Below are 62,162 nucleotides of genomic sequence, written 5' to 3' on the forward strand. Positions count from 1 at the left end.
CTGTCCCAGTCTCAAATCACTGACAGACTAAAACAGCATTTGCTTAAAAATATCCCTGTATTTTCATCTTTCCCTTAACTCGGACCATTTTTCCTGTCCCTGCTGCCGAAAAACATCCTCACAGCATGATGCTGCCACTACCATGTTTTACTGTGGGAATGGTGTTCTTGTGGCCATGAGCTATGTTGGTATGGTTCCAGAAAAGTTCCATTTTGGTCTCATCTAACCACAGCACCTCTCTCCATACAGCTACGTAGTCTCACATGTCTTCTGGCACACTCAAAACGAGCCTTACAATTTTTGTGTGTAAGTAAAGGCTTTTTTCTGTCCTCTCTTCCATAAAGTCCAACTTTATGGAGTGTATGGCTTATTGTGGTCGTATGGACAGATACTCCAGTCTCTGCTTGGGAACTCTGAAGCTCCTTCATGGTCACCTTTGGTCTCTGTGCTGCCTCTCTGTTTAATGCCCTCCTAGCCTGGGCTGAGAGTTTTGGTGGGCGACCCTCTCTTGGCAGATTTGTTGTGGTACCATGTTCTTTCCATTTGTGATGGTGCTCCAGAGGATCATCAGAGAGTGGGAGATTTTTTTTTTTTTTTTTTTAATAACCCAACCCTGACTTGTACTTTTCAACAATTTTGTGCCTGACTTGTTTGGAGATCTCCTTGGTCTTGTTGGTGTTGTTTAGAAATCTCCTTGGTCTTGTTGGTGTATGGTTAGTGGAGCCTCTTGTTAATGGTGTTGCAGCCTCTGTGGCCTCTCAGAAAAGATAGAGTGTATATAGTGACAGACATGTGACACTTAGATTGTACACAGGGGGACGTCCTGTCACTAAGCATGAGGTTTATGAAGGGAATTGCTTGCACCAGAAATTTTTAGATGGTTCATCACAAAAGGGATGAATATATATGCACATGTCAATCTTTATTTTACCCCAGAAATTTCATTTTTGCCTATACTTTTGTGAAGTACAGTATTTAGATGTACGGGACATCTTGTTCTCAAAGACTCCATTTTTGCGTTTGCGACGCCATTTTGTTGTTCACGAGTTACATTTTGTAACTAGGGGAAAGTTCATGGCTGTAATGAAACCAGACTGTCCCAGTCCGAACAAGATATAAGATATGAGACCCTGATGAATGTGCTATTGTTCTATTCTCTACGTCACGTAGCTAAGGACATATTCCGATTTTCTTGCAATACTATTGGCTTATAAAGTAAATGTGTCACGACGATGCTATTGGTAACTGGGTACTTTGCATAATTAGGCAAAATACTATAAAAAAAAGGTGACATAATAAACGGGGTTCGTGATCTGCCTTGATCCTCCCATACAGAGGCATACGTCGCCGTCTGGTCATTCCCAGTTGCTAGCAACGCCCTGTGGATTCATTTGGAAATCACTTGGTCAACCGTGAAGGGTTAATTTAGCCCTCCCTCAATAGCTCCCCCCAACACATAACTATTTAGTGCTGATGCATCACACACAAATTACAAAGATTTTTTACACACTTTCTAATGAAGAAAAAAAAAAAGCAATGTACAGCACAAACGATCAGACGATCGCAGCTTCAAGTCCCCTAATGACACTATTAAATACAGTAAAAAGTAAAATTAAAAATATTTAAAAAAATATAAATAGTAAAAAATAAAAAAAAAGATGTTCAAATCACCACATTAAAAATATAAACAAGACGGGATTCCGAGACGTCCCATCTATTAAAATATCAGATAAATTAATCTGATCGGTAAATGGTGTAATGAGCAAAATTATGGGTTTTTATGGCCGCCTCAACATTGCAATAAGAAACTATGAAAACATTGTATCTACCCCAAAATGGCAACAGTAAAAACATTGGCTCAGGGCACAGAAAATAATCCTGAAGAATAAAACCAATAAGGGGCTCGGAAAATGATGACACAAGAAAATGTGGGGTTATTTCATGAATTTTGCAAAAAAAAAAAATTTCACCACTTAAATTAAAAAAAAAAACCTATGCATGTTTGGTATCTGCGTAGTCGTAAAGACCCGGAGAATCATAATGGCAGGTCAGTTTTATCATGTAGTGAACATGGCAAATAAAAAGCCTCAAAAAAAAAAAAATAATTGTGGAATTGCACTTCTCTGCTATTTCAATGCACTTGGATTTTTCTGTAAAATGAATACTGTCATTGAAAAGTGCAACTCACCCTGCATAAAACAAGAAGTCACACGGCGATGGAGACGGAAAAATAAAAAGGTTATGGCTCTTAGAAGAGGAAACAAAAAAAAAAGGAAAATGGCAGCAGCATGAAGGAGTTAATCCAGCAGCCCCGGATATTGAATACATCAGCATGCTGAGACTTGTAGTGCCACAGCTGCTGAGACAGGATGGAGGGGCTCTTACCTGCAGACAGCAGCCGTGGCCCTGAGCAGGGTCCCCCCTCTGACAGGCAGCATCTGAGGGGGCAGACAAACACAGAGTTGAGACCCCCCAATATCGCCAGACCCCCCCCCGATCCTCCCTCAACAAACCCAACAATCACCTTCTCACCACATGGGGGAAAGTACTGGCAGAGCACAGGAAGTGCAGCACAGAAACACTTCCCCCGCAGGCGACACAGGAAAGTTCCCAGTTACCAGGGAAACAGGAAATCCTCCCGCTGACAGCAGTTAACTCTTTACTGTCTATGACACCAGCACGATCCCTCACTGTGTCCCGGACATGAGGTGATGGTTTCCACATGTACCGGAGACACAGGTGAACGGGTCTGTGCACACGGCAGTGTGTTTCCAGGGGCCGTGTGTCCATGAGCAAAACACGCTGACATGTCCGTGTGTTAACAGCAGCACGGGCCGCAAAACGTCACACACACGTACCCCACATCATCCCATCAGCCAGAACCACCGGACTACTACCCCTAATATCCCACATCATCCCTTCAGCCAGAGCCACCGGACTACTACCCCTAATATCCCACATCATCCCGTCAGCCAGAGCCACCGGACTACTACCCCTAATATCCCACATCATCCCGTCAGCCAGAGCCACCGGACTACTACCCCTAATATCCCACATCATCCCGTCAGCCAGAGCCACCGGACTACTACCCCTAATATCCCACATCATCCCATCAGCCAGAGCCACCGGACAACTACCCCTAATATCCCACATCATCCCATCAGCCAGACCCACCGGACTACTACCCCTAATATCCCACATCATCCCTTCAGCCAGAGCCACCGGACTACTACCCCTAATATCCCACATCATCCCGTCAGCCAGAGCCACCGGACTACTACCCCTAATATCCCACATCATCCCGTCAGCCAGAGCCACCAGACTACTACCACTAATATCCCACATCATCCCGTCAGCCAGAACCACCGGACTACAACCCCTAATATCCCTCATCATCCCATCAGCCAGAACCACCGGACTACTACCCCTAATATCCCACATCATCCCTTCAGCCAGAGCCACCGGACTACTACCCCTAATATCCCACATCATCCCGTCAGCCAGAGCCACCGGACTACTACCCCTAATATCCCACATCATCCCGTCAGCCAGAGCCACCGGACTACTACCCCTAATATCCCACATCATCCCGTCAGCCAGAACCACCGGACTACAACCCCTAATATCCCACATCATCCCGTCAGCCAGAGCCACCGGACTACTACCCCTAATATCCCACATCATCCCATCAGCCAGAGCCACCGGACTACTACCCCTAATATCCCACATCATCCCATCAGCCAGAACCACCGGACTACTACCCCTAATATCCCACATCATCCCGTCAGCCAGAACCACCGGACTACAACCCCTAATATCCCACATCATCCCATCAGCCAGAACCACCGGACTACTACCCCTAATATCCCACATCATCCCATCAGCCAGAGCCACGGGACTACTACCCCTAATATCCCACATCATCCCGTCAGCCAGAGCCACCAGACTACTACCACTAATATCCCACATCATCCCATCAGCCAGAGCCACCGGACTACTACCCCTAATATCCCACATCATCCCGTCAGCCAGAGCCACCAGACTACTACCACTAATATCCCACATCATCCCGTCAGCCAGAACCACCGGACTACAACCCCTAATATCCCACATCATCCCATCAGCCAGAACCACCGGACTACTACCCCTAATATCCCACATCATCCCATCAGCCAGAACCACCGGACTACTACCCCTAATATCCCACATCATCCCGTCAGCCAGAGCCACCGGACTACTACCCCTAATATCCCACATCATCCCGTCAGCCAGAGCCACCAGACTACTACCACTAATATCCCACATCATCCCGTCAGCCAGAGCCACCGGACTACTACCCCTAATATCCCACATCATCCCATCAGCCAGAGCCACCGGACTACTACCACTAATATCCCACATCATCCCATCAGCCAGAGCCACCAGACTACTACCCCTAATATCCCACATCATCCCGTCAGCCAGAGCCACCAGACTACTACCCCTAATATCCCACATCATCCCGTCAGCCAGAGCTACCGGACTACTACCCCTAATATCCCACATCATCCCATCAGCCAGAGCCACCAGACTACTACCCCTAATATCCCACATCATCCCATCAGCCAGAGCCACCAGACTACTACCCCTAATATCCCACATCATCCCGTCAGCCAGAGCCACCAGACTACTACCACTAATATCCCACATCATCCCGTCAGCCAGAGCCACCGGACTACTACCACTAATATCCCACATCATCCCATCAGCCAGAGCCACCGGACTACTACCCCTAATATCCCACATCATCCCGTCAGCCAGAGCCACCGGACTACTACCACTAATATCCCACATCATCCCATCAGCCAGAGCCACCGGACTACTACCCCTAATATCCCACATCATCCCGTCAGCCAGAGCTACCGGACTACTACCCCTAATATCCCACATCATCCCATCAGCCAGAGCCACCAGACTACTACCCCTAATATCCCACATCATCCCGTCAGCCAGAGCCACCGGACTACTACCCCTAATATCCCACATCATCCCATCAGCCAGAGCCTCCGGACTACTACCCCTAATATCCCACATCATCCCATCAGCCAGAGCCACCGCACTACTACCCCTAATATCCCACATCATCCCGTCAGCCAGAACCACCGGACTACTACCCCTAATATCCCACATCATCCCATCAGCCAGAGCCACCAGACTACTACCCCTAATATCCCACATCATCCCGTCAGCCAGAGCCACCGGACTACTACCACTAATATCCCACATCATCCCATCAGCCAGAGCCACCGGACTACTACCACTAATATCCCACATCATCCCATCAGCCAGAGCCACCGGACTACTACCCCTAATATCCCACATCATCCCGTCAGCCAGAGCCACCGGACTACTACCACTAATATCCCACATCATCCCATCAGCCAGAGCCACCGGACTACTACCACTAATATCCCACATCATCCCATCAGCCAGAGCCACCGGACTACTACCCCTAATATCCCACATCATCCCGTCAGCCAGAGCTACCGGACTACTACCCCTAATATCCCACATCATCCCATCAGCCAGAGCCACCAGACTACTACCCCTAATATCCCACATCATCCCGTCAGCCAGAGCCACCAGACTACTACCACTAATATCCCACATCATCCCGTCAGCCAGAGCCACCGGACTACTACCCCTAATATCCCACATCATCCCGTCAGCCAGAGCTACCGGACTACTACCCCTAATATCCCACATCATCCCATCAGCCAGAGCCACCAGACTACTACCCCTAATATCCCACATCATCCCGTCAGCCAGAGCCACCGGACTACTACCCCTAATATCCCACATCATCCCATCAGCCAGAGCCTCCGGACTACTACCCCTAATATCCCACATCATCCCATCAGCCAGAGCCACCGCACTACTACCCCTAATATCCCACATCATCCCGTCAGCCAGAACCACCGGACTACTACCCCTAATATCCCACATCATCCCGTCAGCCAGAGCCACCGCACTACTACCCCTAATATCCCACATCATCCCGTCAGCCAGAGCCACCGGACTACTACCCCTAATATCCCACATCATCCCATCAGCCAGAACCACCAGACTACTACCCCTAATATCCCACATCATCCCGTCAGCCAGAGCCACCGGACTACTACCACTAATATCCCACATCATCCCATCAGCCAGAGCCACCAGACTACTACCCCTAATATCCCACATCATCCCGTCAGCCAGAGCCACCGGACTACTACCACTAATATCCCACATCATCCCATCAGCCAGAGCCACCGGACTACTACCCCTAATATCCCACATCATCCCGTCAGCTAGAGCTACCGGACTACTACCCCTAATATCCCACATCATCCCATCAGCCAGAGCCACCAGACTACTACCCCTAATATCCCACATCATCCCGTCAGCCAGAGCCACCAGACTACTACCACTAATATCCCACATCATCCCGTCAGCCAGAGCCACCGGACTACTACCCCTAATATCCCACATCATCCCGTCAGCCAGAGCCACCGGACTACTACCACTAATATCCCACATCATCCCATCAGCCAGAGCCACCGGACTACTACCCCTAATATCCCACATCATCCCGTCAGCCAGAGCTACCGGACTACTACCCCTAATATCCCACATCATCCCATCAGCCAGAGCCACCAGACTACTACCCCTAATATCCCACATCATCCCGTCAGCCAGAGCCACCGGACTACTACCCCTAATATCCCACATCATCCCATCAGCCAGAGCCTCCGGACTACTACCCCTAATATCCCACATCATCCCGTCAGCCAGAGCCACCGGACTACTACCCCTAATATCCCACATCATCCCGTCAGCCAGAGCCACCGGACTACTACCCCTAATATCCCACATCATCCCGTCAGCCAGAACCACCGGACTACAACCCCTAATATCCCACATCATCCCATCAGCCAGAACCACCGGACTACTACCCCTAATATCCCACATCATCCCATCAGCCAGAGCCACGGGACTACTACCCCTAATATCCCACATCATCCCGTCAGCCAGAGCCACCAGACTACTACCACTAATATCCCACATCATCCCATCAGCCAGAGCCACCGGACTACTACCCCTAATATCCCACATCATCCCGTCAGCCAGAGCCACCAGACTACTACCACTAATATCCCACATCATCCCGTCAGCCAGAACCACCGGACTACAACCCCTAATATCCCACATCATCCCATCAGCCAGAACCACCGGACTACTACCCCTAATATCCCACATCATCCCATCAGCCAGAACCACCGGACTACTACCCCTAATATCCCACATCATCCCGTCAGCCAGAGCCACCGGACTACTACCCCTAATATCCCACATCATCCCGTCAGCCAGAGCCACCAGACTACTACCACTAATATCCCACATCATCCCGTCAGCCAGAGCCACCGGACTACTACCCCTAATATCCCACATCATCCCATCAGCCAGAGCCACCGGACTACTACCACTAATATCCCACATCATCCCATCAGCCAGAGCCACCAGACTACTACCCCTAATATCCCACATCATCCCGTCAGCCAGAGCCACCAGACTACTACCCCTAATATCCCACATCATCCCGTCAGCCAGAGCTACCGGACTACTACCCCTAATATCCCACATCATCCCATCAGCCAGAGCCACCAGACTACTACCCCTAATATCCCACATCATCCCATCAGCCAGAGCCACCAGACTACTACCCCTAATATCCCACATCATCCCGTCAGCCAGAGCCACCAGACTACTACCACTAATATCCCACATCATCCCGTCAGCCAGAGCCACCGGACTACTACCACTAATATCCCACATCATCCCATCAGCCAGAGCCACCGGACTACTACCCCTAATATCCCACATCATCCCGTCAGCCAGAGCCACCGGACTACTACCACTAATATCCCACATCATCCCATCAGCCAGAGCCACCGGACTACTACCCCTAATATCCCACATCATCCCGTCAGCCAGAGCTACCGGACTACTACCCCTAATATCCCACATCATCCCATCAGCCAGAGCCACCAGACTACTACCCCTAATATCCCACATCATCCCGTCAGCCAGAGCCACCGGACTACTACCCCTAATATCCCACATCATCCCATCAGCCAGAGCCTCCGGACTACTACCCCTAATATCCCACATCATCCCATCAGCCAGAGCCACCGCACTACTACCCCTAATATCCCACATCATCCCGTCAGCCAGAACCACCGGACTACTACCCCTAATATCCCACATCATCCCATCAGCCAGAGCCACCAGACTACTACCCCTAATATCCCACATCATCCCGTCAGCCAGAGCCACCGGACTACTACCACTAATATCCCACATCATCCCATCAGCCAGAGCCACCGGACTACTACCACTAATATCCCACATCATCCCATCAGCCAGAGCCACCGGACTACTACCCCTAATATCCCACATCATCCCGTCAGCCAGAGCCACCGGACTACTACCACTAATATCCCACATCATCCCATCAGCCAGAGCCACCGGACTACTACCACTAATATCCCACATCATCCCATCAGCCAGAGCCACCGGACTACTACCCCTAATATCCCACATCATCCCGTCAGCCAGAGCTACCGGACTACTACCCCTAATATCCCACATCATCCCATCAGCCAGAGCCACCAGACTACTACCCCTAATATCCCACATCATCCCGTCAGCCAGAGCCACCAGACTACTACCACTAATATCCCACATCATCCCGTCAGCCAGAGCCACCGGACTACTACCCCTAATATCCCACATCATCCCGTCAGCCAGAGCTACCGGACTACTACCCCTAATATCCCACATCATCCCATCAGCCAGAGCCACCAGACTACTACCCCTAATATCCCACATCATCCCGTCAGCCAGAGCCACCGGACTACTACCCCTAATATCCCACATCATCCCATCAGCCAGAGCCTCCGGACTACTACCCCTAATATCCCACATCATCCCATCAGCCAGAGCCACCGCACTACTACCCCTAATATCCCACATCATCCCGTCAGCCAGAACCACCGGACTACTACCCCTAATATCCCACATCATCCCGTCAGCCAGAGCCACCGCACTACTACCCCTAATATCCCACATCATCCCGTCAGCCAGAGCCACCGGACTACTACCCCTAATATCCCACATCATCCCATCAGCCAGAACCACCAGACTACTACCCCTAATATCCCACATCATCCCGTCAGCCAGAGCCACCGGACTACTACCACTAATATCCCACATCATCCCATCAGCCAGAGCCACCAGACTACTACCCCTAATATCCCACATCATCCCGTCAGCCAGAGCCACCGGACTACTACCACTAATATCCCACATCATCCCATCAGCCAGAGCCACCGGACTACTACCCCTAATATCCCACATCATCCCGTCAGCTAGAGCTACCGGACTACTACCCCTAATATCCCACATCATCCCATCAGCCAGAGCCACCAGACTACTACCCCTAATATCCCACATCATCCCGTCAGCCAGAGCCACCAGACTACTACCACTAATATCCCACATCATCCCGTCAGCCAGAGCCACCGGACTACTACCCCTAATATCCCACATCATCCCGTCAGCCAGAGCCACCGGACTACTACCACTAATATCCCACATCATCCCATCAGCCAGAGCCACCGGACTACTACCCCTAATATCCCACATCATCCCGTCAGCCAGAGCTACCGGACTACTACCCCTAATATCCCACATCATCCCATCAGCCAGAGCCACCAGACTACTACCCCTAATATCCCACATCATCCCGTCAGCCAGAGCCACCGGACTACTACCCCTAATATCCCACATCATCCCATCAGCCAGAGCCTCCGGACTACTACCCCTAATATCCCACATCATCCCATCAGCCAGAGCCACCGCACTACTACCCCTAATATCCCACATCATCCCGTCAGCCAGAACCACCGGACTACTACCCCTAATATCCCACATCATCCCGTCAGCCAGAGCCACCGCACTACTACCCCTAATATCCCACATCATCCCGTCAGCCAGAGCCACCGGACTACTACCCCTAATATCCCACATCATCCCATCAGCCAGAACCACCGGACTACTACCCCTAATATCCCACATCATCCCGTCAGCCAGCGCCACCGGACTACTACCACTAATATCCCACATCATCCCATCAGCCAGAGCCACCGGACTACTACCCCTAATATCCCACATCATCCCGTCAGCCAGAGCCACCGGACTACTACCCCTAATATCCCTCATCATCCCGTCAGCCAGAGCCACCGGACTACTACCACTAATATCCCACATCATCCCGTCAGCCAGAGCTACCGGACTACTACCCCTAATATCCCACATCATCCCATCAGCCAGAGCCACCAGACTACTACCCCTAATATCCCACATCATCCCGTCAGCCAGAGCCACCAGACTACTACCACTAATATCCCACATCATCCCGTCAGCCAGAGCTACCGGACTACTACCCCTAATATCCCACATCATCCCATCAGCCAGAGCCTCCGGACTACTACCCCTAATATCCCACATCATCCCATCAGCCAGAGCCACCGCACTACTACCCCTAATATCCCACATCATCCCGTCAGCCAGAACCACCGGACTACTACCCCTAATATCCCACATCATCCCGTCAGCCAGAGCCACCGCACTACTACCCCTAATATCCCACATCATCCCGTCAGCCAGAGCCACCGGACTACTACCCCTAATATCCCACATCATCCCATCAGCCAGAACCACCGGACTACTACCCCTAATATCCCACATCATCCCGTCAGCCAGCGCCACCGGACTACTACCACTAATATCCCACATCATCCCATCAGCCAGAGCCACCGGACTACTACCCCTAATATCCCACATCATCCCATCAGCCAGAACCACCGGACTACTACCCCTAATATCCCTCATCATCCCATCAGCCAGAGCCACCGGACTACTACCCCTAATATCCCTCATCATCCCATCAGCCAGAGCCACCGGACTACTACCCCTAATATCCCACATCATCCCATCAGCCAGAACCACCGGACTACTACCCCTAATATCCCACATCATCCCATCAGCCAGAGCCACCGGACTACTACCCCTAATATCCCACATCATCCCATCAGCCAGAACCACCGGACTACTACCCCTAATATCCCACATCATCCCGTCAGCCAGCGCCACCGGACTACTACCCCTAATATCCCACATCATCCCATCAGCCAGAGCCACCGGACTACTACCCCTAATATCCCACATCATCCCATCAGCCAGAGCCACCGGAATACTACCCCTAATATCCCTCATCATCCCATCAGTCAGAACCACCGGACTACTACCCCTAATATCCCACATCATCCCATCAGCCAGAGCCACCGGACTACTACCCCTAATATCCCACATCATCCCATCAGCCAGAACCACCGGACTACTACCCCTAATATCCCACATCATCCCATCAGCCAGAACCACCGGACTACTACCCCTAATATCCCACATCATCCCATCAGCCAGAGCCACCGGACTACTACCCCTAATATCCCACATCATCCCATCAGCCAGAGCCACCGGACTACTACCCCTAATATCCCACATCATCCCATCAGCCAGAACCACCGGACTACTACCCCTAATATCCCACATCATCCCATCAGCCAGAGCTACCGGACTACTACCCCTAATATCCCACATCATCCCATCAGCCAGAACCACCGGACTACTACCCCTAATATCCCACATCATCCCATCAGCCAGAGCCACCGGACTACTACCCCTAATATCCCACATCATCCCATCAGCCAGAGCCACCGGACTACTACCCCTAATATCCCACATCATCCCATCAGCCAGAACCGCCGGACTACTACCCCTAATATCCCACATCATCCCATCAGCCAGAGCTACCGGACTACTATCCCTAATATCCCACATCATCCCATCAGCCAGAGCCACCGGACTACTACCCCTAATATCCCACATCATCCCATCAGCCAGAACCACCGGACTACTACCCCTAATATCCCACATCATCCCGTCAGCCAGAGCCACCGGACTACTACCCCTAATATCCCACATCATCCCATCAGCCAGAACCACCGGACTACTACCCCTAATATCCCACATCATCCCGTCAGCCAGAGCCACCAGACTACTAATATCCCACATCATCCCATCAGCCAGAACCACCGGACTACTACCCCTAATATCCCACATCATCCCATCAGCCAGAACCACCGGACTACTACCCCTAATATCCCACATCATCCCGTCAGCCAGAGCCACCAGACTACTAATATCCCACATCATCCCGTCAGCCAGAGCTACCGGACTACTACCCCTAATATCCCACATCATCCCGTCAGAGCCATCAGACTACTAATATCCCACATCATCCCGTCAGCCAGAGCCACCGGACTACTACCCCTAATATCACACATCATCCCATCAGCCAGAGCCACCGGACTACTACCCCTAATATCCCACATCATCCCGTCAGAGCCATCAGACTACTAATATCCCACATCATCCCGTCAGCCAGAGCCACCGGACTACTACCCCTAATATCACACATCATCCCATCAGCCAGAGCCACCGGACTACTACCCCTAATATCCCACATCATCCCGTCAGCCAGAGCCACCGGACTACTACCACTAATATCCCACATCATCCCGTCAGCCAGAGCCACCGGACTACTACCCCTAATATCCCACATCATCCCGTCAGCCAGAGCTACCGGACTACTACCCCTAATATCCCACATCATCCCGTCAGCCAGAGCCACCGGACTACTACCCCTAATATCCCACATCATCCCGTCAGCCAGAGCTACCGGACTACTACCCCTAATATCCCACATCATCCCATCAGCCAGAGCCACCGGACTACTACCCCTAATATCCCACATCATCCCATCAGCCAGAGCCACCGGACTACTACCCCTAATATCCCACATCATCCCATCAGCCAGAGCCACCGGACTACTACCACTAATATCCCACATCATCCCGTCAGTCAGAGCCACCGGACTACTACCCCTAATATCCCACATCATCCCATCAGCCAGAACCACCGGACTACTACCCCTAATATCCCACATCATCCCGTCAGCCAGAGCCACCGGACTACTACCCCTAATATCCCACATCATCCCGTCAGCCAGAGACACCGGACTACTACCACTAATATCCCACATCATCCCGTCAGCCAGAACCACCAGACTACTACCCCTAATATCCCACATCATCCCGTCAGCCAGAGCCATCAGACTACTAATATCCCACATCATCCCGTCAGCCAGAGCCACCGGACTACTACCCCTAATATCACACATCATCCCATCAGCCAGAGCCACCGGACTACTACCCCTAATATCCCACATCATCCCATCAGCCAGAGCTACCGGACTACTACCCCTAATATCCCACATCATCCCGTCAGCCAGAGCCACCGGACTACTACCCCTAATATCACACATCATCCCATCAGCCAGAGCCACCGGACTACTACCCCTAATATCCCACATCATCCCATCAGCCAGAGCTACCGGACTACTACCCCTAATATCCCACATCATCCCGTCAGCCAGAGCCACCGGACTACTAATATCCCACATCATCCCGTCAGCCAGAGCCACCGGACTACTACCCCTAATATCCCACATCATCCCGTCAGCCAGAGCCATCAGACTACTAATATCCCACATCATCCCGTCAGCCAGAGCCACCGGACTACTACCCCTAATATCACACATCATCCCATCAGCCAGAGCCACCGGACTACTACCCCTAATATCCCACATCATCCCATCAGCCAGAGCTACCGGACTACTACCCCTAATATCCCACATCATCCCGTCAGCCAGAGCCACCGGACTACTACCCCTAATATCACACATCATCCCATCAGCCAGAGCTACCGGACTACTACCCCTAATATCCCACATCATCCCATCAGCCAGAGCCACCGGACTACTACCCCTAATATCCCACATCATCCCGTCAGAGCCATCAGACTACTAATATCCCACATCATCCCGTCAGCCAGAGCCACCGGACTACTACCCCTAATATCACACATCATCCCATCAGCCAGAGCCACCGGACTACTACCCCTAATATCCCACATCATCCCGTCAGAGCCATCAGACTACTAATATCCCACATCATCCCGTCAGCCAGAGCCACCGGACTACTACCCCTAATATCACACATCATCCCATCAGCCAGAGCCACCGGACTACTACCCCTAATATCCCACATCATCCCGTCAGCCAGAGCCACCGGACTACTACCACTAATATCCCACATCATCCCGTCAGCCAGAGCCACCGGACTACTACCCCTAATATCCCACATCATCCCGTCAGCCAGAGCTACCGGACTACTACCCCTAATATCCCACATCATCCCGTCAGCCAGAGCCACCGGACTACTACCCCTAATATCCCACATCATCCCGTCAGCCAGAGCTACCGGACTACTACCCCTAATATCCCACATCATCCCATCAGCCAGAGCCACCGGACTACTACCCCTAATATCCCACATCATCCCATCAGCCAGAGCCACCGGACTACTACCCCTAATATCCCACATCATCCCATCAGCCAGAGCCACCGGACTACTACCACTAATATCCCACATCATCCCGTCAGTCAGAGCCACCGGACTACTACCCCTAATATCCCACATCATCCCATCAGCCAGAACCACCGGACTACTACCCCTAATATCCCACATCATCCCGTCAGCCAGAGCCACCGGACTACTACCCCTAATATCCCACATCATCCCGTCAGCCAGAGACACCGGACTACTACCACTAATATCCCACATCATCCCGTCAGCCAGAACCACCAGACTACTACCCCTAATATCCCACATCATCCCGTCAGCCAGAGCCATCAGACTACTAATATCCCACATCATCCCGTCAGCCAGAGCCACCGGACTACTACCCCTAATATCACACATCATCCCATCAGCCAGAGCCACCGGACTACTACCCCTAATATCCCACATCATCCCATCAGCCAGAGCTACCGGACTACTACCCCTAATATCCCACATCATCCCGTCAGCCAGAGCCACCGGACTACTACCCCTAATATCACACATCATCCCATCAGCCAGAGCCACCGGACTACTACCCCTAATATCCCACATCATCCCATCAGCCAGAGCTACCGGACTACTACCCCTAATATCCCACATCATCCCGTCAGCCAGAGCCATCAGACTACTAATATCCCACATCATCCCGTCAGCCAGAGCCACCGGACTACTACCCCTAATATCACACATCATCCCATCAGCCAGAGCCACCGGACTACTACCCCTAATATCCCACATCATCCCATCAGCCAGAGCTACCGGACTACTACCCGTAATATCCCACATCATCCCGTCAGCCAGAGCCACCGTACTACTACCCCTAATATCACACATCATCCCATCAGCCAGAGCCACCGGACTACTACCCCTAATATCCCACATCATCCCATCAGCCAGAGCTACCGGACTAATACCCCTAATATCCCACATCATCCCGTCAGCCAGAACCACCGGACTACTACCCCTAATATCCCACATCATCCCGTCAGCCAGAGCCATCAGACTACTAATATCCCACATCATCCCGTCAGCCAGAGCCACCGGACTACTACCCCTAATATCACACATCATCCCATCAGCCAGAGCCACCGGACTACTACCCCTAATATCCCACATCATCCCATCAGCCAGAGCTACCGGACTACTACCCCTAATATCCCACATCATCCCGTCAGGCAGAGCTACCGGACTACTACCCCTAATATCCCACATCATCCCGTCAGCCAGAGCCACCGGACTACTACCCCTAATATCCCACATCATCCCATCAGCCAGAGCTACCGGACTACTATCCCTAATATCCCACATCATCCCATCAGCCAGAGCCACCGGACTACTACCACTAATATCCCACATCATCCCGTCAGCCAGAGCCACCGGACTACTACCCCTAATATCCCACATCATCCCGTCAGCCAGAGCCACCGGACTACTACCCCTAATATCCCACATCATCCCGTCAGCCAGAGCCACCGGACTACTACCACTAATATCCCACATCATCCCATCAGCCAGAGCCACCGGACCACTACCCCTAATATCCCACATCATCCCGTCAGCCAGAGCCACCGGACTACTACCCCTAATATCCCACATCATCCCGTCAGCCAGAGCCACCGGACTACTACCCCTAATATCCCACATCATCCCATCAGCCAGAGCCACCGGACTACTACCCCTAATATCCTACATCATCCCATCAGCCAGAGCCACCGGACTACTACCCCTAATATCCCACATCATCCCATCAGCCAGAGCCACCGGACTACTACCCCTAATATCCCACATCATCCCATCAGCCAGAGCCACCGGACTACTACCCCTAATATCCTACATCATCCCATCAGCCAGAGCCACCGGACTACTACCCCTAATATCCCACATCATCCCGTCAGCCAGAGCCACCGGACTACTACCCCTAATATCCCACATCATCCCATCAGCCAGAGCCACCGGACTACTACCACTAATATCCCACATCATCCCGTCAGCCAGAGCCACCGGACTACTACCCCTAATATCCCACATCATCCCTTCAGCCAGAGCCACTGGACTACTACCCCTAATATCCCACATCATCCCATCAGCCAGAGCTACCGGACTACTACCCCTAATATCCCACATCATCCCGTCAGCCAGAGCTACCGGACTACTACCCCTAATATCCCACATCATCCCATCAGCAAGAGCTACCGAACTACTACCCCTAATACCCCACATCATCCCGTCAGCCAGAGCTACCGGACTACTACCCCTAATATCCCACATCATCCCATCAGCCAGAGCCACCGGACTACTACCCCTAATATCCCACAACATCCCTTCAGCCAGAGCCACTGGACTACTACCCCTAATTTCCCTCATCATCCCGTCAGCCAGAGCCACCGGACTACTACCCCTAATATCCCACATCATCCCATCAGCCAGAGCCACCGGACTACTACCCCTAATATCCCACAACATCCCTTCAGCCAGAGCCACTGGACTACTACCCCTAATTTCCCTCATCATCCCGTCAGCCAGAGCCACCGGACTACTACCCCTAATATCCCTCATCATCCCGTCAGCCAGAGCCACCGGACTACTACCCCTAATATCCCACATCATCCCGTCAGCCAGAGCTACCGGACTACTACCCCTAATATCCCACATCATCCCGTCAGCCAGAGCCACCGGACTACTACCCCTAATATCCAACATCATCCCATCAGCCAGAGCCACCGGACTACTACCCCTAATATCCCACATCATCCCGTCAGCCAGAGCCACCAGACTACTACCCCTCATATCCCACATCATCCCGTCAGCCAGAGCCACCGGACTACTACCCCTAATATCCCACATCATCCCATCAGCCAGAGCCACCGGACAACTACCCCTAATATCCCACATCATCCCGTCAGCCAGAGCCACCAGACTACTACCCCTCATATCCCACATCATCCCGTCAGCCAGAGCCACCGGACTACTACCCCTAATATCCCACATCATCCCATCAGCCAGAGCCACCGGACTACTACCCCTAATATCCCACATCATCCCGTCAGCCAGAGCTACCGGACTACTACCCCTAATATCCCACATCATCCCATCAGCCAGAACCACCGGACTACTACCCCTAATATCCCACATCATCCCGTCAGCCAGAGCCACCGGACTACTACCCCTAATATCCCACATCATCCCGTCAGCCAGAGCCACCGGACTACTACCCATAATATCCCACATCATCCCATCAGCCAGAGCTACCGGACTACTACCCCTAATATCCCACATCATCCCGTCAGCCAGAGCCACCGGACTACTACCCCTCATATTCCACATCATCCCGTCAGCCAGAGCCACCGGACTACTACAACTAATATCCCACATCATCCCGTCAGCCAGAGCTACCGGACTACTAGCCCTAATATCCCACATCATCCCATCAGCCAGAACCACCGGACTACTACCCCTAATATCCCACATCGTCCCGTCAGCCAGAGCCACCGGACTACTACCCCTAATATCCCACATCATCCCGTCAGCAAGAGCTACCTGACTACTACCCCTAATATCCCACATCATCCCGTCAGCCAGAGCCACCGGACTACTACCCCTAATACCCCTCATCATCCCATCAGCCAGAGCCACCGGACTACTACCCCTAATATCCCACATCATCCCATCAGCCAGAACCACCGGACTACTACCCCTAATATCCCACGTCATCCCGTCAGCCAGAGCCACCGGACTACTACCCCTAATATCCCACATCATCCCGTCAGCCAGAGCTACCGGACTACTACCCCTAATATCCCACATCATCCCGTCAGCCAGAGCCACCGGACTACTACCCCTAATATCCCACATCATCCCGTCAGCCAGAGCCACCGGACTACTACCACTAATATCCCACATCATCCCGTCAGCCAGAGCCACCGGACTACTACCCCTAATATCCCACATCATCCCGTCAGCCAGAGCCACCGGACTACTACCCCTAATATCCCACATCATCCCGTCAGCCAGAGCCACCGGACTACTACCCCTAATATCCCACATCATCCCGTCAGCCAGAGCCACCGGACTACTACCCCTAATATCCCACATCATCCCGTCAGCAAGGGCCACCGGACTACTACCCGTAATATCCCACATCATCCCGTCAGCTAGAGCCACCGGACTACTACCCCTAATATCCCACATCGTCCCGTCAGCCAGAGCTACCGGACTACTACCCCTAATATCCCACATCATCCCATCAGCCAGAGCTACCGGGCTACTACCACTAATATCCCACATCATCCCATCAGCCAGAGCTACCAGACTACTACCCCTAATATCCCACATCATCCCGTCAGCCAGAGCCACCGGACTACTACCCCTAATATCCCACATCATCCCGTCAGCCAGAGCCACCGGACTACTACCCCTAATATCCCACATCATCCCATCAGCCAGAGCCACCGGACTACTACCCCTAATATCCCACATCATCCCGTCAGCCAGAACCACCAGACTACTACCCCTAATATCCCACATCATCCCATCAGCCAGAACCACCAGACTACTACCCCTAATATCCCACATCATCCCATCAGCCAGAGCCACCGGACTACTACCCCTAATATCCCACATCATCCCATCAGCCAGAACCACCAGACTACTACCCCTAATATCCCACATCATCCCATCAGCCAGAACCACCAGACTACTACCCCTAATATCCCACATCATCCCATCAACCAGAACCACCAGACTACTACCCCTAATATCCCACATCATCCCGTCAGCCAGAACCACCAGACTACTACCCCTAATATCCCACATCATCCCATCAGCCAGAACCACCAGACTACTACCCCTAATATCCCACATCATCCCATCAGCCAGAACCACCGGACTACTACCCCTAATATCCCACATCATCCCATCAGCCAGAACCACCAGACTATTACCCCTAATATCCCACATCATCCCATCAGCCAGAACCACCAGACTACTACCCCTAATATCCCACATCATCCCGTCAGCCAGAGCCACCGGACTACTACCCCTAATATCCCACATCATCCCGTCAGCCAGAGCCACCAGACTACTACCCCTAATATCCCACATCATCCCGTCAGCCAGAACCACCAGACTACTACCCCTAATATCCCACATCATCCCGTCAGCCAGAACCACCAGACTACTACCCCTAGTATCCCACATCATCCCATCAGCCAGAGCTACCAGACTACTACCCCTAATATCCCACATCATCCCATCAGCCAGAGCTACCGGACTACAACCCCTAATATCCCACATCATCCCATCAGCCAGAGCTACCAGACTACTACCCCTAATATCCCACATCATCCTGTCAGCCAGAGCCACCGGACTACTACCCCTAATATCCCACATCATCCCGTCAGCCAGAGCCACAGGACTACTACCCCTAATATCCCACAACATCCCGTCAGCCAGAGCCACCGGACTACTACACCTAATATCCCACATCATCCCGTCAGCCAGAGCCACCGGACTACTACACCTAATATCCCACATCATCCTGTCAGCCAGAGCCACAGGACTACTACCCCTAATATCCGACATCATCCCGTCAGCCAGAGCCACCGGACTACTACCCCTAATATCCCACATCATCCCGTCAGCCAGAACCACCAGACTACTACCCCTAATATCCCACATCATCCCATCAGCCAGAGCCACCGGACTACTACCCCTAATATCCCACATCATCCCATCAGCCAGAGCTACCAGACTACTACCCCTAATATCCCACATCATCCCATCTGCCAGAGCCACCGGACTACTACCCCTAATATCCCACATCATCCCGTCAGCCAGAACCACCAGACTACTACCCCTAATATCCCACATCATCCCATCAGCTAGAGCCACCGGACTACTACCCCTAATATCCCACATCATCCCATCAGCCAGAGCTACCGGACTACTACCCCTAATATCCCACATCATCCCATCAGCCAGAGCTACCGGACTACTACCCCTAATATCCCACATCATCCCATCAGCCAGAGCTACCGGACTACTACCCCTAATATCCCACATCATCCCATCAGCCAGAGCCACCGGACTACTACCCCTAATATCCCACATCATCCCATCAGCCAGAGCTACCGGACTACTACCCCTAATATCCCACATCATCCCATCAGCCAGAGCTACCAGACTACTACCCCTAATATCCCACATCATCCCGTCAGCCAGAGCTACCGGACTACTACCCCTAATATCCCACATCTTCCCATTAGCCAGAGCTACCGGACTACTACCCCTAATATCCCACATCATCCCGTCAGCCAGAGCCACCAGACTACTACCCCTAATATCCCACATCATCCCATCAGCCAGAGCTACCGGACTACTACCCCTAATATCCCACATCATCCCGTCAGCCAGAGCTACCAGACTACTACCCCTAATATCCCACATCATCCCATCAGCCAGAGCCACCGGACTACTACCCCTAATATCCCACATCATCCCGTCAGCCAGAGCTACCGGACTACTACCCCTAATATCCCACATCATCCCGTCAGCCAGAGCTACCAGACTACTACCCCTAATATCCCACATCATCCCATCAGCCAGAGCTACCGGACTACTACCCCTAATATCCCACATCATCCCATCAGCCAGAGCTACCGGACTACTACCCCTAATATCCCACATCATCCCGTCAGCCAGAGCTACCAGACTACTACCCCTAATATCCCACATCATCCCATCAGCCAGAGCCACCGGACTACTACCCCTAATATCCCACATCATCCCGTCAGCCAGAGCTACCGGACTACTACCCCTAATATCCCACATCATCCCGTCAGCCAGAGCTACCAGACTACTACCCCTAATATCCCACATCATCCCATCAGCCAGAGCTACCGGACTACTACCCCTAATATCCCACATCATCCCGTCAGCCAGAGCCACCAGACTACTACCCCTAATATCCCACATCATCCCATCAGCCAGAGCCACCGGACTACTACCCCTAATATCCCACATCATCCCGTCAGCCAGAGCTACCAGACTACTACCCCTAATATCCCACATCATCCCGTCAGCCAGAGCCACCAGACTACTACCCCTAAAATCCCACATCATCCCATCAGCCAGAGCTACCAGACTACTACCCCTAATATCCCACATCATCCCATCAGCCAGAGCTACCGGACTACTACCCCTAATATCTCACATCATCCCATCAGCCAGAGCTACCAGACTACTACCCCTAATATCCCACATCATCCCGTCAGCCAGAGCTACCGGACTACTACCCCTAATATCCTACATCTTCCCATTAGCCAGAGCTACCGGACTACTACCCCTAATATCTCACATCATCCCATCAGCCAGAGCTACCAGACTACTACCCCTAATATCCCACATCATCCCGTCAGCCAGAGCCACCAGACTACTACCCCTAATATCCCACATCATCCCATCAGCCAGAGCTACCGGACTACTACCCCTAATATCCCACATCATCCCGTCAGCCAGAGCCACCGGACTACTACCCCTAATATCCCACATCATCCCGTCAGCCAGAGCCACCGGACTACAACCCCTAATATCTCACATCATCCCATCAGCCAGAGCCACCGGACTACAACCCCTAATATCCCACATCATCCCGTCAGCCAGAGCCACCGGACTACTACCCCTAATATCCCACATCATCCCGTCAGCCAGAGCCACCGGACTACTACCCCTAATATCCCACATCATCCCGTCAGCCAGAGCCACAGCACTACTACCCCTAATATCCCACATCATCCCATCAGCCAGAGCTACCGGACTACTACCCCTAATATCCCACATCATCCCGTCAGCCAGAGCCACCGGACTACTACCCCTAATATCCCACATCATCCCGTCAGCCAGAGCCACCGGACTACAACCCCTAATATCTCACATCATCCCATCAGCCAGAGCCACCGGACTACAACCCCTAATATCCCACATCATCCCGTCAGCCAGAGCCACCGGACTACTACCCCTAATATCCCACATCATCCCGTCAGCCAGAGCCACCGGACTACTACCCCTAATATCCCACATCATCCCATCAGCCAGAGCCACAGCACTACTACCACTAATATCCCACATCATCCCGTCAGCCAGAGCTACCGGACTACTACCCCTAATATCCCACATCATCCCGTCAGCCAGAGCTACCGGACTACTACCCCTAATATCCCACATCATCCCGTCAGAGCCACCGGACTACTACCCCTAATATCCCACATCATCCCGTCAGCCAGAGCTACCGGACTACTACCCCTAATATCCCACATCATCCCATCAGCCAGAGCTACCGGACTACTACCCCTAACATCCCACAACATCCCGTCAGCCTGGCGTCAGAACTAGAGCGCTGAGTGGATTTGCCCAGACTTGCGTACCAATGATCCCTTTAATAAGAAGCCTGGGGTCAGAATCACCCACAGATCCCCCATAACAGTGCGTCATCCACAGATCCCCCATAACAGCGCGTCATCCACAGATCCCCCATAACAGTGCGTCATCCACAGATCCTCCATAACAGTGCGTCACCCCCAGATCCCCATAACAGTGCGTCACCCGCAGATCCCCCATAACAGCGCGTCACCCACAGATCCCCCATAACAGCACGTCATCCACAGATCCCCCATAACAGTGCGTCATCCACAGATCCCCCATAACAGTGCGTCACCCACAGATCCCCCATAACAGTGCGTCACCCACAGATCCCCCATAACAGTGCGTCATCCACAGATCCCCCATAACAGTGCGTCATCCACAGATCCCCCTAACAGTGCGTCACCCACAGATTCCCCATAACAGCGCGTCATCCACAGATCCCCCATAACAGTGCGTCATCCACAGATCCTCCATAACAGTGCGTCACCCCCAGATCCCCACAGATCCCCCATAACAGCGCGTCACCCACAGATCCCCCATAACAGTGCATCCTCCACAGATCCCCCATAACAGTGCGTCACCCACAGATCCCCTATAACAGCTCGTCACCCACAGATCCCCCATAACAGTGCATCACCCACAGATCTCCCATAACAGTGCGTCATCCACAGATTCCCCATAACAGCGCGTCACCCACAGATCCCCCATAACAGTGCGTCACCCACAGATCCCCCATAACAGTGCGTCACCCACAGATCCCCCATAACAGTGCATCCTCCACAGATCCCCCATAACAACTCGTCACCCACAGATCCCCCATAACAGCGCTTCATCCACAGATCCCCATAACAGTGCATCCTCCACAGATCCCCGATAACAGTGCGTCATCCACAGATCCCCCATAACAGCGCGTCACCCACAGATCCCCCATAACAGTGCGTCACCCACAGATCCCCCATAACAGTGCATCCTCCACAGATCCCCCATAACAGTGCGTCATCCACAGATCCCCCATAACAGCGCGTCACCCACAGATCCCCCATAACAGTGCGTCCGTCATCCACAGATCCCCCATAACAGCGCGTCACCCACAGATCCCCCATAACAGCGCGTCATCCACATATCCCCCATAACAGTGCGTCACCCACAGATCCCCATAGCAGTTCGTCACCCACAGATCACCCATAACAGTGCATCACCCACAGATCCCCCATAACAGTGCGTCACCCACATATCCCCCATAACAGCGCGTCATCCACAGATCCCCCATAACAGTGCGTCACCCACAGATCCCCATAACAGAGCGTCACCCACAGATCCCCCATAACAGAGCGTCACCCACAGATCCCCATAACAGCGCGTTACCCACATATCCCCCATAACAGCGCGTCATCCACAGATCCCCCATAACAGCGCGTCACCCACAGATCCCCATAACAGCGCGTCACCCACAGATCCCCCATAACAGCGCGTCACCGACAGATCCCCATAACAGCGCGTCACCCACAGATCCCCATAACAGCGCGTCATCCACAGATCCCCCATAGCAGTGCGTCACCCACAGATCCCCCATAACAGAGCGTCACCCACAGATCCCCATAACAGAGCGTCACCCACAGATCCCCCATAACAGAGCGTCACCCACAGATCCCCCATAACAGCGCGTCACCCACATATCCCCCATAACAGCGCGTCATCCACAGATCCCCCATAACAGCACGTCACCCACAGATCCCCCATAACAGCGCGTCACCCACAGATCCCCCATAACAGCGCGTCACCGACAGATCCCCATAACAGCGCGTCACCCACAGATCCCCATAACAGCGCGTCATCCACAGATCCCCCATAGCAGTGCGTCACCCACAGATCCCCCATAACAGAGCGTCACCCACAGATCCCCCATAACAGCGCGTCACCCACAGATCCCCCATAACAGTGCATCCTCCACAGATCCCGCATAACAGTGCGTCATCCACAGATCCCCCATAACAGTGCGTCCTCCACAGATCCCCCATAACAGTGCTTCAGCCACAGATCCCGCATAACAGTGCGTCATCCACAGATCCCCCATAACAGTGCGTCACCCACAGATCCCCCATAACAGCGCGTCACCCACAGATCCCCCATAACAGTGCATCATCCACAGATCCCCCATAACAGTGTGTCACCCACAGATCCCCCATAACAGTGTGTCACCCACAGATCCCCCCTAACAGTGCGTCATCCACAGAACCCCCATAACAGTGCGTCATCCACAGATCCCCCATAACAGTGCATCACCCACAGATCCCCCATAACAGTGCATCCTCCACAGATCCCACATAACAGTGCATCACCCACAGATCCCCCATAACAGTGCATCCTCCACAGATCCCCCATAACAGCGCGTCACCCACAGATCCCACATAACAGTGCGTCATCCACAGATCCCCCATAACAGTGCGTCATCCACAGATCCCCCATAACAGTGCGTCATCCACAGATCCCCCATAACAGTGCATCACCCACAGATCCCCCATAACAGTGCATCCTTCACAGATCCCCCATAACAGTGCGTCACCCACAGATCCCCCATAACAGTGCGTCACCCACAGATCCCCCATAACAGTGCGTCACCCACAGATCCCCCATAACATCGCGTCACCCACAGATCCCCCATAACAGTGCGTCACCCACAGATCCCCCATAACAGTGTGTCACCCACAGATCCCCCATAACAGTGTGTCACCCACAGATCCCCCATAACAGTGCGTCATCCACAGAACCCCCATAACAGTGCGTCATCCACAGATCCCCCATAACAGTGCATCACCCACAGATCCCCCATAACAGTGCATCCTCCACAGATCCCACATAACAGTGCATCACCCACAGATCCCCCATAACAGTGCATCCTCCACAGATCCCCCATAACAGCGCGTCATCCACAGATCCCCCATAACAGTGCGTCATCCACAGATCCCCCATAACAGTGCGTCACCCACAGATCCCCCATAACAGTGCATCACCCACAGATCCCCCATAACATCGCGTCACCCACAGATCCCCCATAACAGTGCGTCATCCACAGATCCCCCATAACAGTGCATCACCCACAGATCCCCCATAACATCGCGTCACCCACAGATCCCCCATAACAGTGCGTCACCCACAGATCCCCCATAACATCGCGTCACCCACAGATCCCCCATAACAGCGCGTCATCCACAGAACCCCCATAACAGTGCGTCATCCACAGATCCCCCATAACAGTGCGTCACCCACAGATCCCCCATAACAGTGCATCACCCACAGATCCCCCATAACAGTGCGTCATCCACAGAACCCCCATAACAGTGCGTCATCCACAGATCCCCCATAACAGTGCGTCACCCACAGATCCCCCATAACATCGCGTCACCCACAGATCCCCCATAACAGTGCATCACCCACAGATCCCCCATAACATCGCGTCACCCACAGATCCCCCATAACAGTGCGTCACCCACAGATCCCCCATAACAGTGCATCCTCCACAGATCCCCCATAACATCGCGTCACCCACAGATCCCCCATAACAGTGCATCACCCACAGATCCCCCATAACAGTGCGTCACCCACAGACCCCCCATGCGTCTTCCGCAGCCTTTTATATCCTTAGATACCATGTGAGCAGATTTATGATCATGTGTACTGATACTCCACTATGATAGAGCAGTGTTGCTGGTACTTCTAGTTCCACTATAATCCTATTTCACATGACCCGGCCCCGCCCTAGTCCTGACCCCGCCCTAGTCCTGGCCACGCCCACTGCTGATAATGGCACTTTCTTGAGCAAAGATCTCTGGTGACATCACCCGGAAGTGACAGCATGTAACGTGGCGTCCGCTGTGCACGCTGCAACCGAACTAGCTGCTAGACCCCGCCCTCCTGACATAGAGAACGCCCTACCCTGCTAAAGGAGGAGACGCAACGAGTGACCAATAGCGACCGCTCCGTATTATTCGCCTATCAGAAGCTGCCGTCTTATGACGTCACCAATTAAAAGCCGGTCATGACGCAGCGCCATGTTGGTGGAGGCATTTTGCTTTCCAGACTTTTTTTTTCTTCGCTTGATCAGAATGCAATTTATGGTCACGTGTTTTACTTCTGGCAGGACATGCGCAGTACAGGGGGACTGTAAGGGGGGAAAGAGTGAAAACATCACTACAGTAGAAATGTTATTATCCCCTTATAATGTGGCCACAATGCCAGTTTCCTGTAACTTTCCATATTTTTACCAGTAGGGATCGTATTGGTGCACGCTTCCGTGTAGGTTGCGGCTACTCTGCGGTTTTACAGCTGCCCACGTCCCCGCCCGTCTCCTCTCTTGCTTTTCTGATGAGGAATGTCGTGACCACTGCGGACAATCAGCAGCCAGTGATTGGCTGTAGCGGTCACCTGCTGTTCTAACCCGAAGAGACGGCAGCAGTCATATGACAGTGGAAGGGTTAAAACACCCAGGAAAGGGTTAACTAAGCAGTGCTGGGGGTCTGTCCTCTGGGGGTCCCCGGGGCCACAGTGCTGATTAGGGGAGCGTTCATCTCTTAGATGTTCATAGGCACAGGCAGGTTTTCTATCCAGCAGAAGTAGAAGTGCACTCAGATGTCCGCGGAAAGGTTTCGCCCATTTATATAGGTGCCGGCCTCTGTTTCCTGCTCCTTCAGCGTCATAAAGAAGAAACATCCTAGAAGAATTTGGTGCAGAAAAGACGTTGGAGTCGCCGGCGAACTCTAATCTCCAGATCACTGCAGATTTTTCAGGATCCTTCCAGATGCTCACTGAAGGTTTCCCAGTATTCCAAGCCTCCCAACCTTCCTGGATCCAGCGAGACAGTACAGATTTTGACAGCCTGCCCGCTGTCCTGGGCGGGAGTTTACTTTTCCCCCGCTGCACGGAGCCGAAACCCCCTCCATGCACCGCCCTCCCAGAGAGACCCACCGCAGCCCCTCACTGCTAATAAATCCCAGCAATGACGTCGCTGGGCTGCTCTTTGCGCACAGGACCTGTGATGAGGTCACAGGAGGAGAGGAGTCAGGAGTCACAAGATCAGGGGCCTCAGTGTGTGCAGGACTCTGCTGTGCTGGTTGTCATGGTGCTGGAGGAGGGGAAGTTTCTGTGTGGGGTCAGGAGGGGTTTACAGGGTGGATGTAGCAGAGCTGTGTGTGTGCGAGGTGTACGGAGCGGAGCCGTGTGTGTACGAGGTGTATGGAGCGGAGCCGCGTGTGTACGAGGTGTATGGAGCGGAGCCGTGTGTGTACGAGGTGTATGGAGCGGAGCCGTGTGTGTACGAGGTGTACGGAGGAGCCGTGTGTGTACAAGGTGTACGGAGCGGAGCCGCGTGTGTACGAGGTGTATGGAGCGGAGCCGTGTGTACGAGGTGTATGGAGCGGAGCCGTGTGTGTACGAGGTGTACGGAGGAGCCGTGTGTGTACAAGGTGTACGGAGCGGAGCCGTGTGTGTACGAGGTGTATGGAGCGGAGCCGCGTGTGTACAAGGTGTACGGGGCGGAGCCGTGTGTGTACGAGGTGTACGGAGCGGAGCCACGAATGTACTTGGTGTACGGAGCGGAGCCGCGTATGTACGAGGTGTATGGAACGGAGCCCTGTGTGTATGAAGTATACGGAGCCGAGTGTGTGTATGGGGTGTACGGCACGGAGCCGCGTGTGTACAGGGTGTACGAAATGGAGACCTGTGTGTACGAAGTATACGGATCTGAGCCGTGTGTGTACGAGGTTTATGGAGTGGAGCCATGTGTGTGTGCAAGGTGTACGGAGCGGAGCCGCATGTGTATGAAGCATACAAAGAAGAACTGTGTGTGTATGAGGTGTTTGGAGCCGTGCGTGTACAAGGGATATGGTGGGAAGCGTTCACATCTCCCAACCGTCCCGGATCCAGCGGGACAGTCCCGATTTTGAGAGTCAGCCCCACTGTTCCGGCCGGGAGCTTTTCCCACGGACACAGGCGTACACGGCGGAGCCCCGAGGAGCACTTTAAAACTCGCACGTGATGTTCCACCGGAAGTGATGTGCTGGAAGCTGACTCATTTGCACAAGGAAAGACTAGAAGCAATGGGATGAAACTGAATGGGAGGAGACACAGATTAGATATTAGAAAAAACTTTTTGACAGCGTGATCAGTGAGTGGAACAAGCTGCCACGAGAAGTGGTGAGTTCTCCTTCAATGGAAGTCTTCAAACAGAGGCTGGACAGACATCTGACTGGGATGATTTAGCGAATCCTGCTTTGAGCAGGGGGTTGGACCAGATGGCCCAGGAGGTCCTTTCCAACTCTACGATTCTATGACTCAGAAATTAGGTTATTTCGGGAGGAGATTGTAACAGATCCATAGAGGCACTTCAGGGAATGCTTCTGATCCATCACCGTGCCCTCCAACAGCACGGACAGCAGGATCGCCGTGGAATCAGGGATGCCGGCCATTTGAGTGGATCATGATATGTCCTGCATCGGGAGGCTCAGGTGGGCACTACAATGGGAGCTGGGCTGCTATAGTATCTTTATAAAATCTTTCTTTCTCTGTTTCTTTCTCAGTTCTTTCTTTCTTTGTTTCTTTCTCTCTCTCTCTGTTCTTTCTTTCCGTCTCTAATCTTTCTTTCTCTCTAATCTTTCTTTTTTCTTTCTCTGTTCTTTCTTTCTCTCTCTGTTCTTTTTCTTTCTTTCTCTCTGTTCTTTCTTTCTTTTTCTCGCTCTCTGTTCTTTCTTTCCCCTCTTTCTTTCTTTCACTCTCCCTCTCTGTTTTTTCTTTCTCTCTCTGTACTTTTTTCTGTCCCCTCTTTCTTTCTCTTTCTGTTCTTTCTTTCTCTCTCGATTCTTTCTTTCTGTTCTTTCTTTCCCCTCTTTCTTTCTTTCACTCTCCCTCTCTGTTTTTTCTTTCTCTCTCTGTACTTTTTTTCTGTCCCCTCTTTCTTTCTCTTTCTGTTCTTTCTTTCTTTCTCTCTCGATTCTTTCTTTCTGTTCTTTCTTTCCCCTCTTTCTTTCTCTCTCTGTTCTTTCTTTCTTTATTTTCTTTCTCTCTGTTCTTTCTTTCTTTCCCCTTTCTCTCTCTGTTCTTTCTTTCCCATTTTTCTTTCTCACTCTCTGTTCTTCCTTTCTCCCTCTGTTCTTTCTTTCACTCTCTAATCTTTCTCTCTCTGTTCTTTCTTTCTCTGTTCTCTTTTTTCTCTCTCTGTTCTTTCTTTCTCTCTCTGTTCTTTCTTTCTCTCTCTCTGTTCTTTATTTTCCTCAGTACCAGTCAGTGTGATCAGCAGTGCTAAATGGGTGCGGTTGTTGTGTGGACATGGCTGTGACTAGTTGTGAAATGGGTGTGGTTGGGGCGTTGTCTAAAACTTGCTGCACCGCAGCCTTTGTACCTGTTTCCCTTCTTCAAAAGTTGGGAGGTATGGTATCCTCCTTTCTTTTTAATTGAGATGGAAGAGAACAGGGGCCACTCTGCAGCTGGCGCTACACAGGGCAAACCACCCACTACACAGAGCGCAGCAGCCACTACACAGAGCACAGCAGCCACTACACAGAGAGCAGCAGCCACTACACAGAGAGCAGCGTCCACTACACAAAGCGCAGCAGCCACTGTACACAGAGCGCAGCAGCCACTGTACACAGAGCAGCAGCCCCTACACAGAGAGCAGCATCCGCTACACAGAGCGCAGCAGCCCCTACACAGAGAGCAGCAGCCCCTACACAGAGCGCAGCAGCCCCTACACAGAGAGCAGCAGCCACTACACAGAGAGCAGCAGCCCCTACACAGAGCGCAGAATCCACTACACAGAGCGCAGAATCCACTACACAGAGAGCAGCAGCCCCTACACAGAGAGCAGCATCCACTACACAGAGCACAGAATCCACTACACAGCAGCAGCCGCTACACAGAGCGCAGCAGCCACTACACAGAGCACAGCAGCCACTACACAGAGCGCAGCAGCTCCTACACAGACAGCAGCAGCCACTACACAGAGCGCAGAAACCACTACACAGAGTGCAGCAGCCACTACACAGAGAGCAGCATCCACTACACAGAGCGCAGCAGCCACTACACAGAGAGCAGCAACCACTGTACACAGAGCAGCAGCCCCTACACAGAGCGCAGCAGCCCCTACACAGAGAGCAGCAGCCCCTACACAGAGAGCAGCATCCACTACACAGAGCGCAGAATCCACTACACAGCAGCAGCCGCTACACAGAGCGCAGCATCCACTACACAGAGCACAGAATCCACTACACAGCAGCAGCCACTACACAGAGCTCAGCATCCACTACACAGAGCACAGAATCCACTACACAGCAGCAGCCGCTACACAGAGCGCTGCAGCCACTACACAGAGCGCAGCAGCCACTACACAGACAGCAGCAGCCACTACACAGAGCACAGCAGCCACTACACAGAGCGCAGCAGCCACTACACAGAGAGCAGCATCCACTACACAGAGCGCAGCAGCCACTACACAGAGAGCAGCAGCCACTGTACACAGAGCAGCAGCCCCTACACAGAGCACAGCAGCCCCTATACAGAGAGCAGCAGCCCCTACACAGAGAGCAGCATCCACTACACAGAGCGCAGAATTCACTACACAGCAGCAGCCGCTACACAGAGCGCAGCATCCACTACACAGAGCACAGAATCCACTACACAGCAGCAGCCGCTACACAGAGCGCTGCAGCCACTACACAGAGAGCAGCATCCACTACACAGAGCTAAGAATCCACTACACAGAGAGCAGCCGCTACACAGAGCGCTGCAGCCACTACACAGAGAGCAGCATCCACTACACAGAGCACAGAATCCACTACACAGCAGCAGCTACTACACAGAGCGCTGCAGCCACTACACAGAGAGCAGCAGCCACTACACAGAGCGCTGCAGCCACTACACAGAGAGCAGCAGCCACTACACAGAGAGCAGCAGCCACTACACAGAGCACAGCAGCCACTACACAGAGAGCAGCAGCCACTACACAGAGAGCAGCAGCCACTACACAGAGCGCTGCAGCCACTACACAGAGAGCAGCAGCCACTACACAGAGAGCAGCAGCCACTACACAGAGCACAGCAGCCACTACACAGAGCGCAGCAGCCACTACACACAGAGCAGCATTCACTACACAGAGAGCAGCAGCCACTACACAGAGCGCAACAGCCACTACACAGAGCGCAGCAGCCACTACACAGAGAGCAGCATCCACTACACAGAGCGCAGCAGCCACTACACAGAGCGCAGCAGCCACTACACAGAGCGCAGCAGCCACTACACAGAGCGCAGCAACCACTAAACAGAGAGCAGCAGCCACTACACAGAGAGCAGCAGCCACTACACAGAGCGCAGCAGCCACTACACAGAGCGCAGCAGCCACTAAACAGAGAGCAGCAGCCATTACACAGAGCACAGAAGCCACTACACAGAGAGCAGCATCCACTACACAGAGAGCAGCAGCCACTACACAGAGCACAGTGACCACTACACAGAGAGGAGCAGCCGACACTACACACAGCGCAGCAGCCACTAGACAGAGTGCAGCGGCTATTACACAGAGCGCAGAAGCCACTACACATAGAGGAGCAGCCACTACACAGAGCGCAGCGGCTATTACACAGAGCGCAGCAGCCACTACACAGAGCGCAGCGGCTATTACACAGAGCGCAGCAGCCACTACACAGAGCGCAGCGGCTATTACACAGAGCGCAGCGGCTATTACACAGAGCGCAGCAGCGCCATCCTACAAGGCCCCATTCATTATTATATTTGCTTGTTTTTTTCCGTTCTTTTAATTAGTATCTTCTTTAGTTTGTGTGTTTTATATGCGCTCGCCCATTGTTGTTGTTTTTTTTTCTGTTCATCTTTTCATTAGGGTCTCGAATTTCCAGGTACTTTCACACAATTCATTATTTGTGTCTTTTTTGAAAAGGTGCAAATGTACAATAGCTACTTACACCCATCCCCCCATATTCAAACAGTCCCTCACTACTTTCAAGCCACACTCGCGGCAGCAAAACAAACCTATTTCTCATCTCTCATATCCTCCCTGTCTCACAACCCTAAACAGTTATTCAGCACCTTCAGTTCTCTCCTCCATCCCCCAGCACCTCCTCCCTCCCAACTCATCTCAGCTGAAGAATTTGCCTCATTTTTCAAGCAGAAGATTGATAACATCAGAGGCAGTTTTGGTCAACAACCTCCAGAGCCCTTCCTCCCGACTTCCCAGCCCTCCACCTCCAAAACCAACTTCTCCACCATTACAGAAGATCGACTCTCCACTCTACTCTCGAGATCACATCTCACTACCTGTGCACTTGACCCGATCCCATCCCACTTCATCCCAAACCTCACCACAGTCTTCATCCCAAACCTAACCCATCTCTTCAACGTACCACTAACAACTGGTGTTTTCCCCTCAAGCTTTAAACATGCCTCAATCACACCTATCCTCAAAAAGCCCTCTCTTGACCCATCATCTGTGTCTAGCTATCGCCCTATATCACTTCTCCCCTATGCCTCCAAGCTACTGGACCAGCATGTCCATCTTGAACTGTCATCCCACCTCTCTTCTTGCTCCCTCTTTGACCACCTACAATCCGGCTTCACACCACTTCACTGAAACTGCCCTAAGGTCACCAATGACCTAGTAGCTGCCAAGGCCAAGCGACACTACTCTGTCCTCCTCCTCCTGGACCTGTCCTCTGCCATTGACACAGTGGACCATTCCCTATTACTACAGATTCTCTCATCTCTTGGTATCACAGGCTTGGCCCTATCTTGGATTGCGTCATACCTAGCAGACCGGACATTCAGCGTCTCCCACTCGCACACCACCTCCTCACCTCGCCCCCTATCTGTCGGAGTCCCGCAAGGTGCAGTCCTAGGGCCCCTGCTCTTCTCCATTTACACCTTCGGCCTCGAACAGCTCATAGAATCTCATGGCTTTCAGTATCACCTCTATGCTGATGACACACAGATCTACATCTCTGGACCAGATATAACCTCCCTACTAACCAGAATCCCTCAATGTCTGTCCACTATTTCATCCTTCTTCTCCGCTAGATTTCTAAAACTTAATATGGACAAAACAGAATTAATCATCTTTCCCCCATCTCATGTGATCCCCCCCAACAGACCTATCCATTAAAGTAAACGGCTTCCCACTCTCTCCAGTCCCACAAGCTCGCTGCCTCGGGGTTATCCTTGACACTGATCTCTCCTTCAAACCACATATCCAAGCCCTTTCCACTTCCTGACGACTTCAACTCAAAAATATTTCATGGATCCGTACATTCCTCAACCAAGAATCTGCAAAAACCCTAGTCCATGCCCTCATCATCTCCCGCCTTGACTACTGCAACCTCCTGCTCTGTGGCCACCCCTCCGATCTATTCTAAACTCTGCTGCCTGACTAATCCGCCTGTCCCCCCACTATTCCCCGGCCTCGCCCCTCTGTCAATCCCTGCACTGGCTCCTCATTAACCAGAGGCCCCAGAACAAGACCCTAACCATGACATACAAAGCCATCCACAACCTGTCTCCTCCATACATCTGTGACCTAGTCTCCTGGTACTTACCTGCACGCAACCTCCGATCCTCACAAGATCTCCTCCTGTACTCCCCTCTTATCTCCTCTTCCCACAATCGCATACAAGATTTCTCCCGCGCATCCCCTCTACTCTGGAACTCTCTACCACAACATATCAGACTCTCACCTACCATGGAAACCTTCAAAAAGAACCTGAAGACCCACCTCTTCCGACAAGCCTACAACCTGCAGTAACCACCGACCGACCAAACCGCTGCACGACCAGCTCTACCCTCGCCTACTGTATCCTCACCCGTCCCTTGTAGATTGTGAGCCCTCGCGGGCAGGGTCCTCTCTCCTCCTGACTTGTATTTTTTAAGATTACTGTACTTGTATGTATTATGTACACCCCTCCTCACATGTAATAAATGGCGCTATAATAATAAATAATAATAAATAATAATAATAATAATCATCCCCCCGGGGCGATTTATGAAGGTCTGAAATTTTAGTGTAATTTTATTTGCCCCATTTGAAGCCGGTAACTTTTTTGCTCTAAAAAACCTCACATAACGGGTGACAAAGATGAAGAACATTATTTATTTATTTAATCTGTGTAAAATTTATGAGCTAATTGTGAACATTTTGGCTCCCTAAAAAAAACCTGTCAATGAAAATCAGAAGACAAAAACGAGTCTTAAAGGGACGTTCACGGAGAGGTCGCTATGTGCCACATCAGTTGCAGGAGATCACTGATGGGACTTATTTTTGCATGTGTCCCCACGTAGGACAGTGATTGGCTGCAGCGGTCACAGTACATATCTCAATGTAAATTTTTCTACAATGTTAAAGAGGCAAAAAAAAAGCCACACAAGGTTTTTCTCTAAATCTGTTCCATAGCGGCGTTGCAGCGAACAAGGAGTCACTTTGGATCGTTTTTTCTTTACAATTTTGCTTGTTATCATTATTGATTGGATGAAATGTGCCCTCATACGGGGGGCAGACACTGACTGATGCCACACCTATAATGGCGGCCAGCACCGGACACGAAGCCCCGCCTTCTCACACATGATTGGCAGACTGTAACGCTTCGCTATTAGTCGCCGTGATTTGCTGCCATGGAAACAGGGCCTGGTAGTTGAGTCCCGTAGGGTTGGGCTGTGTGTGTTGTCTGTAAGGGCGGGGCTTCTGAATCAGGTGTGTGTGAGAGGTCACGGGAAGCGGCTCTTCTTTCGGCAGCGACGTCCGCGCTCCCCAGGCCGCCCCCTCCCCCGGCACCGCGCGCCCCGCTCCGGCCTCCGCCACCCACCATGTCCACGGGAGGAGACTTCGGGAACCCGCTGAGGAAATTCAAGCTGGTCTTCCTGGGAGAGCAGAGCGGTGAGTGCTGAGCTCCGGGGACCCCCCATACTCTGCTGTAGCCCCCACACCTGTGTGACCCGGAGACCACCCTCACATTCTGCTGCTGAGCCCCCAACATATCCTCTGTCACCCCAAACTACAAGTCAGACCCCTGGATCCTCCTGCAGGCGCCCCCCGATATTCCACTACTCCCCCCACGGGTCTCCTGTCACCCCCAAATCAATCCATTTCCCTCTGCTGATCCCCCCCCCGTCACCCGTATGGTTCCTCATTCTACCCTGCTGGCCTGCAGCGCCCCGATCTACCCCGCTGTCCTGGCCTGCGGCGCCCCGATCTACCCCACTGTCCTGGCCTGCGGCGCCCCGATCTACCCCGCTGTCCTGGCCTGCGGCGCCCCGATCTACCCCGCTGTCCTGGCCTGCGGCGCCCCGATCTACCCCGCTGTCCTGGCCTGCGGCGCCCCGATCTACCCCGCTGTCCTGGCCTGCGGCGCCCCGATCTACCCCGCTGTCCTGGCCTGCGGCGCCCCGATCTACCCCGCTGTCCTGGCCTGCGGCGCCCCGATCTACCCCGCTGTCCTGGCCTGCGGCGCCCCGATCTACCCCGCTGTCCTGGCCTGCGGCGCCCCGATCTACCCCGCTGTCCTGGCCTGCGGCTCCCCGATCTACCCCGCTGTCCTGGCCTGCGGCGCCCCGATCTACCCCGCTGTCCTGGCCTGCGGCGCCCCGATCTACCCCGCTGTCCTGGCCTGCGGCGCCCCGATCTACCCCGCTGTCCTGGCCTGCGGCGCCCCGATCTACCCCGCTGTCCTGGCCTGCGGCGCCCCGATCTACCCCGCTGTTCTGGCCTGCGGCGCCCCGATCTACCCCGCTGTTCTGGCCTGCGGCGCCCCGATCTACCCCGCTGTCCTGGCCTGCGGCGCCCCCTTCTACCCCGCTGTCCTGGCCTGCGGCGCCCCCTTCTACCCCGCTGTCCTGGCCTGCGGCGCCCCCTTCTACCCCGCTGTCCTGGCCTGCGGCGCCCCCTTCTACCCCGCTGTCCTGGCCTGCGGCGCCCCCTTCTACCCCGCTGTCCTGGCCTGCGGCGCCCCCTTCTACCCCGCTGTCCTGGCCTGCGGCGCCCCCTTCTACCCCGCTGTCCTGGCCTGCGGCGCCCCCTTCTACCCCGCTGTCCTGGCCTGCGGCGCCCCCTTCTACCCCGCTGTCCTGGCCTGCGGCGCCCCCTTCTACCCCGCTGTCCTGGCCTGCGGCGCCCCCTTCTACCCCGCTGTCTTGGCCTGCGGCGCCCCCTTCTACCCCGCTGTCTTGGCCTGCGGCGCCCCCTTCTACCCCGCTGTCTTGGCCTGCGGCGCCCCCTTCTACCCCGCTGTCTTGGCCTGCGGCGCCCCCTTCTACCCCGCTGTCTTGGCCTGCGGCGCCCCCTTCTACCCCGCTGTCTTGGCCTGCGGCGCCCCCTTCTACCCCGCTGTCTTGGCCTGCGGCGCCCCCTTCTACCCCGCTGTCTTGGCCTGCGGCGCCCCCTTCTACCCCGCTGTCTTGGCCTGCGGCGCCCCCTTCTACCCCGCTGTCTTGGCCTGCGGCGCCCCCTTCTACCCCGCTGTCTTGGCCTGCGGCGCCCCCTTCTACCCCGCTGTCTTGGCCTGCGGCGCCCCCTTCTACCCCGCTGTCTTGGCCTGCGGCGCCCCCTTCTACCCCGCTGTCTTGGCCTGCGGCGCCCCCTTCTACCCCGCTGTCTTGGCCTGCGGCGCCCCCTTCTACCCCGCTGTCTTGGCCTGCGGCGCCCCCTTCTACCCCGCTGTCTTGGCCTGCGGCGCCCCCTTCTACCCCGCTGTCTTGGCCTGCGGCGCCCCCTTCTACCCCGCTGTCTTGGCCTGCGGCGCCCCCTTCTACCCCGCTGTCTTGGCCTGCGGCGCCCCCTTCTACCCCGCTGTCTTGGCCTGCGGCGCCCCCTTCTAGCCCGCTGTCTTGGCCTGCGGCGCCCCCTTCTAGCCCGCTGTCCTCGCCTGCGGCGCCCCCTTCTACCCCGCTGTCCTGGTCTACACCCTCTCTTCCCTGCCACCCTCCCCTTTATGTGATGTATGTATTGTGGGCACTCATTGCTCTTGCCTATAGCACCCCCCCTGTCCCACAGCCCTCCCCTTTAATGCATGTATTGTGGGCACTCGTTGCTCCGGCCTGTGGTGCCCGCTCCTTTATGTGAAGATGTATGTGTCGCGGGCACTCATTGGAGGCAACTTTTGCCCGATGCTCTCTGCCATGTGCAGCAGCCTGTGCCGGTCCCATTCTCTTGTGATGTGGCGCATCCGATCCTGTTCTGTGATGCCATGCCCCTGTGTACGAGCTGCTGCAGTCACACACATGATGGGCGCATCGGTCACAGTGCGGGCAGCCGCCCCAGGTTTCATCATTTCTTCTGTCCGACTCTTTTCTCTGATCAATATCAGTTTACTGCAGCGATCGGCGGCGTGTAGACAGTGATCAGTCACTGCCCGCTGCCCATCACTTGCCATCGGGGGGCACTGGAGACTTCTAGGAGGAGGGTTGCTGTTATCGCAGGGGATTCATCTTGTGATCTACGGTGGATATTGATCTCTTCTGTGGTCGAGTGTCATTCCTGACTGATTCCGTGCTGCTGTGAGTGGTAGCTCTGAGCTCCCAGCCCTCTGCTGCTTCAGTCACTGGTCATGGGCATGCTGGGAATTGTAGTTTCACAGCTGTGTGAGAGCCCTTGTTTGGAAACTGATGGTCTATGAGCTTATGACAGCAGAATCCTGATTGCTGCTCTGAAGTATAAGACACTGTGTTACACCGATGAATCAGTTTGCATTGAGTGGCGACATCACTCGGGTGCCCGGGTCTGCCATACTGTCAGAAGTTTGGCACCTGCTCCGGGATCAGACCCTCTTGGAATTCCTTGCAGTCCCGGATGAGGTTTCTCCCTATGAGTTCAGCTGTTCTTTGGCAGAAATGTGATCAGCGGGGACCAGACGCCAAGCGGCTGCGGCAGCGCTGACCACCTCCGATATTGCCACGTACATAATGTGAGCGGGCAGAGCCCCAGGGTGGGCACAATCGTACCCACGGTACTGAAGTCGCCCCGGCCTGGGTGCAGAGCCCTGTTAGTCCTGGTGCAGAATGTGCCCGCCGCTTACCAGTATGGCCTCAGTCACACCGCGTCCCCCCTTTGCCGCTGCTCTTTTTTTTCTGTGAGTTCCATCTGGAGCTGTGATCACGTCATGGTTCCCAGTGCTGGTGACAGGACAGAAACAGGGAAGGACCGTCAGCCGCTTGGACTTCCTGGGACTTTGGCTTTTCAGGCCCTAAATCCAATTGTCGTCATTCCGTGCCATCAAGCAGAAAGGATCCACTATGCAGGACTAGAATTGTAGGGAGAAAGAGGAGGCAAACCTCGTCTCAAGGCCGATTCGTGCAAAAGTTTCAAGCCATGTGCACACGATGCATATTTCCTGCGGATCCGCAGCGGATTTTACCGCGCAGAAATGCTGCAGATCCGCAGTGTAGTTTACAGTAGCATATAAGTCAATGGAAAAGAAAACCGCTGTGCAGACGCTGCGTTTTTTTCCGCGCGGTTTTTGTGCAGTCCAAAAAAAAAGCAGCATGTTACTACTTTTGTGCGGTTTTCCACCTGCTCCATTCTCCAAATCCGCAGTGGAAAACTGCACAAAAACCGCAAGAAAACCAGGAAGAAATCTGCAGGAAAAATGCATGTCATTTGACCTGCGGATTTCTTAAAATCTGCGCGGAAAAATCCGCAGGACAAAAAAGTACGTGTGCACTCAGCCTTAAACTTTTTTTTTTTTTCTGGCGTGAACATTAACTCTTCGAAAAGTTTTAGTCAAAGTGGAAACTGGCTAAAGAAATCTCCTAAAGTCTGTTAGAAAGATTTCTGTATTGCTGAGATTTGTAGTTTTGGGACCGCAGGAATTGGTGTGGGGGGGGGGTAATGCCACATGAATGGGGGGCCGGCTGTGGAGGCTTCCACACCAGGGGAGGACACGTGGCCACCAGAGGTCTCTGACAGCTCCTACCGCCCTATACAGGTCCCATGCTCGCTCGCCTGGGCCCCTACGTACGTGCACATGGGGGTCTCGGGAGCAGTCGCAGAGGGTGTGGGCAGCCAGGGATCAGGATGGTGGAGGTCACTTGTGAGCGTCCCGACCTCCAAGACTTCCAGGAACCTTTAGAGGAAGAGGCGGCCTCCCCCCAGTGTGGCCCAGTATAACCATTACTGACTCCATGACTCACGGACGGACGAGACTCTCGGGGGGCAGGAAATTGAATTAGTTGGCAGGAGCTCGGGAGCCGATCGATCAGTCCTGTGTCCGGTGCTCAGCTCTTCTCTATAAATTACCCCCTAATGCGCTGCTCCAGCACTGGTGAGGCTTCGTTACAGTGTCCCAGCACTGCGGATCGTATTAAACATTCATACAAGCTCCCCGGGGGCTCTGGTGTGAAAGTCTGATTTATATATATATAATACAGCTTTGCTCACGCGGCAATCCTCTTACTAACCCGCCATAGTCCCATGTGACTGGCATTGAGTGGCATGCGTCCTGCGACCAAAAATCCATCTGGCGACAGCTGTTACACACGGACATTGCAATCTTTCTGACGCGCCATCAAAGTCTCTGCATAGCAAATGATTGCAAGTTCCAGTAGAAGATCAGCTCTGGAGCACAAACTGCTGCTCTGACAAGTGAAGTTCCGTGCAGACTTGAGAGAAGGTCGGCCTTCATTCTGTGCAGTGTCCGGTGGGTAGAAGTGGAAGATCTTGATCCTCAATAGCCAGGATTTACCACAGCGGTGAGTCCGCGCCTGCTCTGGAGCACAAACTGCAGCTCTGACAGGTGCCGTGCAGAATGAGACGACAAACTTGTGTCCGGTTTTGTCATTTTGGACCGATTCTCTGTGAGCCTGATGCATTTTGTCCTGCAGGATTTACGCTCCTCCGTGACTTCGCCCGCTCTGGAGCTCTTATAGACGGGTTGTACCGTGATTTCAGCTCTGGGCTGCCGGGTGTCTTCCTGCTGATGACACGGAGGAACGTATCAGGAATGAAGCGACTGCTGCGTAGCCTGAAGCCGTCTACCGTATTCCAGTCCCCAAGCCATGGCTGCTTCCTCACAGCTGAGACTTTGTTACAGTCGTATCTGGTCTACAAATAAGCTGTGCTGGAGGCTTGTTACAATGTATCAGTCTGGAGTCCAGGATGTGTGTCACAAGGATTGGATACAGTTGTAACAAACACTCATCTGTGACAAGATTAAAGCAGTTGGACAGACCGCCGCTGATTCTTTGCTGCGATTTTTCCAAAAAATGTAGTAAAATCTTTTTATTTTTTTTTTGCAAAATGCATCGTGTGAACACGGCCGATCGTGTAGCTCCAATGTCCAATAGGTGTTTGCCTTCCCGGCTCCTTAGTGTGGACTTGTGCTGCCGATCCCACAGCTGGTGACAGCTCCAACCAAGAAACCAGCGTTCTGCGTCTTTACCCCTCCATTGGTGTCTGCTGCTCCTCCTCGATGGCGGCTGTCGGGGTCACGCGGTTCATTGCCGGCATTGGGCCAAAGCACACGGGCTGCAACTATCAGCGGCCGACGGCATCATATATGGACCCCATAACTCGCACAGCGGCAGATTGGGGCAGGGTCTGTCCGTGGGGACACTCGTGTTCGTCCTAATTGCTTCCCGCGTACTCTGGGGGTCCGCCTTCTGTCGCAGTGATGGATGGGGTGTATGGAGCCGCGTTGCACGCTTTTCTCAGACCACGTGCACTGCCGCCCTCGGGTACAATGTACCACAGGCTTCAGACCAATTAATGCTGCAATCACCGCGCTGTTGACGTGTGCGGAGCTATGAGAACAGTGTATACGGCAGATTTGCTCATCAGGAGTCTGGAAAAGCTGAGTGACCACCGATAAAGGAGGCAATATTGATCGTTGCCCTTTTTCCTAGTGTAACGGGCGCTCCTTGCGACTTATCGCAGACAGGATAATGGCGGATGAATAATTCACAGCAGCAACATGATCCGGCCTGTGCTCTCCGCGGAGGGACCTCCTGCATTATATATGGGATCTGCCATGATTGAGGACTGTTATGGGGTCTCGCTCCTCCGCCCCTCGGGATATGTCAGCAGGGATCTGTAGGGGTGTATCTCCCCTGACTGGCCCGTCACACTGCTGCATTGGTCGGCCCCCTACAGCTCCTCCTTGCAGGAGTCCACCGGTGCCCCCATTTCTGGTCATCCGATCTGACAGTCATCGTCCATCCAGTGATTCCAGTTTAGGATGGAGTACCCCTTTATGTGTAGCCCACTGACGGCTAATGGTTGCCATTGGAGGGTAACGGACTGGCCCTGCAGGAGGCATGTGTTTTATTTGTCTTTTTTCTTGTTTTTTTTTGAGTTGTGATCCCTTTTAATATTCTCATTAATTCTGCCGCTCGGGAAGCGCATGAAGTCGTCCTCCGGTCCCCGGGTCTTTGCTCGTGGGGTCCTGACAGCTCATTAGCAGAACGCTCCTCTGTGAAGACTTAATTACTTCCCGATTATTCTTATTTTAGAAGCTTTGTTGCGATTTTATCATTTATATTAACTCTGGAGAGCGGAGAATCCGCGGACCTCCGGGGACGAGGAGGAGGTGACAGATAACAATGAGACCGCCTGGCGAAGACTGATACGAGAGCGCTCAGCACGGAGTGAAATCCAAAACTATGGGAACTATTAGCATGAAGAAACCAGGCCCCCCGCCGGAGAGCCGCTCCAATGTGCAGGTGACATGGTCTTCTCCCATGTGAGTGGCGGTAATATACCGTACCTGTCTGGGACTGCAGGTGTCACGCCGCCAAATTCACTCTAGTTTATTGCTATAATCTTGAAGCAGTTTTCTCTTAATAGGAGGTAGCAAACTGCACTATAGACAGTCCTGTGTATGGGGGATACTCGGTTTCGCCATCTTGCTTACTCTGGTGGTGACCCCATTTATGGGACATTTTGGCGATCTTTAGGATGAGCCTCAATCTGTCAGTTTTTGTAAGCCTAGATCCTGGCACTTCTACACCGATGGGATGTCTTCAGAGGACCCTCGCCCCATCGCCCGTCAGAGCACATGGTGGAGCTTCTTGTAAAACTTGGAGCCTGGGAAACAAGTTGAGGCGCAGCCTTCTAATTATCAGCAGGCGCACCCGTGTCCTCTGATGTGTCGGCTGCTGGATTTGTTTGGATGCTCGAACACACAGAAAATCTGTGCAGCTGTCCAGGAACTTTGCTGCAAGAGCCTCAGTGTTTACTGCAAATCCAGGAGGATTATCGGCCACTGATCATCGGCCTCATCCTGCATTGATCTCTGACTATATCATGTGCCCTTATCTCTCCCACATATCACTAAGATGTTCTCTAATGGCCTTTACCCCCCCAACACCCCCACACCACCCCCATGGCTGATTACAGTGAGGGAAAGTAATCTTATTAGGCTGATAACTGGGAAAATGGCTTACATAGGTCTCTGCCCTCTAATAAGGCGCCCCCCCTCTGAGAACTGCAGTAATGGTGCTGTCACACTTAGCGATGTACCAGTGATCCCGACCAGTGATATGACGCGGTCAGGATCGCTGGTACATCGCTAAGTGGTCGCTAGTGAGATGCTACACAGGCAGATCTCACCAGTGACATCGCTGAGGTCGGGGGTCGCTACTTACCTGTCACACGAGGCGATCCTGCGTCCTCCCGCCCGGCTCCACGCGTCGCTCGTCCTCACAGCAGGAAGCTGACGAGAAACAGTCCTGAACGTTCTCGCGCGATCAGCGATAACCAGCGGGGGAGCCGGTCGTAGGTAAGTATCAGACACAGAGATATCGCTAGAAATATCGCTATAACGTCACTAGTTATAGCGATATTGCTAGCGATATCTCTTAGTGTGACAGGCCCTTAAGGTACATGTGCAGATCTTACCTCACCACATCTGTCCTGTCCTGTACAAAGCGCTACATGAAGGGCGGTATTATAGTAGTTATATTCTTGTACATAGGAGCAGTATTATAGTAGTTATATTCTTGTACATAGGAGCAGTATTATAGTAGTTATATTCTTGTACATAGGGGCCGTATTATAGTAGTTATATTCTTGTATATAGGAGCAGTATTATAGTAGTTATATTCTTGTACATAGGGGCCGTATTATAGCAGTTATATTCTTGTACATAGGGGCCGTATTATAGCAGTTATATTCTTGTACATAGGGGCAGTATTATAGTACTTATATTCTTGTACATAGGAGCAGTATTATAGTAGTTATATTCTTGTACATAGGGGGCAGTATTATAGTAGTTATATTCTTGTACATAGGGGGCAGTATTATAGTAGTTATATTCTTGTACATAGGGGCCGTATTATAGTAGTTATATTCTTGTATATAGGAGCAGTATTATAGCAGTTATATTCTTGTACATAGGGGCCGTATTATAGTAGTTATATTCTTGTACATAGAAGCAGTATTATAGTAGTTATATTCTTGTACATAGAAGCAGTATTATAGTAGTTATATTCTTGTACATAGGGGCAGTATTATAGTAGTTATATTCTTGTACATAGGGGACAGTATTATAGTAGTTATATTCTTGTACATAGGGGCAGTATTATAGTAGTTATATTCTTGTACATAGGAGCAGTATTATAGTAGTTATATTTTTGTACATAGGGGGGCAGTATTATAGTAGTTATATTCTTGTACAGGGGGCAGTATTATAGTAGTTATATTCTTGTACATAGGGGCAGTATTATAGTAGTTATATTCTTGTACATAGGGCGGTATTATAGTAGTTATATTCTTGTACATAGGGCGGTATTATAGTAGTTATATTCTTGTACATAGGAGCAGTATTATAGTAGTTATATTCTTGTACATGGAGCGGTATTATAGTAGTTATATTCTTGTACATGGGGCGGTATTATAGTAGTTATATTGTACATGGGGCGGTATTATAGTAGTTATATTCTTGTACATAGGGGGCAGTATTATAGTAGTTATATTCTTGTACATAGGGGCAGTATTATAGTAGTTATATTCTTGTACATAGGGAGCAGTATTATAGTAGTTATATTCTTGTACATAGGGGGCAGTATTATAGTAGTTATATTCTTGTACATAGGGGGCAGTATTATAGTAGTTATATTCTATGGATCTGCTAGCTGCTGTTCAGCTTTATTACTGGAACCATAGATTTCATATAAAAGCTGACTTGACATTGAGAACATTATATAATTAATTTGGGAAGTCGCCGGGTGGATTGCTGATGCAGCTTGGTATCCATTAGCTACGTTTATTGGTTCTTGGGGGAATAGAAGTTTTCTTCATATGCATTCCCTCACAAATGAGCTGCTGGATCTACATACACCGGATGTCTATGATAATACTGATAATCATTTCTGTAGTTTACCCTATGTAAATGAGTTTATACTGCTCCTATATACAAGAATTTAACTACTATAATACTGCTCCTATATACAAAAATATAACTACTATAATACTGCTCCTATGTACAAGAATTTAACTACTATAATATTGCCCCTATGTACAAGAATATAACTACTATAATACTGCCCCTATATACAAGAATATAACTACTATAATACTGCCCCCATGTACAAGAATATAACTACTATAATACTGCTCCTCTGTACAAGAATATAACTACTATAATACTGCCCCCATGTACAAGAGTATAACTACTATAATACTGCTCCTATGTACAAGAATATAAATACTATAATACTGCCCCCTATGTACAAGAAAATAACTACTATAATACTGCCCCCTATGTACAAGAATATAACTACTATAATACTGCCCCCTATGTACAAGAATATAACTACTATAATACTTCCCCCTATGTACAAGAATATAACTAGTATAATACTGCCCCCTATGTACAAGAATATAACTACTATAATACTGCTCCTATGTACTAGAATATAACTACTATAATACTGCTCCTATGTACAAGAATATCACTACTATAATACTGCTCCTATGTACAAGAATATAACTACTATAATACTGCCCCTATGTACAAGAATATAACTACTATAATACTGCCCCTATGTACAAGAATATAACTACTATAATACTGCCCCCTATGTACAAGAATATAACTACTATAATACTGCCCCCTATGTACAAGAATCTAACTACTATAATACTGCTCCTATGTACAAGGATATATCTAGTATAATCCTGCCCCCAAGAATATTTTATTGATGCTTCTTGTCAGTTTTAGTGACAGTTTAGCAGTTTAGTTTCTTGTCCTTGAGTCACTTTGTGCTGCTGTGATGCATTTGTCAGTATTGCGGTTTCTTTTATGTGCCCAGTTATGGTTGTGTATTGTATCTGGCAGCCTCCTGGCTCTTTTACACACATGGCAGAGTAAATGTTTGCTTTGAGTTCTGTGGTTGCAGTCTCTCTGTTCTGGTGGAGAGCTAGGCGCCTTCTTGCTGACTGTTTGCACATCGATCTCCATTACTTGTACAGACATCCTACAATGTGAATCAGCTCCTCGATGTCCTCTGATAATGATTATCAACTCTCCATTCCCAATGATATGGTGCCCTCAGTCCTGTATACTCTTCTGTATGCACTGTATGGCGGTGGTATACACCATAGTGGTTGCCTGTGTATAATGTTTCCCTTTTCTTTTTTATTTCAGTTGGGAAAACCTCCCTAATCACACGATTCATGTACGACAGCTTTGACAACACGTACCAGGTAAGATGGCAGAAAACGCCCCTGCCCCTCATCGCTGGCCTCGTGGCTGCATCCGCTGCCACCGAACCGTCCGGTGTGCTGCCAGTGTGCAGCAATAGCTCCCCAGCAAGCAAAGGTCGCGTGATATACGTTTTGCTGATGACGGGGTTGGTCCTCGCTCCTCAGGACCCCGATCAACCTCTCCATGTCGCCCATGTTTTGATGTGACAACATATATGATGTATGGGTAGTGCGAAATTCCTGGGGTGGCAAACTGGGCAGATGTCTTGGCCTCCCGTCTTATAGGGGCTCACAGTGGATAGGGAATTGGGGGACACTAATTTGAGCTTCTTATTTAGTAACTTCTGATGGCGTAATTTTGCTACTATATGGCCGTGTTACATGAGTACTAAGTTACAGTATTATGTGGGTACTGTATGGCAGTATTATGTGGGTACTGTATGGCAGTATTATGTGGGTACTGTATGGCAGTATTATGTGGGTACTGTATGGCAGTATTATGTGGGTACTGTATGGCAGTATTATGTGGGTACTGTATGGCAGTATTATGTGGGTACTGTATGGCAGTATTATGTGGGTACTGTATGGCAGTATTATGTGGGTACTGTATGGCAGTATTATGTGGGTACTGTATTGACAGTACTAAAGGGGATTCTACATAGCAGTAGTTATGAGTGAAGGTTCTCTGATAACACCCGCAGGTGCTCGATAAGATGTTATCAGAGTATCTGGGTGTGATCGTATATTATGTTCGAGTCCCTGCGGCTGCACGATTGGGGGCTGTTAGACAGCCTGAACGTGTGAGGATTCTCTAACAAACAGGCCATCCCTGCATGTGTCCAGGCTGTCTAACAGCCACAAATCAAGCAGCCACAGGGACTCAAAAATAATATACGAGCTCGCCCCCAGATGCTCGAATAAAGGTGCTGTCACAGTTAGCGATGCACCAGCGATCCCGACCAGCGATATGACGCGGTCAGGATCGCTGGTGCATCGCTAAGTGGTCGCTAGTGAGCTGCCACACAGGCAGATCTCACCAGCGACATCGCTGGGGACGGGGGTCTCTACTTACCTGTCACACCAGGCGATCCTGCGTCCTCCCGCCCGGCTCCACACTTCGCTCGTCGGCACAGCAGGAAGCGCCGCAGGAAGCTGACGACGAGAAACAGTCCAGGACGTTGTCGTGTGATTGATAACCAGCGGGGGAGCGGTCGGAGGTAAGTATCAGACATAGCGATATCGTTAGCAATATCGCATAGTGTGACAGGCCCTTGATGTTCGGCTAAGACGTTATCAGAGCACGTTTAAGAAAAAGAGGGTGCTCAACTAATTGTGGACCATAATTTAAACAATTTGTCCCTAATTAGTTGAGCACCCTCTTTTTCTTAATCATTTTTTACACCTTGTTCTGCATTTTTTTTGCACTTTTACTGGTTGTACATGTAGTGTGGTATATTGCATTTTTGCACTTTATGGCCATATATTTAATAATGAGCCACCAGGTCACATAGTGATTGTATGGTCACATATACAATCGTCACCAGGCCATAGAGCCATTGCACTTTATTATTGTGAAGTATATTCACATAGTAAAAAAAAAAAAAAAATTTTAGCTCACGCATTTATATTACACCTTTCTATTTGTGAGGCATACTGGGAATTGTTTTTACCTGGTTTTATTAAATCAGCCTTCATTATAATTTTTTTGGGTCACTTCATTTATTAATATTGAATAATATATATATTTATGTCCCATTTACTTAGTAATTTGTTTTTGTTGCGGTTTTTCTTGTCATTATAATAATAAATTTTATTTCTATAGCGCCGACATATTCCGCAGCACTTTACATTTCAGAGGGATTTGTACAGACAATAGACATTACAGCATAACAATAATCACATAGATCATAACAGATACCAAGAGGAATGAGGACCCTGCTCGCAAGCTTACAGTCTATGAGGAAAGAGGGAGACACGAAAGGTGGGTGGTAACAGTTGCCCTGATTGTATGGACCAGCCATAATGTTAAGTGTGTAACAGTACAGACACAGAGGGCTAATGGAGGCATAAAGCATGTGGGAACATGATGCTGGGAACCTGGTTATGGTAAAACTTTTGACTGTGACACACAGGGATAGATTAGGTTAATGTGTTGAGGCGATAGGCCAGTCTGAATAAATGCATTTTCAGGGCACGCTTAAAATTGTGGGGATTAGGGACTAATTGTATTGACCTGGGAAGTGCATTCCAAAGAATTGGCGCAGCATGTGTAAAGTCTTGGAGACGGGAGTGGGAGGTTCTGATTATTGAGGATGCTAACCTCAGGTCATCAGCAGAACGGAGGGCGCGGGTAGGGTGGTATACTGAAACAAGGGAGGAGATGTAGGGTGGTGCTGAGCCATGGAGGGCTTTGTGAGTGAGGGTAATAAGTTTATACTGGATTCTGGAGTGGATGGGTAGCCAGTGTAATGACTGGCACAAGGTAGAGGCATCGGTGTAACGATTGGTGAGGAATATGATCCTGGCTGCAGCATTCAAGACAGATTGGAGGGGGGAAAGTTTGGTAAGAGGGAGACCGATTAGAAGAGAGTTACAATAGTCGAGACGAGAATGAATAAGAGAAACAGAGTTTTTGTAGAGTGAAAAGTAAGAAAAGGTCGAATTCTAGAAATGTTTTTGAGGTGCAGATGACAAGAGCGAGCCAGTGATCGAATGTGGGGGGCAAAGGAAAGCTCGGAATCAAGTATGACCCCAAGACAGCGGGCCTGTTGCTGGGGAGTAATAGTGGAACCACACACAGAAATGGCAATGTCGGGTATAGGTACATTAGTAGAGGGAGGAAACACCAGGATTTCAGTCTATGACAGGTTCAGTTTCAGATATAGTGAGGACATGATATTAGACACAGCGTTTAGACAATTGCCGGTGTTTTCTAGAAAGGCTGGCGTGATGTCAGGAGAAGAAGCGTATAATTGGGTGTCATCAGCATAGAGATGGTACTGGAAACCAAATCTACTGATTGTTTGACCAATGGGGCAGTGTACAAGGAGAAGGAGGTGGCCTAGAACCGATCCTTGAGGAACCCCAACAGTAAAGCCCCCGTTACACACTGCGATATCGCTAGCAATATCGCTGTAAAGTCACCGATTTTGTGACGTTGCAGAGATATTGCTAGCGATATCGCTGTGTCTGATACTTACCTCCAACCGGCTCCCCCGCTGGTTATCGCTGATCGCGCGAGAACAGGCTGGACCATTCCTCGTCGGTCACTTCCTGCGGCGCTTCCTGCTGTGACGACGAGCGATGCGTGGAGCCGGTCGGGAGAACCCAGGATCGCCGCGTCTGACAGGTAAGTAGCGATCCCCGTCCCCTGCGATGTCGCTGGTGAGATCTGCCTGTGTGGCAGCTCACTAGCGACCACCTAGCGATTCACCAGCGATCCTGACCGCGTCATATCGCCGGTCGGGATCGCTGGTGCATCGCTAGGTGTAACGGTACCCTAAGGGGAAGGTGAGAGGAGGAGGAACAGGCAAAAGATACAGTAAAGGAGCGGTCGGAGAGATAGGAGGAGAACCAGGAGAGCGGTGTCCTTGAGGCCAATGGAACGGAGCATAGTGAGGAGGATGCACATGTAGAATTATTTTATGTGTTATGTTCTAATAAAATATATATTTTTTTTAACTTGGATTTTATCTAGTAGTATTTTTTACTCAACCCTGCCGGGCTTGTAATCCCCTGCAAATCCAGTGGTTCTCTTTTCAATATGTGAGTATGTATGTCAGTTTTATGCGGGCGTTTCATGGCAGTATCATCGAGTTACTAGAGTTGTTGCAAACCAATACAATTATCGACAACTTTAGTAGGTACTAACTTTGAGTACTGTATGAGTGCTCTTTGGCGGTATTGTGTATGGGTGCTCCGTGGCAGTTTTGTTTGTTGGCACTCCGTATCGGTATTGTGTGTGTAAGGCCGCTCCATGGTGCTTTTTGTATGTGTGTGGGGGCACCATGATGGTGTTGTGGTATTGTGTGTGTGTGTGTGTGTGGTCGCTCCATGGTGGCATTGTATGTGGGCACTCCGTGGCCGCATTGTGTATGTTCTCCGTGGTGGTGTTATGCATGTTCTACTTGGCGGCATTGTGTATGGGCGCTCTGTTGCGGTGGGTGTGGTTGCTCCATGGCGGCATTGTATGTGGGCACTCTGTGGCGGCATTGTGTATGTGCTCCGTGGTGGTATTATGTATGTTCTACTTGGCGGCATTGTGTGTGGGTGCTCTGTTGCGGTGTGTGTGGTCGCTCCATGGCGGCATTGTATGTGGGCACTCTGTGGCCGCATTGTGTATGTTCTCCGTGGTGGTATTATGTATGTTCTACTTGGCGGTATTGTGTGTGGGTGCTCTGTTGCAGTGCTATGATGATTTTCTAAGAACTATTACTTGGATACGTGATGTCATATACTGGGCATTATGTGGACCGTATGTGGCAGTATTATCTTGCCACTTCTTTGCTTGTTCCCCATTTTAATCCTCTTTTTTTTTTTTTCTTTTTTTTTTTTTTCCCTCCCTGTCCTAACCCCCCTGTGTTTTACATCCTCACAGGCAACAATTGGTATCGACTTCTTATCAAAGACCATGTACCTGGAGGACCGAACAGTAAGTATCTATTCACCTTGTCAGTACTGTCCACCACATGATGGCGGTGATCTAAGGTGAGTGGCGGCATCCAGGCTGTACATGGAAGCGATGACGTCAGAGCTCACCCGTTCTACGGTACTACTCGCGGTGTGACGCTTCGGCACCTGCGGGTATAGCTGCTTCTAGTGGTGGAGCTGGGGTATAGCGGGTGTAGCTGCGATTGTCGCCCCTGTTGTCTCCGTCAGCCCGTTTGATTGTCTTCCTTCCCGCAGATCAGATTGCAGCTCTGGGATACGGCGGGACAGGAACGATTCCGCAGCCTGATCCCCAGTTACATCCGCGACTCCGCAGCCGCCGTAGTAGTTTACGATATCACAAGTAGGTACCCCGGCTGGCGGCCTTCTGACGTGTGTTTGTTTTTTCTCTCCCCGTCTCGGCGCCCCCTCCACCCCGCACACTTGTTAGGTCCGGCTGCAGCTCTGGGACACAGCAGGGCAGGAGCGCTTCAGGAGCTTGATCCCTAGCTACATCCGAGACTCCACTGTGGCTGTTGTTGTTTATGATATCACAAGTGAGTGTGGACGAGAACGTCTTCGCCTTCCTATAATGTCGTCTGGTGGCCGTCGCTGCCGTGCAGATCTGTCTATAACGGACTATCGCCCCTCCCCCCTGACTCAATTCTGCTGACCAGGACCCCCAAAGATTAACTTACATGGTCGCTACTGGTGGAAAGCTCATTTGCATATTTTTCCCATGCACCACCTGCATCTCCATAATAAAATTTGGTACCTTCCAATAACATCAACCGATGTGGGGGAAGAATACCCCCGTCCTGCTGAGTCTGGTAACACCAGTAGGGGTCCTAGAAGTGTCCGATTAGATGGCATTGTCTCGCCCAGGATGTTCCAGGCCCATGTATTAATATATGTCCCTTAGATCTGGTTATAAGACCCCCATTACCTTTTGGAGGGGGGTACTTTGTGACCTCCCCCACTAGGACATGCCATGCCGCATGCCTGTTTTTGTAAAGAGTCCGGAGGGTGGAGCCTATATCTCCTGCTTCACCGATTGAGCACTATACTGGATACAATAGCGCCCCCTTGGTTCTCGGATACAGATACTCTAATATAAAGTCAGCCTTCCCCAGTAAGACTCTCCCTGAAAGGGGCAGTGGTGGTACAGGTTACATCTAGTACTTGGCTTCTACTAGTCTCCATGGTCCGTTATAAACAGAGGGCGCCGTGCGGTGCGTGCATGTCGTGTGCTTGCTTTCTGTGCCGCGTCGTGTCTTGTGCTTGTGTCTTGCACGTTTCACTCTTGTGCATGTTCTTCTCACGGTCCTTTATTGTGCCATCATCGATGTGTCCACATGTCGTCCCGTTTTTCTTATCTCGCTGGCGACACAAAATATCGTCCTGGTCACTAGAGGACAGGATTCCTTATCTTTGGTAGAAGGTGCCATCGATCTATAGTACAGACTGTAAGATATAGAGGGGCACTAACCCCAAAGATGACAAGATGCAATTGCTAATCAGGGATACTGAGAACACACAGTGAGGTCGCAGGACAGGGAGGATGCGCGCAGTGAGGTCGCAGGACAGGGAGGATGCGCGCAGTGAGGTCACGGGACAGGGACGATGCGCGCAGTGAGGTCACGGGACAGGGAGGATGGGCGCAGTGAGGTCACGGGACAGGGAGGATGGGCGCAGTGAGGTCACGGGACAGGGAGGATGGGCGCAGTGAGGTCACGGGACAGGGACGATGGGCGCAGTGAGGTCACGGGACAGGGACGATGGGCGCAGTGAGGTCACGGGACAGGGACGATGGGCGCAGTGAGGTCACGGGACAGGGACGATGGGCGCAGTGAGGTCACGGGACAGGGACGATGGGCGCAGTGAGGTCACGGGACAGGGACGATGGGCGCAGTGAGGTCACGGGACAGGGACGATGGGCGCAGTGAGGTCACGGGACAGGGACGATGGGCGCAGTGAGGTCACGGGACAGGGACGATGTTCATAACTAGATTTGAGTGAATTTTTCAAAATTTGACTCTGATTACAATCATCGGCGAATATTGTTTTAGCATTATTCACCGAACACAGCCAAACGTCAGTGGCAGTAGAAATTACTGAATATGTTCAGAACCGATCATCAAATTTAAATTCGGCATGAATAGGGTACCAATATGGAAAATTCGGATTCGGCGACCGAATCTGAACATATTTGCTCAACTCCGTCCGTAACTATCACTAGCTGCACCTTATGTTTGCATGGTGATGGTCCCCATCAGTTGTGGGGCCCCTTACAGTTGTCGGATGCGCTGGCTACTACAGCCGTGGCCCTTGCATCATTTCAGCTGGGCTGTTAGGGATGTACTGATGACACTTCTACATAATGTGCAGCTGAATCATGAGTGCAGCTCTGAGGTATAAGATGGGATGTAGCGGATCTGATTTCTTGCATTTTTGGGGTTCCTCCTTCACTACTTGATACCAGAGCTCTTGTCGGCAATTCCTTGGTGCATCCAACCTTCCCAGTGTCCCACCACCACGACCGTTTCCCGACTTTTGTGCCTTAATCTGTAACCTGCTGTCTCCCGTCAGATGTGAACTCATTCCAACAAACGACAAAATGGATCGATGACGTCAGGACGGAGCGAGGCAGTGACGTGATCATCATGCTAGTGGGGAATAAAACCGACCTCGCTGACAAAAGGTAAAACGTCAGCCACGATTGCAGCGGCCGTGCAGCTCTCATGTTGTCTACGAGATTCTGTGATGTCATCGGCCAATAATAATTCAGCTTCTGCTGGGATCTCTGGCAGCAGGCAGTCTCTGGTAATCCTCTATGTCTTGTGGTTACTCTGCAGGCAAGTGTCCATCGAGGAAGGAGAGAGGAAAGCCAAGGAGCTGAATGTAATGTTTATCGAGACCAGCGCAAAAGCCGGATATAACGTAAAACAGGTGAGGAGCCGCCATAAGATAGTAGGACCACGCCCACGGCGACCTCCGATGATGGGCGGATTATATGTGCAGAAAAGAGGGGGACTGAATATGGAGACACGGGGGGGGGGGGGCGCCCCTGTTCTCTAGCCAAAACCGCATGACCCGGAGATTGACCCGTTGAACACCCGCTCTCCCCTTAACGTGGGCATAACGCTACTCAGACAACATAGGATGAGGGTCAAACAGTGTGGCAATGCTTTATTGAACCACACAACAGACAGATAACACATAGAACAGTCCCAGCACAGTATCCAAGATGGTGCACATTAGAGTCTCGCCTTTCCGCTGACCCGCCGTGATAATTGCAGCTGTGATTTCAGATCTTCCAGGGTCTCCACTCCGCTTGTGGCATGCACACAGAGAGGAGGTAACGACAAGTGTAGGAACATGACAGTCCATACAAGGGCAGTAAATCCGAGGATCACAACCTGGCTTCATCTTCCAGGGTCCGCTACCTCATCTGTGGTACGCACACAGAGAGGAGGTAGCAACAAGTGTAGGAAGATGACAGTACGTGGAGTTCATACAAGGTATAAGACCAGTTGATCAAAGGATCACAACCTGGTTTCTCCAAATGTATCCATGGTTCAGCGATGGTCAATGGAGCACATCTGTATTCTTCCAACTGGGGCCGAAAACCCCTAGGTTATTTCCTGTAGAATGATAGATCCGTGTCCCTTGTGATGGAGCCATGATGTAAAATGTCTGCTGTCCTGTCTCTGGTCCTTTTGGATCTTTCGATGTCTTGGCAGAATCTCTGGCTGTCTCTCCCTCTCAGTCTCTTTATACAGAGGCATGTAACCTATTTTAGCCTTAACAAGTGTCCCTCATTCAGTATTTACATAAAATGGGAGGAATGGTGATGAGATCAAGTATTATTACTTGCTTATTTAATCTGTTTGCATAGTTTTTTCCCTCTGTGCTTTGGAAGTCAACAAGCTGACTCCATAACACAATGCATAATTAGCATATCAGCAGACATCACTAGAGATCAAGGATAAGCGCACAATACAAGTCAATATTCCAGGCTTACACACATAAAAGTCTGTTTTCTTGACCAACCAGAAATCAACACTTAAATTTGAAAACATACAGATAACATTCTGTTATTCAGTGTCTGGTTAATTAAGATACAATGCTGTGTCTCTACACTGAACTCCTAGCTTAATCCCATCAAAGTGATGACATCCGATCCATCAGTCAAAGGCCAAAGCAGTCAAGAGTAGAGTTGAGCGACTTTGGTCGGATCGGGTTTCATGAAACAAAATTTGTTTCAGATGAAACTGGTCCGACTAGGGCAAAAATAGTCGGAGTTTCGTCCGAAACCCGACCCCAATGCAAGTCAATGGGGAATAAAAGTCGGCATTGAGCGGATGACATTCATCCACTCAATGCCGACTTTTAATCCCCATTGACTTGCATTGTGGTCGGGTTTCGGACGAAACTCCGACTATTTTTGCCCTAGTCGAACCAGTTTCATCTGAAACAAATTTTGTTTCATGAAACCCGATCCGACCAAAGTCGCTCAACTCTAGTCAAGAGGACGGATGGGTGGGAAGTCATCGATTCCACTCCCAACAGAGACAACAGGAGGTTTTGATGAACTTCTCATTAATTAGGGGCTATTGCTGCAATTTTCTTTTCTTTTTTTCTTTAACACTAAATGTCTGAATCCTACCCGACCAGCTGCACAAACCATTCACATAGGTGAACGCAGCTTATGTTACCGGTTCATTTACTTCTCCATATAAAACCATTTCTTTAATTCTCGCTTCTGAATGTTCCTGTGTCTTTCAGCTCTTCAGACGTGTTGCAGCCGCTCTACCTGGTATGGAAAGCTCACAGGACAAGAGTAAAGAAGACAGTATCTTTTTACCCAAAGATATAACTACTATAATACTGCCCCTATGTACGAGAATATAACTACTATAATACTGCCCCTATGTACAAGAATATAACTACTATAATACTGTCCCCTATGTACAAGAATATAACTACTATAATACTGCCCCATATGTACAAGAATATAACTACTATAATACTGCTCCTATGTACAAGAATATAACTACTATAATACTGTCCCCTATGTACAAGAATATAACTACTATAATACTGTCCCCTATGTACAAGAATATAACTACTATAATACTGCTCCTATGTACAAGAATATAACTACTATAATACTGCCCCCTATGTACAAGACTATACTATAATACTGCTCCTATGTACAAGAATATAACTACTATAATACTGTCCCCTATGTACAAGAATATAACTACTATAATACTGCTCCTATGTACAAGAATATAACTACTATAATACTGCCCCCTATGTACAAGAATATAACTACTATAATACTGCCCCTATGTATAAGAATATAACTACTATAATACTGCCCCCTATGTACAAGAATATAACTACTATAATACTGCCCCCTATGTACAAGAATATAACTACTATAATACTGCCCCTATGTATAAGAATATAACTACTATAATACTGTCCCCTATGTACAAGAATATAACTACTATAATACTGCTCCTATGTACAAGAATATAACTACTATAATACTGCCCCCTATGTACAAGAATATAACTACTATAATACTGCCCCTATGTATAAGAATATAACTACTATAATACTGCCCCCTATGTACAAGACTATACTATAATACTGCCCCTATGTACAAGAATATAACTACTATAATACTGTCCCCTATGTACAAGAATATAACTACTATAATACTGCCCCCTATGTACAAGAATATAACTACTATAATACTGCCCCTATGTACAAGAATATAACTACTATAATACTGCCCCCTTTGTACAAGAATATAACTACTATAATACTGCTCATATGTACAAGAATACAACTACTATAATACTGCTCCTATGTACAAGAATATAGCTACTATAATACTGCCCCCTATGTACAAGAATATAACTACTATAATACTGCCCCCTATGTACAAGAATATAACTACTATAATACTGCCCCCTTTGTACAAGAATATAACTACTATAATACTGCTCCTCTGTACAAGAATATAACTACTATAATACTGCTCCTATGTACAAGACTATACTATAATACTGCTCCTATGTACAAGAATATAACTACTATAATACTGCCCCAAGTACAAGAATATAGCTACTATAATACTGCCCCCTATGTACAAGACTATACTATAATACTGCTCCTATATACAAGAATATAACTACAATAATACTGCCCCTATGTACAAGAATATAACTACAATAATACTGCCCCTATGTACAAGAATATAACTACTATAATACTGCCCCTATGTACAAGAATATAACTACTATAATACTGCCCCTATGTACAAGAATATAACTACTATAATACTGCCCCTATGTACAAGAATATAACTACTATAATACTGCTCCTATGTACAAGAATATAACTACTATAATACTGCCCCAAGTACAAGAATATAACTACTATAATACTGCCCCACGTACAAGAATATACTATAATACTGCCCCTATGTACAAGACTATACTATAATACTGCCCCTATGTACAAGACTATACTATAATACTGCTCCTATATACAAGAATATAACTACTATAATACTGCCCCAAGTACAAGAATATAACTACTATAATACTGCCCCAAGTACAAGAATATACTATAATACTGCTCCTATATACAAGAATATAACTACTATAATACTGCTCCCTATGTACAAGAATATAACTACTATAATACTGCCCCCTATGTACAAGAATATACTATAATACTGACCCTATATACAAGAATATAACTACTATAATACTGCCCCCTATGTACAAGAATATAACTACTATAATACTGACCCTATATACAAGAATATAACTACTATAATACTGCCCCTATGTACAAGAATATAACTACTATAATACTGCCCCTATGTACAAGAATATAACTACTATAATACTGCCCCTATGTACAAGAATATAACTACTATAATACTGCCCCCTATGTACAAGAATATAACTACTATAATACTGCCCCCTATGTACAAGAATATAACTACTATAATACTGACCCTATATACAAGAATATAACTACTATAATACTGCCCCCTACGTACAAGAATATAACTACATTGTGGTCGTATGATGGTCGTGCTGGAGTTACAGATTCCGGTTGAGCTGATGTTTCCTCTTGGATGATGAAGCTCTTGTACTTGTGAGGAGCTCGTTATATGGCAGTAATTGGGGTGAGCTCTGGGTTGCGATTTGAAGCCTTTATGTCTGAAGCTCACTGATTGACCTGTCCTGGATTATTTTCCCTTTGCTGTTTTTGTGATTTTATTCTCTCTCATGTAGTGGCATAAATCATGTATAGGAAGGAGCCGAGAGTGATGGGGCTTATGCCGGACAGGAGTGTGGCAGCATTAATAGCCCACTGGTTACACATTGGTCTCAGTGTAATGCCGCATTTCGCTTCCTCACCATTAGGTGGTGCTGTTACAAAACTCTTATGCAGTTGTGTGCGCTGATCGAGCGATCATCCTTGATCTAGTTGGGCGTTTTTTGTTTTAGTTTCGATTTTTACCCTTTCATTGCGTTTTCTTTAACCCTTTCCTCCCCCAGTGATTGACGTCAGACTGGATAAGCCTCAGGAAGCTCCTGTCAGCGAAGGCGGCTGCTCCTGTTAATCTCACGGTTCCTCCGCGTCCCGTCTCCTCCATCGTCAGAACCGTCACTACTTCTCCTGCTCCTCCCAAGACCCCTTCTCCCCTATTAACTCTTCATTTACCGCAGTGTGAATACGGGCTCACCCTTCTCACCTGTCCATCTCTGGTTCCGCGAGGATCATTAATAATATATATATATAAATCTATACAGTGTCTTCATTTATGTAAATGAAACTAATGGCATCGAGGAAACAATCTGCCTGTTCTTGTTCACATCGTCCCTTGGTGAGTGGCGGTATTACAGGACGCCCGTACATATGTACTACCTGGCGCACGCGCCGGACGTGGCCACGAAGACTCGCATCGATGGGATACAGCGTGCGCACGCCGCGGACACTTCCCTTTTATGGGCTGATCAGTAACCTCACCGCCGTGCCGCCCCGTAAGGCATCTTCACACTAATAGCATAGATGGGCCCCCCCCCCACTTAAAATAATGGTCCATCCCAGAAAATGGCATCTTCCACCATGCGCTGGGTTTGGAGGGGTGGTCATACTCGCCATTGTCTTATATCGCAGCATGTCCCTGCTTCCGAGGTGTGAATTGCTGCTTTTCAATAGTTTTTGTTTTTATTAACATTTTTTTTTGTTTTTTTTTTTAATTAAAATAAAGTATAAATAATGCACTTTGTAATGTGGCCAAGCAGATTCATGTCGGGCGGCGGAGGAGCATGTGGAACGCATGAACTGCCGCGTCCTGCACGGGACGTCCAGCTGCCCTCTAACCAGGAGGAGGAGGCTGCCGCCATCTTGAATCCTTGGGGGGGGGGGGAGGGGATATTCTCATATCCCGCTTTGCAGGGGTCTTAAACTTTCTATACCTAAAGCTACTTTAGAGACATCCTGCAGTGTAAAGTATGGAGGATTTATTTCTAGTTACAGATCTACGCTTCATACTACATGAGTGACGAGTTGCGAACGTGCGGAGCTCTTTAAAGAAACTTGCAATAGAGATTTGTGGGCGCAGGCAATGGCAAAACCTCTATTCTTTACACTGCAGGCTACGTCCAGTGTAAAGACTGCGTTTTCGTTATGTATAGTTAATTCAGCTTTATTTACAGTAAAGTTTGCACCCCTTTTATTATCGCAGCGGTGAGGTCGGCAGTTTACAGCCGGCACGGGATTGGTGCAGTACAATGTCTTCTGTCTGTTCGTGGGCACCACTTTACTATGTTATTTCTCTTGGTATTAATAAAAGTCCATTTTTTTCCATGTGTATAAGTGTATGTGTCCCGATCTCTTCCTGATGCTGATTACATGACAATGCGTGATCTACCTATATAGGTTTGCTCCTCTTACAAGAACAATGACTAATAACACCTCTATATACAGTAGATAATGCAGTATCCACCATTCACAACAGGTGATGTCACAGCTCACCTCCTCCTCCTATATAATGACTGATAACACCTCTATATACAGTGGATAACACAGGATCCACCATTCACATTAGGTGATGTCACAGCTCACCTGTACAATGACTGATAACACCCCTATATACAGTAGATAACACAGGATCCACCATTCACAATAGGGGATGTCACAGCTCACCTCCTCCTGTACAATGACTGATAACACCTCTATACAGTAGATAACACAGGATCAACTATTCACAATAGGTGATGTCACAGCTCACCTCCTCCTGTACAATGACTGATAACACCTATTTACAGTAGATATCACAGGATCCACCATTCACAATAGGTGATGTCACAGCTCACCTCCTCCTGTACAGTGACTGATAACACCTCTATATACAGTAGATAATGCAGTATCCACCATTCACAATAGGTGATGTCACAGCTCACCTCCTCCTCCTATATAATGACTGATAACACCTCTATATACAGTGGATAACACAGGATCCACCATTCACAATAGGTGATGTCACAGCTCACCTCCTCCTGTACAATGACTGATAACACCTCTATATACAGTAGATAATGCAGTATCCACCATTCACAATAGGTGATGTCACAGCTCACCTCCTCCTCCTATATAATGACTGATAACACCTCTATATACAGTGGATAACACAGGATCCACCATTCACAATAGGTGATGTCACAGCTCACCTCCTCCTGTACAGTGACTGATAACACCTCTATATACAGTAGATAATGCAGTATCCACCATTCACAATAGGTGATGTCACAGCTCACCTCCTCCTCCTATATAATGACTGATAACACCTCTATATACAGTGGATAACACAGGATCCACCATTCACAATAGGTGATGTCACAGCTCACCTCCTCCTGTACAATGACTGATAACACCTCTATATACAGTGGATAACACAGGATCCACCATTCACAATAGGTGATGTCACAGCTCACCTCCTCCTGTACAATGACTGATAACATCTCTATATACAGTAGATAACACAGGATCAACTATTCACAATAGGTGATGTCACAGCTCACCTCCTCCTGTACAATGACTGATAACACATATATAAACAGTAGATAACACAGGATCAACTATTCACAATAGGTGATGTCACAGCTCACCTCCTCCTGTACAATGACTGATAACACATATATATACAGTAATTAACATAGGATCCATCATTCACAATAGGTGATGTCACAGCTCACCTCCTCTCCCTGTGCAATGACTGATAACACCTATATAAACAGTAGATAACGCAGGATCCACCATTCACAATAGAGGATATCACAGCTCACCTTACTGCAGATTAGAGCATGCCCAGTTCATACTTCCATACAAACATAGGGTGTGAGTGAGTCTCTTGATGCTAATGTGAAGGAGAGGAATGTAGGTGTCTAATGGACTGAGTGGTCGGCGGGAAAATTGTAAGGATATGTTTCCACGTGGCGTATTACATCCGGATATTCTGCGTATTGGACGCTCCGTACAGCCGCAGCATTCAATCCGCAGCGTCCTGATGTTACAGCATAGTGGAGGGGATTTTATGAAATCCTGTCTCCTCTATGCGCCCGAATACGTGGGTGACACACCCACGACACCAGACCTGCGGCGCGTCTTTTTAGAATGCAGCATGTCAGTTTACCTTGTGGAGACGCTCA

At 50.2% G+C, this 62,162-nt stretch overlaps 2 protein-coding genes across 6 annotated transcripts in view; one reads left to right on the forward strand and one right to left on the reverse strand.

Annotated features, from left to right (window-relative positions):
• Positions 1-2,672, reverse strand: part of MRPL48 (mitochondrial ribosomal protein L48) — an 8,205-nt gene extending 5,533 nt beyond the window's left edge. For 2 of the 4 annotated variants that reach the window (XM_073548557.1, XM_073548556.1), the window contains exon 1: positions 2,189-2,349. In XM_073548557.1, coding sequence (XP_073404658.1) covers positions 2,189-2,334 — 146 coding nt within the window. In that variant the 5' untranslated portion in view covers positions 2,335-2,349. Of the gene's footprint in view, positions 1-2,188; positions 2,350-2,385 lie in introns of those variants that run through there. The other 2 variants (XM_073548558.1, XM_073548559.1) reach the window with 2 other exon arrangements.
• A 33,075-nt stretch (positions 2,673-35,747) lies between these two features.
• On the forward strand, positions 35,748-60,330 carry RAB6A (RAB6A, member RAS oncogene family). Of its 2 annotated transcripts, none has more exons than XM_073548561.1 (8): positions 35,748-36,003; positions 46,703-46,761; positions 51,359-51,412; positions 51,860-51,965; positions 53,998-54,109; positions 54,264-54,357; positions 56,197-56,263; positions 59,007-60,330. In XM_073548561.1, exons 1-8 carry the CDS (start codon positions 35,934-35,936, stop codon positions 59,069-59,071), a joined length of 627 nt encoding a protein of 208 aa, XP_073404662.1. In that variant the 5' UTR covers positions 35,748-35,933; the 3' UTR covers positions 59,072-60,330. The 2 variants fall into 2 exon arrangements, with proteins under 2 accessions (XP_073404662.1, XP_073404661.1); XM_073548560.1 differs by lacking the exon at positions 51,860-51,965 and adding an exon at positions 51,667-51,772 and having other exon boundaries at positions 35,750-36,003.
• Positions 60,331-62,162: the final 1,832 nt, after the last annotated feature.

The sequence above is a fragment of the Dendrobates tinctorius genome, unplaced genomic scaffold (genome assembly GCF_039654945.1).
Source record: "Dendrobates tinctorius isolate UK_male_01 unplaced genomic scaffold, ASM3965494v1 ptg000157l, whole genome shotgun sequence".
Taxonomy (NCBI): domain Eukaryota; kingdom Metazoa; phylum Chordata; class Amphibia; order Anura; family Dendrobatidae; genus Dendrobates; species Dendrobates tinctorius.

Bases quoted from the DNA above. Each gene is read 5' to 3' on its own strand.
- RAB6A (XM_073548561.1), top strand. From the start codon at position 35,934: ATGTCCACGGGAGGAGACTTCGGGAACCCGCTGAGGAAATTCAAGCTG. The intron at 51,413-51,859 runs GTAAGTATCTAT...CACACTTGTTAG, and splicing joins TGTACCTGGAGGACCGAACA to GTCCGGCTGCAGCTCTGGGA. The intron at 56,264-59,006 runs GTATCTTTTTAC...TTCCTCCCCCAG, and splicing joins GGACAAGAGTAAAGAAGACA to TGATTGACGTCAGACTGGAT.